This window comes from Phoenix dactylifera, chromosome 9, assembly GCF_051530095.1.
Source record: "Phoenix dactylifera cultivar Ajwa chromosome 9, Ajwa_hap1_PhDact_Kaust_v1.1, whole genome shotgun sequence".
NCBI classification, from domain to species: domain Eukaryota; kingdom Viridiplantae; phylum Streptophyta; class Magnoliopsida; order Arecales; family Arecaceae; genus Phoenix; species Phoenix dactylifera.
Genome location: NC_143198.1, coordinates 7,221,097 through 7,293,034, shown reverse-complemented (window position 1 = coordinate 7,293,034; position 71,938 = coordinate 7,221,097). Strand labels below are relative to the sequence as shown.

Sequence of the window (71,938 nt, the reverse complement as noted above, 5' to 3'; positions counted from 1 at the left end):
GTGGATTTTCTGTTCCTCGCCGGTCAGCTGAAAAAGTCTTCCCTCCATTGGTGGGAAAACATTACCTGATCAAATAAAATTTTTATTTTTTCCAGTTGAAACCAATTTGAATCTTACAGTTAAGATTCATTTGAGCTTTTCTTTTTTTTGTGCCTTTATCATTATTCCCCCAGGATTTTTCCCAGCAGCCTCCTGTGCAGGAGTTGATTGCAAGGGACCTTCATGATAATGAGTGGAAATTTCGTCACATTTTTCGCGGTAAGTTTGTGTGGCTGCCAGTGAGGTTAGTGTTTTAGAGTTAAAGGATTATTAGAGACACTATAATCTATTCTTGGATAAAATGGTGAAGAAAGTTTGTGTCAATATTATAATATCGATAAACATAAATATCCTGAGGTTGGCACTATATTTGAGAGAGAGCATTAGAAATGGAGACAGGTGAAATTTAGAGTTGCACTAACAAACAAAAAAATAAATATTCTCAATTGTTCACTCCATGCAGGGTACTAGAAACTGGGAGGGGAAAAACAGTAGTCTCGAAGAAATCTGAACTTAAGTTGTTAAAACTAATTTGAGAAATCCAGAATGTTGAAGGGATTTATCTCTCATAAAAGTGAACAACTTGTCTGTTCTCTAATTCTCTTGTGCCAAGCATTCGTGGAGTTGCTGAGCATAGTTGAATGAAATTCTTTTTCTTTAGTTGAAGTTGATCCAGCGGCAGCTATTTATTGGGCATATTATTTCTGTTGTATTTGTAAGGATCTTGGGAGATCCACACATCGGTTAGATCGTACTCTCAGGAATTACTATCAATATAAATTGATGATAATGAGTTCTGAAAAGATACTGAGTAAATTGCCCATTAATCTCTTCTTTATTGCTGGTTGGCTGACTTAATTTTAGCCTTGTGCTTGCTATCCTCTTGCATAGCCTATGAGGCGTGAATTGTATGTCAGAGCGAGGGAATTATGCAAGTTTAATACACACGTTGATATGGTATTAAAACTGTGTTTTCACCAAAAATGGATAGCTAATGGATGTTTATTTCAATTTGCTCAGTCATTTTTCCTCTAAGCACAATGAATTTACCCCCAGGGAACATTTTTGTGGGAATACAGAAATGCACTACCTCTTAAGTGATTGATGATAAGTGATTTTCTTAGAACCTTTCTTTCCTGCAATTGCTTTTTAATTTTTTTTTTTTAACCTAGTCAAAACTTTGAACAATTTTTGCATTTGATGACTCCATATCCACCATTCCCATTTTGATAAGCTACTTATTTTCACTCTGTTATATTCATATAATCTTCCTAGTCTTGAAATATCAATTACCTCTTTAACTTTCATCTGGAATTCTAGACTAAGGTTTGATCATTCTTTGCTTTCAAACTAATTCTCGTCTATATGTGAGTTTTTCTGTTTGATCTATTTACAAATGTTTTCACTATTAAAGTTATGTGCTTTTCACCAGAAGAGGCATTTACGTAGTTGTCCCACATAGTGGACAGTAAGTCCTCTAATAATGCATCTTGTCACATCAATCATGAATTGTCAGTCCCTGTTTGTGCTGCTGAGTTCCGAAGAGGTGCTGATCTCTTTTGTCTTTAGGTGAATTGTATTGCGTACTTTTTAGATTAAGTAGTTCAGAATTAGCTTGCCTTCCCATATAGTCTATATTGGAGAGATGTTCCATATATGTTGGAACATCTTCAGCGAACTACTCGTGCTGTGTTGCCTCAACCCAAGGGCATTTGGTAAGGAGCTACAGTCCGGCGGTTGACAAGCCACTGATCGGAGGCGACTGGACTGGAGTGCTTTCATCAAATGATGCATGTGGGCTGAGCCATTCCTAGCGTATGGTCCATGAGATAGTTCTGGGTATGTAGTTATTTTAGAAAACCTTAAAGCTGGCTTTAAACATTTTAGGACAAGCTTTTAATTTGACATAAACTCTCTAAATAGTGTCAAGTCGCTACTAGGGATTGGATGAACAGGGTGTGCCATGAAACTTAGAAGGCCAATTGGTGGATAAGGAAACACACCTCATAGTTTACGTGGTTTGAGAGGTTTAATGTAGATCACATCATATGGGCTTTGACTATATGTGTGCCTTCATAATTCCAGCAAGATGGTTCAATTGTCCATAAAAATATTGTTGATAAGGACCAGCTATTATTTTTATTGTTGGCCATTGATCGACGCACGAGCTAGTGTGTTCAACATGATATGCTTTTTTATTAAACACATTCTTGATTCAGGTCAGCCAAAGAGGCATCTTCTGACAACAGGATGGAGTGTTTTCGTAAGTGCAAAACGACTGGTTGCAGGTGATTCAGTCATTTTTATCTGGTATGATAATGCCATACCTTATTTCTGTTGCATGCTATAATAAGCTTTTCACTCTTATTGCTAATTATTGATTTATTGCTTCTATCAGGAATGAAAATAATCAGTTGCTTCTGGGTATTCGGCGTGCTAATCGGCCGCAAACAGTTATGCCTTCATCAGTATTATCATGTGATAGCATGCATATTGGACTTCTTGCTGCTGCAGCCCATGCTGCTGCTACCAATAGCCGCTTTACTATATTTTATAATCCCAGGTAAATATAGCGCATATTGTGGGAATTTATCGCATCCACTGTTTCCAAGTTATCTTGACTTGAATCTTTTGCTTCCAGGGCAAGTCCTTCTGAATTTGTCATACCGTTAGCTAAGTATGTTAAAGCAGTTTACCACACCCGTGTTTCTGTGGGTATGCGTTTTAGAATGCTGTTTGAGACAGAAGAGTCTAGTGTTCGCCGGTAGGTTCAAACTAAACCCCTCTTTGAAAATTTCATTTCCTAAGCATTTCCTTTCATAAACTCTCAAACTTTTTATTATGTTCATGTATGTGTATAGATAAAGACAAACCCATTCAATTTGGTATTTTTTTATTTATGTAGTTACTAATATGCTTCTGTTTTTTCATGTAATGTTACCTTTTCATGTTTCATACTTGTTCATATCATCTTATAAATGTTGCCTGTATTATATTCAGTTACATGGGCACGATCACAGGGATTAGTGATCTGGATCCTGTGCGCTGGCAAAACTCACATTGGCGTTCTGTAAAGGTATTTATAATGCAAAACCTTTTGTCTTCTATGCTCTACCGGGAACCTTGCTATATGTACAATTTGACATGATACCCTTCATTTCGGAGAATATTGTTTTTTGGAATTTGTTCGCCAACAATTTCCTAACACATCACAGATGAATGTCACAAATTCTGGTTTTGGTGGTTTAGGTTGGTTGGGATGAGTCGACTGCTGGGGAAAGGCAGCCAAGGGTTTCCCTTTGGGAGATTGAGCCTCTGACGACGTTTCCAATGTATCCATCTGCCTTCCCTCTTAGACTTAAACGTCCATGGCCATCAGGACTGCCTTCTTTGCATGGTATGCTTGATGTTTGCATTTTGAAATTTCATACTTGGTTAATATTCTCTACTATTTAGTGAGAGCCACTTTGCTCCCCCGTCTCCCTCTATACCCTCACCTTACCCCCAAAAAAATCATGTGAATTGCATGTCTGTTTCTAGTATGCATAATTCATATCTACCATGCATCTGCAGGTGGCAAGGATGATGAAATTGGTCTAAATCTTCCACCTATGTGGCTTCGGGATGGGGACCATGGGTTGCCGTCTTTGAGTTTTCAGGGACTTGGAGTGACACCTTGGATGCAGCCTAGACTTAATACTTCAATGCTTGGTCTCCAGCCTGATATGCACCAAGCAATGGCTGCGGCAGCACAGCAGGAGATGAGGACCATGGATCCTTCAAAACAGACATCGGCAATTCTACAATTCCAACCACCTCAAAGCTTGACTAGCAGATCCACTCTATTGGCAAGCCAGATTCTACAACAAATGCAACCTAACTCTCAGCAAGCCCTCCTTCAGACCATTCAAGAAAACCAGGGTCAAAACCAAACTCGCTGTCAGTTTTCTCAACATCAGTTGCAGCATTGCAACTCATTTGGTGATCAGGATCAGCAGCAGCAGCAGCTGCAGCCACCACTGATTCAACAGCAGCAGCCGCATCAAAGGTTGCAACAGCAGCAGCAGCAACAGTTGCAACAGCAGCAGCAGCAGCAACAATTGCAACAGCGGCAGCATCAGCAGCCACAGCAACAGCAAATACATCAGCAGCATCAACAGTCACAACAGCACCAGCAAATCCAGCAGACACACTTGTGTAATCTTCAGCAAATCCCTAATGTCGTCTCAAGCCTCTCACAGCTTGCCTCTACTTCTCAGTCCCCATCATCATTGCAAACATTATCTTCATTTTGCCAACAACAAACCTTTCCAGGCACCAATATGAACCCAGCATCCATGTCTGGTGTATCCCCCTTACATAGTATTTTGCGCTCATTCTCTCCTGAAGAAACATCGAACATTCTTAATTTTCCTCGAACCAGCTCAGTAAGCACTTCAGGCACATGGTCATCCAAGCGACTAGCAGTTGAATCCATGCTCCCTTCTGGAACTCAGTGCATGCAGCCCCAGGTTGAACAGTTAGACCAACAGTCGAACATATCTCAGCACTCTGTCACTTTACCACCATTTCCAGGGAAAGATTGCTTGCTTGACCAGGAATGCAACACAGATCCTCAAAATCATCTGCTTTTTGGTGTTCATATAGATTCTTCGCCTCTTTTGATGCAGAATGGCATGAGAAACCTTAGGAGTGTTGGCAGTGAGACTGATTCAACAGCCATGCCATTTCTGACTGCTGCAGGAACGGATTTCCCATTGAATCAGGTATTAACGAGTTCCAGTTGTGCAGAAGAACCGGGATTGTTGCAGTCTTCGGAAAATGGGGTTCATGTGAACCCACAAAATGGAACCTTTGTTAAGGTGAAAATTTTTCTCTTCTCATCCGTGGTTGTTGATTTGATTTATTTTTTTATCATTAACCTTATTTATGTTTGTTTTATGAAGCTGCTTGGTATATTTTTTTTCTGAATGATACTGCAAAACTTTGTAATTCTGCAAAGAAATACTGAGTCTAACTTACCTTCCAGATTGTTATGTGCACCTCTGGCTCCTGACTATCTGGGTAGTGTAAATCAATGTGCTATATTACATTTTTTCACTGTTCTCATTCCATGGTAATTATGCCGCTGATACATGGGCCTGATTTGTTATTTTATGATGTTGGGTTATGGTTTGAGAGATGCTTGTTGCATTAATGGATTTCCTGTGGTTTTATTTTCTTGCAAGATATATAGTTAATATGCAGGGTTGGTGGAACTAGTACCTGGATCCATGCCGATTGCCTAGCGTTACGGTATGGTACGGTTCCGTGCTGTGCCGACTTGTGGCATACCGACAAAGGGGAGCCGCAGCCGCAGAGGGAAGGGGAGGGGGAAGGAGAGGAAAAGAGAAGAGGGAGGGAGGGAGAGGGATTTCAAGTGATCTCTCCTCCTCTGGCCGCAGTGTAACGAAAAAGAGGAAGAGAGGGAGAGAGCAGCCAAGAGAGGGAGAGGGCTTTTGAGCCCCCTCTCTTTTAGTGCGGCATAACAGGGGATGAGCTCCTCTTTTGAGCCCCCTCTCTTCCGGTGTCTTCAATTGAGGGGTGGAGCTGTGCCGGTCCACCCTTGAATTGAGGGGTGAAACCGTGCCGGTCCACCTCCGGTATGTCTCGGTACGCCCTGAACCAAGCAGTTTGGGGCGGTACAACCATGGTTAATAGTACTAGCATTATCTCTTTCTTGAACTAAAGTTTGCAGAAGCCAAAGTTACCGGTACAAATGCCTGTGTAGGCAAGCCAAGTGCATTGATTTCATTGTTTGTGATGCATTGTCCTTTTCACTGATGGGCTACACCTGTATTGGTAGGTTTACAAATCAGGGTCCTTCGGAAGGTCACTGGATATTACCAGATTTAACAACTACCCGGAGCTGCGAAGTGAGCTTGGGCGACTGTTTGGCCTTGAAGGCCAGTTGGAGGACCCTATGAGATCAGGCTGGCAGCTTGTATTCGTCGACCGGGAAAATGATGTTCTTCTCCTAGGCGATGATCCCTGGCAGTAAGTTCTTCATGCGCTTCCTTCAGATGATATCATATATACGTGCTTTCTTGAGTGTTCTTTGCATGAATATGGAGCTGTTGCTTCGCAGAATCATAGGGCTCATTGGAAACAGATGTATGTTATAATGTGAATCTTGTTATGAGGATTCCTAGCAAATTTAGCTAGTTTTGTGTATTTGTTTAGATATCTACTTAAATTAAACTTATTAACTGATATCTAACCCACTTATGGAAATTTCTACATGCAAGCCAATATGCTTGCAACTCTACCTATTAGATTGTCATGGTTTGGTTGGTGATTGTTCAGCCTTAGGTCTAAGCTGTATACGGCACTTTTGGCCATACCAAAAAGTTTAGAAGTTGTTCAGGTAAGAGCCAAAAAAAGAGGGTATGAAAAGAAAAGGCAAGTTAAGGTAAATTTTGCGAGGAAAAAAGATTAAAGTAGATTTTGTGAGGAAAAAAATAATCTTTTGGGCAATTAATGATTTACCAGTGTAACTTCAACTTGTAATTGCACCATTTAAGATCCTGCTATCATGACTTTAAGCAAAGTTTTTCACAGCAAAGCATGTATGCATAACTAATTATAGCAAATGAGAGGCAGTCATAAACTTGACATGAGAATGGATGCTTGTATGGACAAGCATGCATGCTTGATCAAATACTTAAATTGAGATATAGCCTCCTAAAGAATTCCTCTTTTTTATTTTTTTTGACAAATAAATCATATTCTTCAATGTGGAAACTATATTATTTACAAAAAATAAAGAGTTCAAGTAAACAAAATCATTTTATGTGGATTCGGTTCAACGCATTGCATTTTAGTGACTGGAGTGAAAAAGCCTTTTAAATTACATCGCTTTCTTTTTGAATAGAAGGATAAGACTTTTACATATGTGAATCATATAACATTAAACAAGAAGCACCATTGACAGTTTTCCAAAAGAATGGTATACAGTCTTAGTAATAGTTTCTGTTACCTTATTTTTTCTCTCATTATAATTCAGGTTTGTAGAGATATGAGAAACTGATAAAAGGAAGCTCCTTTCAAAAACTGGTCTGAACTGACCCAGACTATATGAATTAGCCCATATAAGTTTGCAGTAACCATTATTGGTTCATGCTAACAGGCTTTTTCTTAGATTAGCATAAATTGGCTCACAGGTGAAAGTGTTAGCGGTGACAGCCAAATGCTATAATGGCCTCGTCAAGACCAGTTTGTTATACCCGTTTTTATTTCTATGTTTTAATCTGATCTAGCTATTCTTTCCTTCTTGAGTTTCATTTTTTTTTTTCATTTTCTTAATTAAAGTCCTTGATATCCTTTTAGCTGAAGGACTGAATTTTTTATGTTCTTTCAGCCTCAAGCTTTTTATAACACAACGGTGTTGAACCTTAGCTCCCTAGAAGGATTATGTTGGAGCAAAACTTAAGTAGCATCACTGTGCACAGTAGTTAGGTCTTAGAAGTGATTGTACTGTTTCCCAACTTGAAATATGGGCATGCATCCATGTGGATCAGAAGCTTGTTTTACTTTTCTGGTAGCAGTTATGTGCATAAGCCTGTTCATCTTGAAGTATCATTTGCATGCATGACAGTTTCGAAGTGATTATAGCATATTACACATTGCTGGAATGCTTGCACACATTGACACTTAAGAGACACAAGCCTTTGGTTGTGCACTTCATGATTAAGTGGCTAAACCATATGTTGTACCATGTCCATTTATAGCTTTTACTGATACAGAAGCGTGCCTATAAATAGTCTTTAGGATATGCAAAAGCTTAATTTGATGACTTATTTTATGATTTGAACTATTAGGGCTCAGTTCATAGGTACAAGAAGGTTATGATCTCCTCAACCCCCACATCATGTTTCATTTTCATAAATGGATCGATCACTACAGTCGTCTCAAATTTAGGTTTAGATTTGTGGAATACATGATACAGAATGCTGCACAGGGTGCAAACCTTAACGAACTCCAGCTTTTTTTAACACATTTTGGATTATTTTGTTTGGGTGATCACAGCGATATCAATATATCTCATACAAAGCATCTTTTATTATAGCTTCCTGTTAGCACATGAAAATGAAAGACTGATGTGAGTCTTGCTAGCTTGATTAATTTGATACCGAAATTGATTGGATGCACAGGTCTAAAACATGCCCATACGGGTGGGTTTATGACACATTGAATTCTATTTTGCTTTGCATTGTAAATCCAGGTTAAATTTATGACACTGCTTTAAATATTGCTAGGATATAGCTGGAGTCTAATGCAAACATAATGTTCTGATGAAATAATGTCTACGTTTTGTGCTTTGTGCCTTTTCCAGAGAGTTTGTTAATAATGTGTGGTGCATAAAGATACTCGCGCCCCAGGAAGTGCAGCAGATGGGCAAAGGGGGTGAACTTCCGAGCGCAGCCCCGAGCAAGAGGCTTCCAGGCAGCGGCTGTGATGGATATGCGAGCAGGCAAGACTCGAGAAACATGAGCAATGGGATTGCTTCTGTGATGCCTCTGGACTACTGAAAAGAAATAGGAGAACAGAGAACATGAAATCCCATGAGTTTGAAGTCCAGAACTCTCGTCATCTTGCTGTCTTGCCCATCACACAGTACTGTTTCGTCAGAGTAAGTAGCTTGGTCTATGTATGTCTCTAGTAACTGTATTATAGGTAATGCCACGCGACTTCGATATAATTTTATCAGAATATGCTTTTGTGAAGCTAGGCATTTTTATAATCTTATACTCTCTTCCTGCGATGCTTTATTTCCCAACTCGTTGAAACCAATCCCTTACCATCCATTGTATTTTGTGGTGAATGATTCTTTCATTAGGCTTCGCATCCAGGCATTATATTTTTCTGCCACAATGTCTGCTCACCAATTTGCACATCAAAATCTTTTGAAGTTAGGACATAGGATATCGATTTTAGCAGGCTGCATCATTCTTCAGAAGAATTAACAATGCTTTGAGCATCCGATTTGATGGGAAAGAAAGTTGTTTCCTTCTCTGAGTTTAGAATGGGCAATTGCTAGTGGTTGATGGCGATTGGAAGATAAAGGAGTCTTTTCCTTTGCCATCTCTATCCGCTATTTCGATTTTGATCCATCCTTGTCCAGGCTGAAATCGGCCGGTCAAAAAGCTTCACTACGTTAGTGGTGAGGTGTTGTCCATCCTCAATCCCCCCTCAGTGCCATCTGCCGCACTTGTTTGGTTGACCGAGGCGTCCAACGAAATCGCACCCTTTCTCCTTGCTTGCTATCGGAATTACCGGCATCTCCACCCATGATCTTTTGGAGATTTGCCATCTTTGTCGAATCTTCAGCCGGGCCCCCCTTCCTGGCCTCTAGATCTGGTCTCTTTCCTCAGATCTCACGCCGCCTCTCATGGTCTTCTCCAAGATTGAATCGGAAATGGAATTGGATTTGGAATTGATGCCCTCCATCGCTTTCCGAGACCTAATCATCCATCAATTTATGTTGCCACCAAGGTGGTAGCCTAGTGGTACTGGGCAGCAATTCTAACCACAAGGTCCCAAGTTCGAATCGCTGCGGCGACGATTAAATTGTGGACCGGAGCTCACTACTTTGGCCACTGCTTGGACTTGTGGTGTAGGACCGCTCTTGAACCGCTAGTAGCCGGGGTGGTACCGGGTGTGACGTACTCATACGTGGGACTCGAGCCAGAGCTCAGAGGAGTAGCTGAGCCGGGCCCACGGGTGGGGAGGGTATGAGTAAAACCGGTCGGGGTGCCCAACACACGGCCATTTCTGCCCGCATCGAATATTCTCCTGGCGGGGCGGGGGCCCAGTGGGGGCTGCTACGCGGGGGTGGGCTTGTCCCTTCCTCCCCCCTATCCCTTTTGCTTAAGCAAAAAAAAAAAAAAGAGCCATAACTATGGCTATAAAGGCGAACGACGAGGTGCCCATAGTGTCTTACGAATCTAGGCTTTGTGGGTAAAGGTGAACAGTGTGTTTTATTTATCTTCACAGTCGCAGGTGAAATTGATCTGGAAGGCAAATAGTATCTATCATTCGGTGGGATCTTTGACATCAGTTTTCTGCTGTTTGGAGGAGGTTGTCACTTGACAGTGAGACCGCAGGAAGGGTAGGCTTTGTGTCATTTGCCTTTAGATGCCTTCTTTCTTGCCACTTCCGGTGGATGTCGGCATGGCTCGAGCTGTAGTTGAGAAATAAGATATAATACATGCATGCTTGCGTATATCAAAGGGTTGCTCTTCCTCGGGTATCTTAAACCCTTCCAAATCCTGTTGATGGTGGGATTTGAATCCATTGTTCAGCCAATATCAGAATTATCAGCTTTCACAAATTCGTATTTTTGGAAGAGAACTTTCTGAGATTTTGAATGAAAAAAAAAACCTTAAAAAACTTTATGGATACGTTTCCTCTTTAATCCAACTAAAACTATTCGATGTTGATTTTTTCCTTATTTAAATGTATTTAAAACAGGCTCAAGAGAACGATTATATGGCAAATTGCATGGTTTGGATCAGTTTGGAGATGTATTTGGAAAATTGCATGGTTTAAGAGAATGGTCATGCATCAGACATAATTCTGTTGTAGATGACCACCAGGGAGCGGTGTTATAGCATTATAAAGCTCAATTATAAAAAAGAGAGGAGAGGAAAGCAAAAAAATAAAAAGTGTTACCACATATTTTTAAGGAATTTTTTCTAGTATGTACAGTTACTAAATGCATCTAGAAAGTTTTTGTTCTTCTATTTTTTGAGAAGAAACAAGAGACTTTTAGCAACCGAGACCGGCGCAGCATCGAGAATTTAACTCTATAACCATAATCATGTCTTGATAGACTTTGTGAATCCTCATTTTCAAGCCTTCTTTGTTCAAACTGTCATGTTATTTTACATGTTATATTCCTTTTCACAAATTCTATTTATGTTTGATTCTTTGCTCCTTTTCCTAGATTCTTTAACCCAAAATAAAGTACTTCTTGCAGCAACCCTCTGGGTCTTCATCGTACATATCATAGCATCTTAGATCAATTTTTCATAACTATTTTTATTTAACCGGTATTTTGTTATAAAAGCCATTGTGTTCAAGTAATTGTCATTATTGGACATTATCACTTTTAATCAATTAAAAATAATCTTTTAAATTCAAATATCTTTACTAGTTGGAAAATTATTTTTTTTATTTGATGCATAATGATTTGAACAGATAAATTTTCATTTTTATTATATCAGTTACTAACAGCAATAGCTGTGTAACAAGCGGGGTCTATTATTTGGGGATATCAACCTATAAAGTTTGTAGCATATGCAATAAATATATAAGAATCTGATAAATCTGTCTGTCCGTATGTCTATCTGTGTGTATGTGTGCGTGTCGAGGCATGCATAGTATTGGGAGCTAAAATTAGATTTATACTCCTAGTAACAAGCGTGAAGTTATAGTGCAGTCTTTTGTTGTTAGTTCACTGAAGCGGGGTCCAAGGGGCTGAGCTGAGGGTGGCTTGGGCTGGCTTGAAGTTCAGCGGGCACTGTAGACTAGAGCTCTATTGTTCGAGGGCAATTCGGCAACAATCATTGGTTGGATCTAGCAGAACGTAGGTGGGGTAGGCAACTACCACCTAGCTTAGAGACATCCGGGTTATAATCTGTGGTGGGATAATCTTGCAGGTGAAGCATGTGTATAGAGAGGCCAACGAAGCAGTAGATTGGATGGCCTCATATAGGGCCAGCTACTCTGGAGATACTCTTTGGATGGGGAAGAGGGGATTACCGGGTGCGCTTTGGGACCTATTATTTTTTAACTCTTTTTCTTGTTTCCGAAGCTTAGTGAAACCACATTTTGGATTGCACGAACATCCCTCCCAGGATTTTGTTCTCACATATCTTTTTGTCTGGAATCCCTGTATGAGTGTTCTATTTGAATTGGAAAGAATACAATAAATCTTTACTCCAGCTTTGAGTGGCCTCCCAAACCTGTCATTTACTTCACATTAATCTGATGGTCATCAGGTTGCATCTGGATTCGAGACAGCATGCGCAAAAAATTGATTAGCCTCAAGCCATTGCTTCGAGGTTTCCTACAATTATTTAGGTAACTAAATACAAGTCAAAGTTTAGTTGATGACTGTTGGGATGGACTTACCAGAAGAGCCCGAGTCTTCTACGTAAGTTAAGGAGAAGCCCAATCTCAGGAATTCTTAACTATCACAACAGCTGTAAATTTAAATTTCAAACTTGTATCCGTTGGACTTACCAGAAGAGGAATTTTTAGCCATCACAACAGCTGTAAATTTGAATTTCAAACTTGTATCTGTTCGGCTCACCAGAAGAGAAAATCTTAGCTGTCATAACAGCTGTAAATTTGAATTTCAAACTCATTCAAATTTGTATCAATTACGCTATACTTCTATAAATATGTAAACATGATGTACATTCAAAATAGAGGAAATCAAAAGCTTTTTCTCTCAACTCTCATCTTGAATTCTACATGGTATCAGAGTAGAGGTCCTAAGTTCGAATCCTGTCTCTGTACTCTTTAACCTCATTATTAAAAAAATTCACATGTTGTGCTCACCCATTAAAAAGAAAGTCCAGCCCATATATGAGGGGGAGTGTAAGAAAATGTAAAATATATAAATAAATCTATATTAAAGCTTAAGCTTTTGAGACAAGTGGTGATTTTAAGTGGTGCCTTCATCAAATCGATATCCAAAATGCTTTCTACATGGTGTGTTGCAAGAAGACGTGTATATAAGCCAACCACCTGACTTCACACATCCAGAATTTTCTCACCATATCTGTAAGCTTCAGAAAAGCTTGTATGGACTGCGTCAAGCTCCCCGAGCTTGGTTCGCATGCTTGACAGGTAAGCTGTAGAGTTATAGCTTCATTGGCTCCAAAGCGAATAATTCTTTGTACACACTGCATCGAGGTCAACTTCATATCTACTTTCTCATTTATGTCGATGACATATTTATCACCAGGTCCGATACTCATGAAGTCACCAAAATCATCAACCTGTTTGGCCAAGATTTTCCTATCCATGACCTCAGCAACTTAAGCTTTTTCCTTGGAGTGGAAGCCTTGTGGACACCCTCTAGTCTCTTTTCACTCAACAAAAGTATATCGTTGATCTTTAACAAAAGGTTTCTCTGGACAAAGTTAAATCTTGCAGCACCCCGATATTTACTTCCTACCAGTTATCAAAATTTAAAGGTCAAGAATTGATGATCTCCATCTCTATCGAAGTACTGTTGGTGCCTTACACTATTTGGGCTTTACTAGACCAGACATCGCATTCGTAGTCCACAGTGTCAGCAAATATATGCATCAATCCTGGGTACCTCACTAGCAAGCTATTAAAAGAATACTAAGCTATCTCAAAAACATAGTTTCCTATGGTCTCCACTTATCCTCTCATTCGCGTCACACTCTGCATGGTTACACCGACATTGATTGGGCTAGGGGTTGTGATGATAGAAGAAGTGTTGGTGCTTATTGTGTTTTCTATAGTGCAAACTTAGTTAGTTAGAGCTGCAAACAATAGCAAACAACTGCGAGAAGTAACACTGAATCGGAATACAAATCCTTGTCAAACACTGCTGCCGAGCTTCAATATTTGCAGTCCATACTTAATGATGTTCATTTGCCCTTAAAGGAAACTCCTACATTGTGGTGTGACAACATAGGTGCTACCTACCTATCCTCCAATCCAGTCTTCCACGCCAGAACGAAGCATATTGAAATCAGTTTCCCTACCATGCAAGAACAAGTGATAAAGAAATAACTGAGAATTTCATTTTTATTGTCAAAAGATCAGATAGCTGATCTACTCACAAAACCTCTATCAGCAGTGAGGTTCATGCATCTTCGAGACAATCTTCATGTGCAAGAATTGCCCATTCGATTGTGGGGGCATGTTGGAACGGACTCACTAGAAGAGCCCGAGTCTTCTACGCAAGTGAAGGAGAAGCCCAATCCCAGTATTTCTTAGCTGTCACAACAACTATAAATTTGAATTTTAAACTTGTATATGTTGGACTCACCAGTAGAGAAATTCTTAGCTGTCACAACAGCTATAAATTTGAATTTCAAACTTGTTTCATTGGACTCAACAGAAGATGAATTCTTAGCCACCACAATAGCTATAAATTTGAATTTCAAACTCATTCAAATTTGTATCAGTTATGCTATACTTCTATAAATCTGTAAACATGATGTACGTTCAAAATAGAGGAAATCAAAAGCACTTTTCCTCAACTCTCATCTTGAATTCTATAATGACTGACACCCTCAACATCGAAAATGAGAGCTTAATTATGGTGTTTGCCCAAACTCATATGGAAGAGTTGATTAGGACACCATGTCTAAACACAGTTGAGAGGGTCCTTGTACATTCACATGTTCTCATATTAAAAGAAGCAGCACCCTCATATTTTTGTTTCCTTTTCTTCTCACTTCACGAGGAAGATGTATTCTGTTTTTTTTAATTATATATTTTGATGCAGATGTATTCAATGATAATAAAACAACAATATGAGAGCATACAACTCTGGCCACTTCCCCTTGAAAGACCTCATTGCTCCCTCTGTCATTCACACTTGAACAAATGGATGCCTGGGAAACAAAGCCATTTGGAGCAGATTTTTCATTGAAGTATGGAGGGAAGCAGGGGATGCGGCCAAGTGCGAACTCATTATGTTGCTGATAGTTATGTGTCAAAATGTGTTTAAGATGGAGAATTCACATCAGGAAAATTTCTTGGGTGTTTGATGTGCCCTGAAAAACTCCATCTAAAGTTCTGTCTAGATTAGATCCTTTCAGAATTAATACATGGTAGTCTTAGAGGGCACTCCAAACAATTGTTTGAGTGTGAAATGCTCTGAAAGCATCATCTTTGCGAAGAAGTGGTCTTTTAGGAAGTACCTGAGGAATGTCAAATATGAAGAATATAGCGCAGCTTGGGTTTATCTACAGTTTATGGGAATTTTGGTCGGAGGAAAGTGATTACTTTCGCAAAATAACTTGCGCTGAAAGTGAAGTTCTCTTGTTTTGTTTGTTTGGGAAGTGAATGTTGAAAAATGCAGCTTTGAAAGTTTAAATACAATAGTATCATTTACATTAATTTTTGAATATTTATACAGTAAATTAGAGCATCATAATTGTTACGCCCCATATCTGGAACATGATTTGTCGCGCCCTAGATCTAAAGCATGACATGGCCATGCTACCGAAGGGTACAACCCACGATAATATGAAGCCAACATTACATTTAGCTATCAAATCTATCTTAGATAAAATAAAATAAGTAGGAAATCTAATTTTATTATTTATAAAATAAAAATTAATATTAGTTCAGAGCTTCTAAATCTAAACTTAAATATCAAATATACAATATTTACTATTCAGAAAACCACTAACTACAAATTTATAATCAACTAAAGAACTAAAATTCTGTTCTACTATATAGATCGCCAAGCTTGCTAGCATGAACTTTAAGTCTGGACCATCCTTGAAGAAAAAAAAATAAAGATATATGAGCGACGCAACTCAGTAAGTAAATTTTTTATTATTTTACCGGATCAAACATAAGTTTTTGCATGTCAATGCATCATTAAAAAAATAATAGATATTACAAAATAAAATATTTTATAGTACAATTTATTAAAACAAGTCATAAAGTCAATCATGTATGTATAAATCATTCATAAAATATGGTTCCTCGTGTATAGTATAAATAAAATCATAAATTATTAATCATTGATCAAATTACTACTCTCGGACTAAATGCTAAAGTCACTATTATATTCATGACAAGGCCGTAATCAACAAACAGCAACTATTATTATCTGTTGGTAGGATCGTATGCCAACTACTATTATCCACTAGCAGGGTCGTATGCCAATTATTATTATCTGCTAGCAGGGTCGTATACCAACAACTATTATCCGCTGGCAGAATCATATGCCAACTACTATTACCCACTGGTAGGGTCGTATGCCACCTGTTATTGCCTACTGGCAAGGTCATATAAAACTGAATGTCGATCTATTCCACTTTTAGAAGGCATATATAGCTATTTGAGAGCCCTTTTGTCATAGTCATTAATACGATTTTCTTAAATCATATTTCTTGGATCATACATTAATAAAACATTAAATAGCTTTATAGAGTTTATAGCCCATAAATAAGCATTTAGTAGTAGAATAATCAGGAAATTATTTTTTTATAACAAAAATATTTTCATAAATATGGAGCTCATAATTCACAAATAGTGCTTGACTATAAAACAATTATAAATCCATTATTTCGCAATAAATTATGAGTTTTATAATATCGTATGCTTGATCCTTAATTTTAAGAAAACATAATATCATCAATATTTAACACTATTTTCATATTTTCATTATACCAGAAAATAAATAAAAATTTAAAAATTAGTAAGAAGTATAAAGTTTACTTACCTCTTTCATCTTATACCGTCAAACTTTACTACGCGATTCAGTTAACCCTATTAAAAACATTAAAAGCAAGATTAATTTCTATTCGAATTAAAAGAAAAAAAAAAGACGGTTGGTTGGGTGATAGTATTCGGCGGTTCCGAATGGGTCAGGCCTGAGCGATTCGATCAATAAATCATAGGGCATGAACTCGATCGAGACCAAGGTTAATCAACATGGTTCATTAATGAAGGTTTCAAGGACATTCAACAGGGTAAGAATAATTCGTTAAGTAGACAACCTGGGCACTAGGACAGAACCAGGACCCTTTACAGGGGTCAATTCGGGTTCGTAGATCAGGTCGACGGAACTCGATACTGGGTTCCTTAGATCTTTAAGAGAGAGAAAGTAGAGAGAGGAGAGAGAAAGTAGAGAGAAGAGAGAGAAAGAGAGGGATGGTTCTCTCATCATCTTCTTCTTTTCTTCTTTCTTCTTCTTTTCTTGGTAAACTAGAAAGAAAGGGAGGTGGGCTAGTGGCTGGAGTGGTCATGGTCCCGCGAAGTACCACCGGCGGCGGTGACGGCCGACGGCGGGTGAATTCAACCCAAAATAGAGCCGAATAGGAAGAATTTTGGCTCAGTTGTCCTCGGATCTTAGCCTACTCGCCAGTGGCTAAGGGACCAGCATTTGCTAGGGGTCAACTCGAAGATGGGGGCAAAGGTCTCGGTGATGAACATCGGCGGCGAAGGCGGCCAGAAGAAAAAAAAAAAGATAAATCAAGTAGGGGTAGAAACATTATTTCCTTATTTCGGTCAATTTTCAGTCGATTACGCAGCCGGTAGCTGCGATTCCAAGTCATGGAAAGAAGAATAAGGAAAGGGGAAGGAGATCAAAGTGTTACCTCAGCTCCAGAGGCATCGGCAACCCTTTTTTTTGGTGACCACAGTGACCCTAGGGGGGCCACATAAGAAAAAGAAAGAGGGGAAAAGAGGTGACGGTGGCCGGCGATTCGATGGTGGTTCACCAGAGGGTTCTAAATAAGAGTAGAGGCTAGGCTTATCCTAGCCTCTGACGGAGTTCATGATGGAGGATTCTTCCTCCTCCGCCGTGATCAACCAGGACTCCGCCCCGTTTTGACTGAAACGAAGTATCGGGCCGGGCCAACAGGCCGACCCAATGAGGCTAGGCCTCGCTGCTGCTGCTCACTCACAGCATTCTGAACAGCTATTTGCTAAGTTCCACCGGCTTGGGAGACCAAAACAGACGAAGTTCCAATAGGTCACCCACAATCACATCTTGAGCAAAGGGAAAGCTTGCTTTCTGTCCAAGTAATTCGAAGGATGGAAGAGAAACCTTGCATCTAGTTCCTAGAAGAGATTCATGCTTCACATAGTCCTGAATCTGATCATATTTTCCCAGTTAACCAGGCTGTCTGAAAAAAAATTTCGTAGAAAAACCAACACTAAATGTTTTTTGTAAGATCTCACCAGTAGCTGAATTAATATCTAGATTGTTTACTGCTCCAGGTTAAAGAGTCGTTTTAGAATAATGGAACACAATACTTGTCTGCAAAAACCTACTGGATTCACCAAACTTTCTCCAAAGAAGACACAACTGAGTACAGCAGAGGAAAAAAGAAACGAAAAGAAAACACAGTACCGATTAGCTTGGGTTGGCAGTTGTGAGTCATCTAGATGATGTAGAGCAATAATGGCATAAAAAATGGCCTTGGAATATCATGATGACGATAACAATTTACGTTCATATCTGGTTGTCAGAATACACTAGAAATATAACCGAACAGAAGGTATCAGACAACATGAAGAGTGCCCCTGGAGAAAGATTGCATGAAAGGACCTATTAATTTTCATTTACAAGGTAAACACTGAATATTTGGAATCCCTTACCATGTTCACAATAGGGGGTGGCATCATTCACCACTCCTATACTAAAGCAAACCAAGTCTGAAAGTATGGCACTAAATTTAGCAGTGTATGGTTTAAAGCTCTACAGAAGCCAACGACAGCACCGGAAACGGGAAGGTATGTGACCAGTTTGGCGTATCTGCTCCACTTGTCGAGCTGCTCTAGCTGCCTCTTGGTTTCTTCTGGCCTCAGCAGTGGCTTGTTTCTCTTCTACCAGTAGGCGTGTTTTTGCCAGCTTTTCCTGCATCTTCTCTTGTGCTCGGGCTTTCATTCGTTCAACTTGGGCCTGAAAGTTAATTTTTATAAACAAGGGAGAGATTTAAACTTTAATAAAGAGGATTGTGCCACGAAGCAATGAAGGTTTAAGAACATGATAACTTGAAATAAAATGTGATATCCTTAATTTCATAAGTTGACCTCTTTTTTTTGGAAAAAGTCTCTTGGCGAATAGGATTTGAAAGTAGGTTCTTATTTACAAAGCACCAATATATTTCTAAGCATAGATCTAATTTAGCAGTTTGTCTTTTTCTTTTTGATATTTCAGCACTAAAGATTCTAACTGAAAATAACTTACAGCACTTCTTTATAATATTTATCAGTAATGAAAATATGAACTTTCACATGAATTTAAGCAGGGGAACGGTACCTCAACTTTCCTCATTTTAGCTTCAAATTTTGCTTTCTGATAACTCTCCCATTCTTGTATCTTGACCTCTTTACGCCTATATCTGAAGTATGGAAATAGTTAGGACTAAAATAATCCATTGACATGATCTATCTAGCAGATCATAATATCAACTATCTCATGTTATTCAGGTGAAGCATGTTAATAACAGTAACTTGCAGTGCCTCATAGCAGGTTTAATTTCAAACTGTAAAAGAAAGTTACCGACCTATCTTGTCGTTAAAATTCAAGAAGCATTTACAAGAAGGAAAGATGAGATAATGAAAAAAAAAGAGAGGAAATTGTCAGTGAAAATTTTTTGCCACTCATCTAAAATATGCAAAGGTAAAACCTTCCCTCTAACTATAGGTCGAATGGTAAAATTGTTAAGAGCAATTTTTTTCTCACCAAACCTTCTTAAAGGTGAATCAAACAGCTTTTTCTTTTCATACATCGTGCAAAGCACATAGGAACTCTTACTTCTAAGCCTCTAATTTTGAAATGAAAAACTACATATCAAAATCTGCTTTTAGCAATAATAAGAGAACAATTACATCAGATTGCAATTAAACATAGTATAAGCAACCAGCTAGTTCCAGGTTGTAAGTTCTAAATTTCACCTCATTCTCTCTAGTCACTACTTTATGAATGTGAAGTCGCATTCAATTGGTTGATAGAAAAAGCAACATACCTTGCCATATGTTTAGATTTTCGACACTCCTCCCATGCTACTGCACGGGCTTCATACTCTGCCTTCACAAGCTGGCCTACATCAAGAGTCTTGAGAGAGGGGGAGGCTTGTTCTGCATCACCTTTACTGGCCCAGGAAGCAATGTTCATCTTACCTAGTTGCATGCCTAGGGCAGCAATTTCTCTTCTTGTTTTTAATTTCAATTCCCTCTCAGATAATTCTTTCTTGCCAAGTTTGTTTTGGCTATATTCATCATCCACAGTGGTCTCTGCAGGAGATGATGTTGGTGCTCCTCTTTTAGGAGTCGATGGAATTGAAGAGAGGGGGCTGCAAGTGGGTGTTGTGGCTCCAACAGGAGTTCCTGTCCTTGATGGCTCCTGACTTGGAATGGGAGTCATTTCTGTGCCCACATCTCTCATAGAAACTGATTGTACAGTCAGAATAACTGCGAATAATAAACACTAGGATTAATTGAAGTGGGATGGTAATCTGTGGAAAGTCAGTAATAGCAATCGATGGTTTTAAGGAAGAATATCAAGCAATTCGGCAGGACTTTTCTGAATACGATTTCAAACGAAGAGTGACAAATTTTTAAACTAAATCAAATTCTCGCAAGTATAATACTTTTAAAACTCTTGCTTCCACCGAAACCATAGAACTAAGTTTCCATGCCTTCAATTGGCTACGGATTTCAAATGTCACAATCTTGGCAAATTTGTTCCTTCGATTGACTCTAAAAATGCAAATACCATTTTTTTTGTCTACAGGATTCACTTTAGCAGACAATTCAACAGCGATCTACATGGAGAAATAAGAATACCTGATGTTTCAGTGACGGAACTTTCTGGGACAGATAATTTCTTGTGATCAATTTCCTTCCGAAGTCCATAATCACCACTGTTTGCAGCATCCGAACTGGATTGCAGGCAATTAGGAGCAAAAGAGAACTTCTCCACCACATTTTGCGCAATTGGATTTATGGAACTAATCCTTTTCGTATCTGCTGCCTGGATAACAGAATGCTTGTGGTCGGCTACTATTGATTCAGGAGCAACCCTCACCGAACTGGAGATCACTTGACGACTTCCCTGATTCTGCATGACAGACCTCTTCAGCAGATTTGGACTTGGATGCATCATCTGCCGATTCACTATCCATTTCTCTGCATCATTCCACTTTGATGGGATATGCCTGAAAAAGGGACCGACTGCTGGATGCTGTAATGCTCTTTCTCCTCGATGAAACTCGAAGCTATAGGTGCTTCCATTGTCATGGCCACTGTCATAACCATTACCATCTTCTTCTAGAGGTCTCACAGGGTGTACTGTGCTTAGGTTGCTGCTGGGCTGATGTTGGCAAAAATCACCCTTAGGAATGTTCTGAATTCTACTACGACCTGTATCGGCTTTCTCTTCAGGGCAGGGTTGAGTTAGGTTGCCTTCTGAATTTGCAATCACAGTAAGGGAAGAAGCATCTTTGGAGTTAACTATAAGCAACACCAAACTATCACAGTAAATATTGAGTGATAACATAATGTGACTTCAGATGTTCAAAAATTAATGCTAATAAATGATCATTTTTAAAGCTCACCATCACCGACCTTCCTCATCAAATTCTCCAGCTAGTAAGCTATTCTTTGCATGCTCCATGTCATCGTCATGCTTGGAAGGGGATGCTCTGGATGAATTGCCACCCCCTTCCTTTCTTCTACCACCATGAGATCCTAATAGCTTCATCCTCAGTTTACTAGGGGAAATCACACCCATCTGGATGCACAGGAACAAATTACAGCCAAATTAGACTTCGTTTGTAGTTTTATTTCATTTATATTTACAGCACAAATGATTTATTATGTCAGATAAACAAGTAAAATTAGTTGACAACAACAACATTCTGATAGCTGACCATTTTGTAGACAATGTATTAGGAGTCCCAACAGAACCTCCGATGATTCAAACATAAGAAGATGGGGAAGAGGGGAGATAAAGATCAGAGCAGTCTAAAAATTATTGACAAGTGGCATTCATATCAACTTCCATGTACCAATTGGACAAGGTTAACCAAACTCACGCATATATTAGATGGAATCCATGGATTAAAGAATGGGAAAAACTTTTCTACTACTAGTTTAGACTAAGCTCACAGTACACTGCTAGTAAAAAACTAAAAGGCTTGGAAAGAAAGGATGAATCAAATAATATTGCCCTTTAAACAATGGTCCATGATCTTTTCTCAGGAATTATAGATTAGTTTTCAGCTGAAAAAGAAAATAAACTGACAACAGCATTCAGATAAAATCCAGAGAATCTGCAAATAGAGTATGTTAGATCTGAATAACACCTCTACCAATCCAAAACAAGAAAACCAGCATTCATCAAGATATTAATGAAAAATAATTAGCCAAAAGGAATATGTTGAGCAGGGCCATATCCCACATATCATAGATTGAACCAACATCTCTTATAAGAGTTAAGATTCAAATCAAACTATCCTACTAAATGGATCAACCGAATCATTTTGGACCTTCAAATAATAAGAGTCAAGATTAAAATCAAACAACATCTCTAATATGCCATTCAGGTGAAGGATTATCCAGCCAACCAAAATCATTAAAAACTTATATAAATATTCATATATCATATTTGGTAAAAGATATTAACTCCAATAAGTACATTCATATCAAATCAGTTAAAAACCCAGAAATTTTTTTTAAAAAAAAATTTTATAGCACATAAAGGTAAACTCATTGATTGAAATATTGAATACAAAGTATATAAGGAGGAAGAACCAGCAAACAGAGGAAAGTTTCAGTGTTCCAAGCAAAAATTATTAAAAAAAATCCATAAATAAATGAATCAAGGCATTTAAGGATTCAGAACAACAGGAAATGGCAACTCCACTTCAGACATGCAGGAAATTGAAACGAATACCTGAACTTTATGAATCCTCTCATACTCCATTCGCGAGCGACAGAGAGAGAGAGAGGATCAAAGCCTTTGAGACTCCCCAGTCTCTGGCCCTGAGGTTTTTGTAGAGCCTGAAAGCGAGCGAGGGGAAGTACGGGGTAGGCGATCTTTTACAAATCCTCTGGAGCATTTCCAAAACCTCGGCGATTATTTTGCGGTCAGATCCCCACGTCCACCGTGGTCTTCCCCGTCCTTTTTGGCTGTCCTCACTGGGATCCGCTGCATCGGTGACTCTTTCAAAACTCCGAGTCCAGCGAACCGAAACGGCCCATTTAAGCGATGGAGGTGCAGTTCCTTCCACTATTCTATACGTCTATTCTATACGTTTCATCATTGTAAAGCTCGACTTTGCTGTTTCGTGCGATGTACGCCTCAGGCTTAAAACGTTCGAGTCCGGAGCGTAGGGTCACGTGAGGGCTAGGGAGTAGATTGGGTAACATGGCCGCTGGAGGTCTGAAGCTGAATCTGATGCTGGTCCAAATTTTTTTGAACCGGTGACGGTTTGAGTTGGGCCGGTTGAGGATTGGCTCCTTAATGACCGCCCAGTGATTAAAAAAAGTAGGGATACAGGAACAGCAAGAAAATTTACTTAGAAGCAGCCATCTTTGAAAAAATATAAGCTCACTGATGGAACGCTCTTGCACCGAAGATGAGCAGAGCCAAGTGATCTGCTAAAGCTTTGCAACGTAAGAATGCATCAACAGAGAGCCTTCAATCCCTATCAATACTTTATTTTTAATATTGAATCAAACCAATCAATATTGAAAACCAAATTGGATTAAACAAACCAATGTTTGGTTGATTTGGATTATTCTCTAATAATCAAATAATAAAAATAATAAAACTTTGTTGTGATAGGAGTTGCATCCTAAAAAACCGACTCTATAATCAATTGGGCATCATCTTCTCAAAGCATTAATCAATTGCGCATGAAAGAATGACTATTATGCTAATTACCTTCAAACATAAGTTTGGGAAGCAGATTATTGGGGTTTTTTATATTTTTTATGTATGTGTGCATGCACACACGTGGATGTGGGATGAAAAGAATAATAGTGGCACAACAATCAATCATCTTGAAGAGAATTGGAAATATTACTTGCATCAAGGACCTCATATATGTCTCTCAAGGTTCATACCATTCCAGATATAGCTCAATCAAGTTCATTTTCTTGATAGACTTTTAAGTACAGATATGCCTATTTTGGATGGAACCTCCACTCCATAAATTAACGATCCAAAAATTTCAGTAGTCTTTAATTAATTATCAGATCAGATCAATAATTATATAAATAAACAATGATCAACAGAGATGAAATCAAATTAAAGCAATGCTAGGCCTTCAAGTGCCTGTAGACTAAATAATTTTGAAGAAATTGGGCAAAATATGTTGAAACAAAGGTGGCCCATTGGGCCCGTTTATGACGGGTTGAGCCATCCGGACGCGGGACCAGGTTAGGTGCAGGAAAGAGAGGTGAATTTTTAGAATCCAGGAATTATGCCCGAAGTGAACCAATCCGGCAAATCCTCGGCGAGCTTTTACCGATCTTGACGGCATGGTCCAGGCTTGCAAAGTTATTCCCCTCGGGCCGGTCAAACATACTTCCCGAGACCTAAAAAAAACCCTCGTACGCATACACCCCATTCTCAAAGGTGTCAGCCCCATCAGACCTCTTTATGGTGTATGGTGTAAGATGATCCCGCTCGTGCGCTACATGTATCTCTTTCGTAAACACCCACACCCTGCCCTATACTTGCAGATAATGCTAGGCACTACACCCTATATTCATATAACAAAATAACATAGGTTAGTGTGGAAGAGATAAGATGCCATCAACCCTAATAAGGTCAAGAGAAAACCCTAATTAGGATGAAAACAAACCCTAATTACCTATTCAAAGGAGGAGGACGGCCGTAACAAACCCTAGCATCTAGCGAGCATGCTTATTTCTAGGGTTTCTCAAACCATCATCATCCGTCTCTTTCTTCCCAACCACACTAACAAAAAAATTATATAGCTGTTCACGTCGCTAACTATAGCCATTCGTCCTAATTAGGACAAAAACAAACCCTAATTGCCTATTAAAAGAAGGACGGCCATAACAAACCCTAGCATCCAACGAGCATACTATTTTTAAGATTTTTCAAACCATCATCATCTTTCTCTTTCTTCCTGGCCATACTAACAAAAAAATTATAGCCTCCATGGTGTACACTATATAATGTGCACATCGCCAATCACAGCCATTTATTTCTGTAAAATTTATTCATCAAGTGCTTGATAAACGGCTATAATTGACCGCCTGCATGACTACGTATTATAAGATATAATTTCTCCGCACTAACATGGATGCATCATTCTGTTAAACTTATTCATAGATGTCACAAAGCCCTAGTGTTGAACTTTGCAACAATGTATTAAATATGGAAGTAATTTTTAATTGAGGACAAGAGATTGGACAGCGATGGATTTGAAGAATGGGAACAGAGTTGTTTGCGGTGAGCATTTTCTTATATGGATCAAAGTTTGGGAGGGGATTTTGAAAACTCAATGACATGCATATATATAAAAAAAAGAAGAAGTTTGAAATGACATGATAGCATTTTAGGTGCACTCTTCCACTGGGGTTTAAAATGGCCATCATTGTGTACGGGTAGCCAGAGAAGGCCCAGTATGTGGGGTTCCTTCACTGTTAATGGATGGAAGATCTGCCATTCTAGTACGGTGTAAGCCACTGATAAAAGTAAGACATTGACCACAATTGGGGTACGTGTGAGACCTCCAAGGGAACATCCAACTTGTCACCTACTTCCATCATGGAAAATTGGCTCTTTTCTTTTTAATTTCTTTGCTTTTGTTGGTGGTGGGGATGGTAAGACGGCACCTACTCCTTCGCAGAAAGGGTAAGAAGGGCTCATCCACGTGCATGAAGGGTGGTCAAGGTTTTAGTAGAGTTATAATTTATAATGCAGGTAGTGACTTAAAAAAAATTACTATCAACTATCATCATATTTAACAAATCATCAATTAAATAGCATCTAATAGAAAAAAAAAACATAATTATTGATATTTTATTTTATTTTTTAAAAAATTAAAAAGAGCAGATATGTTACTGATTTGGTATTACAAAAGGTCAAATAATACATGTTTCGAGCAAAGAAATGTTGATTTCCATAAGTGTCATTTTGTCTCAAACTTTAATAATTAATCTTTCTAAAGGCACTGATATATCTGATGTTCAGATTTAAGGTAACTGCTAGGGACAAATATAATTATATTGTTCATTCTTCCAGATATCTACGAAATACATGGATCGAGAACTTCGGTCTCAATTATGCTAGCGCCCTTTCTATTCAAATTAACCAACATATCGTAGATCGATCGACTGCTCTATTTTAATCGAAACCTAACAATGATGGATGAATAAGAGCTCGTAGGTAATGAATCAAAATACTATCATGTGTGGAGTGCAACAAGATAAAAAATGTTGCTACCTTAACCTTTTAGGATATGGTATGTTGATGAACAACATGAATGTGCTGCATCGGCGGACAAACGGCATTCATGATAATTGGTAATCACAACAAACTCGTTTGCACCATCAATGCCGGTGTTCCATTCTTATGAGCAGCAAAGAAGTAAAGGTGGAAAATTAAGCACTGGGTGGGGTTGGGGTTGGGGTGTGTTCTAAATGATAGTCCATTCTCGCCGTGATTTGGTCCTTTGGACGCTTCATCCTTGACTCCATGTACCAAGGGCGGGGCCAATTAAGGGAGCATCTTTTCTGAGGTCTTCTAATCTTCAATAGTTTAATCCCTCTATTTGCTTTCAGGTGGTTGTTTTCAGTAGTTGGTCTGTGGATTTAAATCGTAGAAGAGATATATTGGTCAGAAAAGGCTGACAACCTTGTGAAATAAGTCAAGCATGAGAGCCGTCTCCGAAGGGCAATTTCAACTTTAAAAGCTGTCGTAGTGGGTGACGGATGAATGAGTCCATGTGGTTCTTCAAAAAGTCTTAAATAGCTGCCTTCAAAAAGATAGTCCCACATAAGAATATTACATCAATTTAAACAAGAATGAATTGCTCAATTCCTTCGAGATGGATGAAGGTTTGTTGGAGTTTTTAAATGATAGGCCCCCGGCAGCGCTTGATGGCTATCGGAGCCACCTGAACTACTTACCACATTTAGTTTGCTAGGAACACTTGAATCTTTAGCGAATGCAACCAGTCTCCAGGGTTCGCGGTGGAGTGTGCTCGGGTACAGATAGTAGAGCTCAGTTATGGTACCTCTACATATAGGCCTTTGACAATTCGAAACATCTGGAACTCCTCTTCTGCTCAGGTAGCACCACGTATGGTGTTTTTTACCTGGAGGCCCCACCTCCAAGTTTTCTCAAGGTCAATTTCAATGGGTCGGTACTGAATGGAGGGAGCAAAAGGGGCACCGGTTTTGTCATCAAGGACCATGTTCGAGGGTTGTGGTGACTGGTGGCTGTCGGCTATCTGGCACCTTGATTTTCGGTGTTGAGCTGCAAGCTGCCTGGGCGGGTCTTCGCCATGTGCGGCGTGCCCTGCAGGCTAGCTCGATCATACTGAAGGGTAACTCAAACACAGTAACCATGTAGATCTAGAGTGGCCCGAGCGATACGGAAGAGACCACTCCTTGCTTTGAGACATCTGGGTGATGGGCAGAGATAGAGAGGCCGTTCAAACTAAGTATGCATTCAGAAAGGCCAATGGAACCACAGATTTGGTGGCTGCTTATATGGCTTGCCATTTTGGTGGTACCGTATGGAACTGGAAGGGAGAGTTGCATAGGGCACTCCGTGACATTTTGTTTGCTGAATTTATTGGGTGTGTTCGTACTTGTGCAGTATGACTCTCCCACTTTAGCGGGAAAAAAAGAAAGTTAAATAGAATAAACGTCCCTTGTTCCATCTTAACTTGCCATATCCTAGAAACGTAGGCAATTTATTTCGAGGGAAAAGTGGGCACTTTAAAATAGGGAGAATTTCTTTTTCCGCTTAATTTGGAGCAAATTATTCCACTATGTACGGTAGAGTGAGTTAGGAACAATTTAACCTATTTACACTGTGTTAACTTATCCCATAATCAAATACAATCTAGTGTTTGCTAAGTTAAAAGTGGAATAAATTGGTTAAACAGACAATCTTGCTTTAACATTGAATCAAACATGGGATATAATTTTATTTCTTTTTCTATGCGAGACTTGATGAGAAGTATTTTTGCTAGCTATGAGTACACGACCCATCGACACAATTAGGAAAAAAAAAAAAGTCATCAAAATTTACTTTCGACGCTTATATATTGGAGAGCTCAATAAAATTCAGAATGATCATTCACTCAAAAGGAATTAAGCAATCTATGGCAAAAAAAAAGAGAGGAAAGTTTCTGTGCTAATACAGTACAAACAATTACTTTGTCGTACTTTGGTGGTGGCCGAGCAGGGAAACGTCTGCCCTAGTTGTCACGCCCCGAGCCCGAGGCGCGGCAGACGCCGCACGCCCGTACGGTGGGCACAGGCGTGCAAGGCATCGGATCATATCAAAGCAGATACAAATATTCAAAACTGACATAATTATTTAAATTGTTCAAAAGCGGTTTTACAAAATTTCAAATAACAAATGCTTACGTAAGTCAAATACTTTCATCAATCTAACTAAAGGACTAATAACTGAAGGAATCGTCGGAAAATCTAACGCACTCCCCAATCCCGTGCGATCAAGCCTCTGGATCTGAAAAATGAAGAAAACAGAATAATGAGCTACACTAGCCAGTAAGCAACAAAATACCCTAGAGTGGGGTCAGAGCATATCAGATACAGGATAATGTCTGGAATAAATCATAAATAACATCGTTTTGTTGTTTTCAAAACTTATTATCATTTTTCCAAAAACTCTTATACCAGAATCTCAACATAATAGGCTACGGCCACGTAACCCAGTGGCATGGGTTGCACAGAGTGCCAGAAACCACTATTGTTAGTCACCGGTGGAAACGGTGTCCAGAAACCACTATTCTAATCACCGGTGGCGCGGTGTCGAAACCGGTTCCTCACAGATTACAAGTCGACAGGTCCAACGTATAATCCCCATTGGCGGGGCCAGAACAGAACAGAACAGATCATAGCCATGCTGAGAATGCATAAATATAAAAATAGATTTCATAAACTGTACAGGCATGTTTCACGGAATTCAGAGCATATAATAAAATTTTCAAATAAAATTTAATATGCCAGACCCATTTTACTAAACACAAAACATATTTCAAAATTTAATCCAGTAATAAATTACTTTACCAAATAATTTGGAGAAATGCACTTTGAAGCATTAAGTTACTTACCTCTTCTCGCTTAAACCCTGCTTCAGATAGGCGGATCAGGTTCATCTGTTTAAATTTAATTAATTTCTTGTTAATTTCAGAACTAAGCAAAATCCAAAAATAATTCTATTGGACACAGCCCAACAGGGCCCAGAGTTGGCCCATAATGGGCATGGCCCAATAGGGCCCATATCGAACACGGCCCAATGGGCCCGCATAGACCCAGCTAAATAGGGCCCCCAAGGTTGGCTTCTAATTGGTTCATTTATGCAATAAAATTTATTGCAGGGACTAATACTTAATTACAGAATACTATTCTATAAAGCTTGAATGGACTAAATAAATATAGTTGGGGACCTTTATGTAATAAATCTTTCTTAGGGATCAAACATAAATTACAGAAGGCTCTTTTGTGCAATAGTATACTATCAAGGGCTTAACTGTAAAATTTCATTTATTGGCCAAATGGGTTCGGATTTCGGGTTCTGGGTTTCAAGTTTCGGATTCCGGATTTCGAATTTCGGGTCTGAACTGGGTTTCGGATTTCGGATTCTGGATTTCGGATTTCGGGTTTCGGGTTTTGGATTTCGGGTTTCGGGTTTTGGGTTCGGATTTCGGGTTTCGGGTTCAGGTTCGGGTTCGGGCTCCGGGTTCGGGTTCAGAGTTGAACTGGGTTTCCGATCGGATTTCGGATCTGAACTGGATTCTGGATTTCGGGTTTCGGGTCTGAACTGGGTTTCGAAAATTTTTTTTTTTTGTTTCGGGTTTGGATCTGAACTGGGCCCAAGTTGGGCCCACAAAGGTACTGCCCAACTGGGCCCAACCGGACTGGACTGGGCCCAAGTTGGGCCTGCAATGGATAGGGCCCAACGGGCCCAGTTTGGCCCGTGATGGGCCTCCTTCCCCAAAACCCCCCGCCACAGACAGGGGAAGAAGGAGAGACGGAAGAGAGAGAGAGAGGGCCGGCGGGGTGGCCGGCCTGGGTGGTCGGAGGCCGTCGTCCAGTCGACGGTCAGCCGGCCATGGTGGCAGCCGGTGGCTGCTGCGGCGGCCGGCGTTGAGGAAGAACCGAGAATGGTCTCGGTGTAGGCCGATGCAGAGGAGAAAAAACATGCTATTTGGCATGGAATCAAGGCAAGAGAGGGCTTACCGGTGGTGGCAGAGGCAGTGGGAGGAAGATCTCGGCCGACGGTGCTCGATCCGGTGGTCAAGCGGCGGTGGCGGCGGTGCTTTCCGAAGAGGAGGTAGATCCAGAAACAGGGGAAGGCCGTGAGGGGATTCGGACGGTACTCGGCCGGGAGAGCTCGCCGGTCACTTGGGAGGCAAGAACAGAGGGAGGAGAGGAAGAGGAAGAAGGGAGAGGAAGCGGAGGAGACGGATGAGAGGGAGGAGGGCTCGGAGGTGCTCTTACAAAGAGGAAGATAGGGGTTTTATCGCCCCATTTCAACGGCTCCCCGCCGCGATTTTCACGGCGGTGGGGCGAGATCAATGGCCTCTCTTGCGGCCGCGGGGTGGATGCGGACCCTCCGTGGTGCCGCCGCGGTGTAGCGGCGTCCTCGTGCCCGGAGATGTTGGAGGGGATCGCGTCTGCAATCCCCTGTTCTGCCCCTTCCAAAAGGGGTGTTGGGCTGAAGTCGGCTGGGGCTGCCGGCTTCAGCCCAGTATCTCACATTCTCTCCCCCTTAAGAAAATTTCGTCCTCGAAATTTGAGAGATCTAGGCCTTTCAAATTTAAAGATGCTCAGCCCATTGAGTAATATAAATTCAGGATCGTATTCTTCTCGTTAAAAATCAGTGTGATAGATAACTTTGAATCAATTATCAAAACTTTCATATAAACTCGCAAGATTAACACTAGATAAGTGACTAACTAAAATCTCAGATTGAAATTATCATCTTGATGCATGTTCACTCGAGATCGGATCAGGATCGATTCACAATAGAATTGAAATTATCATCTTTCAAATAGTTCTCATACACTTATCATGGTAGTGTGCTGATCACTCAAAGGATAATGACCAACCTTAAAGTCAAATCATTATATGGCTAGGAATGTAATTCACAAAATGAACATATACTGATGATCATTAGTTAGCAACGGTCTATCCCAAAAATGATTTGCATCAAATCACAAAAGCAGGTCTGAGAAGGCAAAGTATTGATACCATGATTCAATATGCCACAAAGCTTTGAACTTAAACTCATGAATCATAAGATGGGAGCAAATAATGCATGGTTTATTCAGATACTTAACAAATTAGACCATATTTGGTCAACAATCAACTAACCCGAGTCAAGATACGCTCAAATTATTATTATTATTATTATTTTCTTAGCATACCCAAAAAATAGCAAATTCTATCCAAGGGATAACATAATCATATCATGATTGACCTGAGAATCAACAAAATCTTTCATTATTGAACAACATAGTCTTTCATAATAACATGTTACCAAAACACAGTCAATATTTTTGACCAGTTTAGATTGACTCAATCCATCATACTTTCGCTGCGCAACTCTGATCAATATTCTCCAAAATTTCTTAATGATCCCAGATCATCAGCATTTTTATTTTTATTTTTAATAATATCCAAGCAAAATTTTATCCTTGCTTTCCAAGTACACTAGGTCATTATTAACCCTTGAGATAGTTGTCGTATTTGTACCATCATACAATCAAGTAATCATATTCTAGATCCAAATTTGAACTAAGCCAATTCTAGTTTCCCTTGACAATTCCATTATACAAGTTGATATTTATTCCAAGCTTCGATTAAAAGATTCTAGATTAACTTACTCAGGAGCTTACTCAATCATCCTGAATCTTTTCTTTTAGGCTAAACTCATTTGGCCTCTCATGAAATCCCACTTGCATTTCTCATATGGTGATACAAAATCCACAATCAACTTATGGCCTTGATTTATAAATTTTTAACTCACAAGAATCTAATAATATGGTTCAAAGATTTACAAGAAATTCCACCAAGATATAAGCTCTATGATTTTACATTGAGATCAACTCCTTAAATAAGTAAAATATTTTTATTTGCAGTACTGCAAATATTTCGGGATCTTGTAAATCTACTAGACTTAGAGAATCTACTAATAACACAATGATATCCATATCGATCAAAATCAAAAGTATTATACTTTCCAATAATCTTTTTTTATATTATTTTTAACAAGGAAAAGCATCAAGAACTTTTCCAAATCAAACAAGTCCTATTTTCGACCAACCCAAAAACATTTTAATCCACCAATATTCTCAAGATTTACTAATTGACTTTCCATCAAAATATCAATCTTAATTGTTTCAAGTCTCAAGTAGAGCCAAATAAGAACTCTTAAGTCTCATCCCCAAGTATATTTTTCTTCTATATACGAGCTCCATGCATGATCCACATACAGATTTCAATGAATATTTTCTAGTCCAAGCTTTAAACATCTTTTTATAGATGAATCTTAAATTGCTACCAAAATAATTAACTTCAACTAGAAGCAATATCCACAGTGCCTGATATCAAGTTAAACTTCCCAAATAATTACATTGCACGATAATATCTCATGATTAATATTCCTTCACTTAATTTAGTCAAAATCTAATTAATCATTGAAATACAAATTGCTCTACCAAGAAAACTCTCAGAATAACTTATTCACACTTTGGTTACAGCCATAATTAGGTTGCATTTTAATTTTAGCATTTCAAAATTCTGATAAAATAATATAAATTTATCAATAGCAAAAGCAAATAAATATCTTCGTCTAATGGCCTAATGTCCACCCATCTCTCAAACTTTCCGACGAATCCTAAAGATCCTAAAACTTAAGCTCCATCAGAATTATTTCAAACACAATCCCTAGGAATCTGAAACCTGAGCTCTGATACCACCAAATCTATCATGCCCCGAGCCCGAGGCGCGGCAGACGCCGCACGCCCGTACGGTGGGCACATGCGTGCAAGGCATCGGATCATATCAAAGCAGATACAAATATTCAAAACTGACATAATTATTTAAATTGTTCAAAAGCGGTTTTACAAAATTTCAAATAACAAATGCTTACGTAAGTCAAATACTTTCATCAATCTAACTAAAGGACTAATAACTGAAGGAATCGTCGGAAAATCTAACGCACTCCCCAATCCCGTGCGATCAAGCCTCTGGATCTGAAAAATGAAGAAAACAGAATAATGAGCTACACTAGCCCAGTAAGCAACAAAATACCCCAGAGTGGGGTCAGAGCATATCAGATACAGGATAATGTCTGGAATAAATCATAAATAACATCGTTTTGTTGTTTTCAAAACTTATTATCATTTTTCCAAAAACTCTTATACCAGAATCTCAACATAATAGGCTACGACCACGTAACCCAGTGGCATGGGTTGCACAGAGTGCCAGAAATCACTATTGTTAGTCACCGGTGGAAACGGTGTCCAGAAACCACTATTCTAATCACCGGTGGCGCGGTGTCGAAACCGGTTCCTCACAGATTACAAGTCGACAGGTCCAATGTATAATCCCCATTGGCGGGGCCAGAACAGAACAGAACAGATCATAGCCATGCTGAGAATGCATAAATATAAAAATAGATTTCATAAACTGTACAGGCATGTTTCACGGAATTCAGAGCATATAATAAAATTTTCAAATAAAATTTAATATGCCAGACCCATTTTACTAAACACAAAACATATTTCAAAATTTAATCCAGTAATAAATTACTTTACCAAATAATTTGGAGAAATGCACTTTGAAGCATTAAGTTACTTACCTCTTCTCGCTTAAACCCTGCTTCAGATAGGCGGATCAGGTTCATCTGTTTAAATTTAATTAATTCCTTGTTAATTTCAGAACTAAGCAAAATTCAAAAATAATTCTATTGGACACAGCCCAACAGGGCCCAGAGTTGGCCCATAATGGGCATGGCCCAATAGGGCCCATATCGAACACGGTCCAATGGGCCCGCATAGACCCAGCTAAATAGGGCCCCCAAGGTTGGCTTCTAATTGGTTCATTTATGCAATAAAATTTATTGCAGGGACTAATACTTAATTACAGAATACTATTCTATAAAGCTTGAATGGACTAAATAAATATAGTTGGGGACCTTTATGTAATAAATCTTTCTTAGGGATCAAACATAAATTACAGAAGGCTCTTTTGTGCAATAGTATACTATCAAGGGCTTAACTGTAAAATTTCATTTATTGGCCAAATGGGTTCGGATTTCGGGTTCTGGGTTTCAAGTTTCGGATTCCGGATTTCGAATTTCGGGTCTGAACTGGGTTTCGGATTTCGGATTCTGGATTTCGGATTTCGGGTTTCGGGTTTTGGATTTCGGGTTTCGGGTTTTGGGTTCGTATTTCGGGTTTCGGGTTCAGGTTCGGGTTCGGGCTCCGGGTTCGGGTTCAGAGTTGAACTGGGTTTCCGATCGGATTTCAGATCTGAACTGGATTCTGGATTTCGGGTTTCGGGTCTGAACTGGGTTTCGAATTTTTTTTTTTTTTTCGGGTTTGGATCTGAACTGGGCCCAAGTTGGGCCCACAAAGGTACTGCCCAACTGGGCCCAAGTTGGGCCTGCAATGGATAGGGCCCAACGGGCCCAGTTTGGCCCGTGATGGGCCTCCTTCCCCAAAACCCCCCGCCACAGACAGGGGAAGAAGGAGAGACGGAAGAGAGAGAGAGAGGGCCGGCGGGGTGGCCGGCCTGGGTGGTCGGAGGCCGTCGTCCAGTCGACGGTCAGCCGGCCATGGTGGCAGCCGGTGGCTGCGGCGGCGGCCGGCGTTGAGGAAGAACCGAGAATGGTCTCGGTGTGGGCCGATGCAGAGGAGAAAAAACATGCTATTTGGCATGGAATCAAGGCAAGAGAGGGCTTACCGGTGGTGGCAGAGGCAGTGGGAGGAAGATCTCGGCCGACGGTGCTCGATCCGGTGGTCAAGCGGCGGTGGCGGCGGTGCTTTCCGAAGAGGAGGTAGATCCAGAAACAGGGGAAGGCCGTGAGGGGATTCGGACGGTACTCGGCCGGGAGAGCTCGCCGGTCACTTGGGAGGCAAGAACAGAGGGAGGAGAGGAAGAGGAAGAAGGGAGAGGAAGCGGAGGAGACGGATGAGAGGGAGGAGGGCTCGGAGGTGCTCTTACAAAGAGGAAGATAGGGGTTTTATCGCCCCATTTCAACGGCTCCCCGCCGCGATTTTCACGGCGGTGGGGCGAGATCAATGGCCTCTCTTGCGGCCGCGGGGTGGACGCGGACCCTCCGTGGTGCCGCCGCGGTGTAGCGGCGTCCTCGTGCCCGGAGATGTCGGAGGGGATCGCGTCTGCGATCCCCTGTTCTGCCCCTTCCAAAAGGGGCTGCCGGCTTCAGCCCAGTATCTCACACTAGTTGCAAAGGAGTCAGAGTGGGGCTGTTGCTGTTGGCTTTTGAGGGAAGGAATATTTTATGAAAATATACAATTAATTTTACTACTTCCAACTTGGTGCACACTTTTAACCTTCCACAATAACCATCAGCATTCTATAATGCTCTTAGGGACGGAATCAGGCCAGGTAGGGTTGGATTTCAATGCAACTCCGCTTATGCTCGAGAAAAAAAAAAATCAGGCTTTGGATTAGGTCCAGGCCAAAATTCTTTCCAAAATTTTTGCCCTTGTCTAACCCGAGCTCAAACTCAACCTTGGCTTGAAACCCGATTGAACTAGCTTGGACCTAGGCTCGAGCTTCTCACCGATGCACAACAAGAGAGGAAGAGAGAGAGAGAGAGAGGAGAGATAAATCACGAGAGAGGGAGATCACAAGGGAGAAAGAAAGAGAGAGATTGGGAGGGAAAGAAGAGAGATTGGGAAAGTGTGAAGCCTATGATATTTAGGATTGACGGTTGTTTTGATAATGCTTGAAGAGAGCTTGGTACTCATTGATATTTAAAATATATCTTTACAACAGATAGGTATCATGGTTATACAACATGTTTACATATACAGCTCACATACAACCAAAAAATCTTGTAAGAGTTGGTCTTATGGTTACCGAATGCAACAAAATGCAATAGCATTTGTTGCCGCTGAGAACTAATTGACCCTAGGCACTGTGGCGAGAAGCACGATGATGCTAGAAAGCTCGGTGGTCGATTGCTCTAGTCAGAATTAGAGAAAGCAAGTGACACTCGGTCGTTGTAGCTGAGATCCTCATCAGATGGCAACGCTCTGACCGAAAACAGCACAAAGTAAAAAAATCCTTTAGCCGGAACGTATCTGGCCGGGGACCCTCTGATGCCTAAATCATTGTGGTAATCAGAGAATGGGAAGAGGTCATCTTTTAGTCTGTAAGGGCATTCTTTTTTACTTGCCTCCTATGTCCCCTCCTTTTTGTCAAGTGGAGGCGTCTACCTACCACCAAAAAATTAGGGCATGACGGTCAACCAGAAGTGACTGGCTTGAGTACAACCTGGACGTCGAGCGTGAATACTTTGCACGCGGATGATATTCTACCTGCCACATCGGTGGAATCTCGATGATCACTAGTCCCCCGATTAGGATTCGATCAACTATGGGAAGCTTCTGATATGCAAGCTTGGTGGTATAGCGCTGAGCCCTCCTAGTGGCTACTCCTGATCCACCACATATTGGTGTCGTGGTGTTTTAATTGGTTTGACCTTTCCGTGAGTTGCAGCTAGTTTGAAGGTGTATTAGCATCCTTGTCCAACTTACCAATAGGAAGATAGAGAGATTGGAAGGGACAGCTGAGAGGTCTCTCAGGGAAAGAGAGGAGACATGAAGAAGACAGAGGAGAGAGGGGAGAGTGTTGCGAGGGGGAAGATAAAAGGGAGAAGGGAGAGCAGAGAAAACATGGGGCAAGACAGACCTAATTACGAGCTTTGATAGGGGCATCGTCAGGCTCAAGCTTTAGGTAGGGCCTAGACCAGGCCAAGGCTAGACCCAAACCTGGCCTAAAGTTTTTGGGCTCAATTTTCAAGCCCAACTTGAACCCATTGTTCTCAAGTCATGCCCAAGCCCAATCCAAAGCCAGCCCGGCCGAGCACATTTCCAGTCCTAAATGCTCTGGACCCCTCCACTCAAACACGTTTATTATGTTGGGCCTACGACATGTCTGAGAAGGATGTGCGTCAAGTAGCAGAGGTTGCTCCTATGACTTTTGTTTGGCATTTTGTACCATTAGAGGCTAGGACATTATCTTTTGGCAAACCTTTAATGGAAAAGGGGAAAAAAAGATCAGGATCACCAAGGATCAAACATTCACCAAGTCATGTGACAAGAATATTATTGTAATTTCAAGAAGTCACTTTCAAAACTTATTATTGAAATATATCCACAAATTTAAAAAGATCATAGTGATTTAATTTACTTGCACTAGGTCTTAGGAGTACCATTCTGGAAAAGCTTGTTATACTTTATAGAAGCAAAATCCTACTAAAGATTCAGTGGATGATACAGATTATAGTAGATGGCAAGCCTTAGAAATTTTATTTTTCAAATTTGGTTAAGACTTCAGGCTTATATCCGTGGTCAATCCCCGCTTAGCAAGCGAAGATTCTAGATTTGATTCTTGGATGGTGCATCTCAGAAATCTAGACTTGAGTAAGTGAATTTGGAGCTACTAGCAAGTGAGCTACTCAACTCATTTTCTCTACCTACTCAATTCTCTGTCTCCATTCATGATCATGTCTATTAAGGAAATTCCAGAGATAAGAAAGGTTTTCATCTACAAACATATAAATGAAATGATTTAAAAAAGGTTATATGCAAAACCCAAATTTATCTGATCAAGTTGGGATTTGTACAGCAAGTGAATTTGGAGCTACTAGCCGATGAGCTACTCAGTTCATTTTCTCCTACCTATACAATTCTGCATCCATGTACATGATCATGTCCATTAAGGAATTCCAGAGATAAGAAAGGTCATCTGCAAACATGTAAATGAAATGATTAAGAAAGCTTATATGCAAAAACCCAAATTTGTCTGATCAAGTTGTGATTCGTAGGAAAAAGAAACTTATAATGCTTGCATATCCACAAGCAGGGCTGTTGCCGAGCAGCTTGTGCTTGGCAAGCTCAATTTGCAGTTAAATGATCGTGCTTGAAGCAGCAAAACAGGCTCGAAATTAATTTCAAGCCAAGTCAAAAATTGACCTAGCACAATCAAGCTCAACTCGATAAGATGAATTAAATATAATAGACCATCAGATTGAGGGTCTAATCAATGTATTTTTTTTATTTCTTGAATCAATTAAATATAATTTAAGCTTGAATCAAGTATGAAACTAAGTTCAAGTTCAAATTGATTTCAATTCAATTTAGAATTATCAAGTTGATCACCCAAACCCATGTTTAGCTCACTTTAAATTTAAGCTTGAATTGAACTCAAAATGGCGTCAAACAGATTAAGCTTGATCTCAAAGTTCAAGCTTGAAATTAATTTCAAACCAAATTTGATTAGACTCAAGCTTAGCTCAATTATGCACCCAACGACAAGGATCCAAGGCACAACTATGTAAGGATTTAAAAAAAAAGGTTCCAAGAGTATTGCAAAATAAAGTTAAGAGAGGTTTGCGATGATTTTGAAATCTTCTCTACTAGGTAATCTTTTATTCCATTATCCTAATGCAAGAAGATAATAAATCCGACCAATGGTGAGATTTCAATTATACAAAGCCAATTCTAATAGATGTTTTGAACCTTTCCATTTGACCATGAAAGTGGTACCAAATCGAAGCAAATTCTGAATACTAGATTGGACCCCAGAATAATAAGAATCAAAGTTGGTCAACCTCAGAATAATAAGAATCAAAGTTGGTCAATGTGACGATGGGGGATAGGCTTCATCGTTGAGAGAGAAACAGTTGTTGGATCGCCAACTAAGGCCTCTAAATGGCGGCTCGGTGATAAAAGAAGTAGAGGTGCAAAGATACCCATGAGGTTTGCCTAGATACATCTACCCTTAAAAGAGTGTGAAATATCTTACTGATCCAATGCTCTTGCACCAAAGATGACTAGGCTAAACCTGTGATGCAAAAATGCATCAACAAGAGAGCATTCATCTTCAAGGCAAGCACTCATGCAAGTAGATGTGCACAAAGTAAAAGCGAGAATGTTGATTTGAGTGGCACAAACATTGGTGAGAATACAATACCCCAAAAGCCTAAAAGTTCCTCAACACGTTCGCCCATGGAGGGTGAGTCAAGGGTTAAGATAACATACTCAATGGACAACAAATGAATATTCTAGTAGTCTCCTTTGACGGTCCCAAGGAATGAAGAAGGCTAGGTTAGCCGAACGATGGTTAACGGTTCAAGGATGCAAGGTAGCCCTACTTTTTCAAGATAAGAAAAGATAGAAGAAATGTCTCGAGCCAATGCCCACTAGCACTGAAATAAGTATCGAATAAGAGGGAGTTTAGAAGGAAAAAAAACTAAAGCTGAATCTGGTATTGTTCTGCTTTATAACAAGAGAAGTCAGAAATTGATTTTTCCACCTTCTAATAAATGAAAGCACTTCTTTTGACTTATTCTTCTTATAAAACCACTTTCCTAATAATGTTGTCAAACATTTATTTTTTTCCTGAAAGTACCTTTTTTACCTTCAAAACTATGAAGGACTCATTTAGTTCATAAATTTTTTTTGGAAAAGCAGATATTTGAATATATGATATTTAAAAAAATAATTTTTATGGCCATAAGAAAAAAAAGCATATTTTAGAGTAGCTTATATTTAGTTGAGCACTTACTTTTTTAAAAAAATTATCTAAAATACATGTTATGCTTTTCATAAAGAAAAAAATCTTACAGCGTTCTATGTAAAAGCTTAAGAGCACATTTAAAAAAAAAAACACATCAATTTTTCTTTTTTATATCCCACATAGAGTTGGGCAACGGGCCGTGCCGGGCCGGCCCGGCCCAGGCCCTCCGGAGCCGTGCCTGGCACGGCCCGTCCAGCACGGAACTGCAGCCCGGCCCGGCCCCAGGCCCCTCTATTGGTGGGCCGGGCCGGGCACGGCACGACACGGGCCGTGCCAGGCACGGCCCGTAACAGGCGCAAACGGGCGGCCCGCAACGGCTCCGAACGGGCCGTGCCGGCACGGCCCGTAACGGCTCCAGACGGGCCGTGCCTGGCACGGCCCGTCTGGAGAGGGGGAGGAAAATAGCCGTTTCCAACGGCTATTTTCGGAAAAAAGACGCTTTTACCCCTCCCAACAGTCCAATAACGGCTGAATTGAGGGGTATTTTGGGAAAAAAAAAATTTTGGCTTCTATAAATAGCCCATTCCTCCCTCATTCTCACCACACCAAACCTCTCATTCTCTCCTTCTCTACTGCTATTATTTCTCTCTTCTAAAGTGCTCTTCTAGCAATTTAATTTTTAGTTTGTTCAAGTGCTACACAAGAGGAGGTTCCTGTTGAGAAGAGAAGGTCGCTTCTGTTGAGAGCACAAGAGGAAGCTCGGAATCTCGGCTCTGCCTCTGCCCTCCGACCCTCTACTCAATTCCTCCTTGCGGTTAGTTTTTATTTTTTGAATTAATCATAGATATGTCATCTTTTGAGAAAGTCAGTTTGGCATTCCTGTTTCTGAGGGAGAAGAAACTAATCCCCAACCCCCTGTTCCTAGTTCCTCTAGAACTGGTGAACCGAGTGAAGGTCAAACCTCTTCTCGTAAGAGGACTAGTACTGTATGGAATGAATTTGATAGAGTTATGGTTGAGGGAGTCTGGAAAGCTAGATGTAAAAAATGTGCCAAACTTTATAGTTGTAGTAGTAGTGGGGGAACAGGGCATTTAAAAAGACATCAAGAGAGTCATAGGATGCATGATTCTCATGCTCAAACTCAAAGTAGCCTTAATATACAAGAGGGATTACTTGTAGGTAATTTTGCATATAATCATGAAAATCAAAGAAAAGCACTTGTAAAATGGATAGTTAAGGATGAATTACCTTTTAGTTTATGTGAATCTTTTAATTTTGAAGAATATGTTCAATTAAACCTACAACCAGCTTACAAAAGAACTAGTAGCCGTACATTTAGAAGAGTAGCTATGACCAATTTTTTAGCAATGAAACAAAATTTAATTGAAACACTTTCTACTTTAAATGTAAAAATTTCATTAACTTCTAATATTTGGTCAGCATCTGTAGGTAGTAATTGTTTTATTGCCATTACTGCTCATTATATTGATAATGATTGGCAATTAAATAAACGTATTCTTGCTTTTCGTGCTTTTGATTTTCCACATTCTGGGCAACAAATTTCAAATATAATTTATCAAACTGCATGTTCATATAATATTAATGAAAAAATTATGTCTATTACTTTTGATAATGCATCTAATAATAATTCTGCTGTTGTATTATTAAAAGACCCATTGCATCCCATATTAGATGGAAATTTACTGCATATTAGATGTGCATGTCATATCTTAAATCTTTCTGTTCAAGCTGGCATGGGCATGATTCAAGATGTGATTTCAAAAATTAGAAATGCAGTTTCTTTTATTCATGCTTCTAGATCAAGACTTCAAGAATTTAAGGAATTATGCATAAATCATGGTAAACGTTTTAAAAAATTTAAACTTGATGTAATTACTCGTTGGAACTCCACATATAGCATGATACATGATGCATACCCATATAAAAATTTATTAAGTGCATATATTAATGATCGTGGATTAGGATTTACATTGACTGAAACTGATTGGAATAAAGAAAAAATTTTGGAAGATTTTTTGCTTAGTTTTTATAATGCTACCAATGTTCTTTCTGGTATTTATTACCCTACTTCATGTTCATTTTTACAACAAGCATATAAAATTAGTCAAAAATTTGCAGAACATAGATATGATGATGTTTTAATGCCTATTATTGAATTAATGGAATCTAAATGGAATGAGTATTGGGACAGGATATGTCCTATGCATAACTTAGCTGCTGTATTTGATCCTAGAGTTAAATTAAATGGCGTGCTAATTTTACTTGATGCATACTCTGAAAATATGAATCAAGATGCTGAATCTGCTAAAGATGAGGTAAGACAACTTCTTTATGATATTTATGCTATATATGATGAAAAAATTCGTGGATCTAGAACACAAATACAAACCTCTATTCCTCCTTCTAGTAGTTCTCGTTCGTCATCTATTTTTTCATTCATTGCACAGAGAAGACACACACATGCTTCAAGTTCCTCTTCATCTTCTTCATCTTTAAGTAGTGAACTAGAATTTTATTTACGAAATGATCTTCATTCTGCATATGATGAAAATCAAATAGAGAATCTAGATGTATTATCTTGGTGGAAGAGTGTTAGAAATCAATATCCTGTTATGTCTGCAATTGCACGCGATATTTTAGCTGTGCCGATGTCCACGGTAGCATCGGAATCCGCTTTTAGTGCAGGTCGGTGTGTTCTTGACGAAAAGAGAAGTAGGATGACGGGCGAAACGGTGGAGATGCTTCTCTGCTTCAAGGATTGGCTGGATGCTGAGGCAAGACTTCAAGATAAAGGTGGACATAATACAACATCCTCTGATGATGATGATACAAACACTACTGAAGACTGAAGACTGAAGACTGAAGAGTGAATACTGATTCACTGAATCACTGATGATTAGTAAGATTTCTTAATTTTTTATAATTGTACATTTTTATTGTATTCTGGAGGTCAGACCAAGGTCCAAACCTCGGCCCTTTCTTAGTTTCTTATTGTATTCTAGAGGTCAGACCAAGGTCCAAACCTCCCTTCATGTACCATTTTGATTTAAATTAATAAACTGGTAGGGGTCTATGCCAAACCCCCACCATTAAGTTGGCTTTATATTCATAAATCAAGATTTCTTAGTGTTCAATATTTATTAATTTATTAAAAAAATTTATGAAGCATTAATTTTTATCGGGCCGAGCCGGGCCCAGGCCCGGACCGTGCCAGGCTCGCGTGCCAGCCCGGCCCAGGCCCTTATGGGCCGTGCCGTGCTGGCCCGCGGGCCGTGCCGTGCTTGGCCCGCGGGCCTAGACCGGGTCGTGCCGGCCCAGGCCCGAAGCGGGCAGTGCCTGGCACGGCCCGCTGGCCAGGACCCTCTAGCCCCGCACGGCCCTATCAAAGGGGCCGTGCCAGGCACGGCCCGGCACTGTAGCTTGCGGGCCGTGCCAGGCACGGCCCGCTTCGTGCCGTGCCGTGCCGGGCCGTGGGCGGCCCGGCCCAGTGCCCATCTCTAATCCCACATGAGTTTTTCTTCACCATAAAATATAAAAGTTATATTTTCATGAAAAAACTACTTTTCTATCTCTCTCCTTTAAAAACTTCAACCAAACATAAAATCTTCCTCTATTATCCTGTTGACCATATTTTTCCCCCTGCCCATGAACTAAACGAGTCCAAAGGCATTTTGTTTCGCAATACCAAATATGCCCTAGGGAGCGAATGATTCTTACCGAAAAAAACAAATGATTGACTAAGATGAGATAATTAGTGAAGCCGTTGAGCCTTATTAACGGAAAAATGGTGAGCTGCAAGGATGATGGTCGATGGTCACTAGGATCATCTGGTTGAAATTTTACCACACAAGGACTTCTCTGCTCCTTCTAGAAGTGCTGAGCTTAAGTTTTAATTTCTATTTTACTCTCTGTATTTACATTGTTATCATTGGTAAGTGCGTTCCTTGCTGGCCTAAACATGACTGCCTGTAAGAAGTAAAAAGGACTGCCTGTGAAAGATTTTGAGTTCTATCTGCAGCATAAGAAATAAACAATGAAAACAATCACCAAACAACAGAAGATTGAAGGGGCATAAAGGATCAACTGAATTAACATACAGGTTCAAAGGAACGAGGCTTCATGAAAATGCAAAGGACAGGAGAGTAAATCTAAACAACCTAATGAAAACTCAGAATTTAAAAGAACTAAAGAAAAAAACTACGGGTACATAAAACACTCCACCAGTAACATGTCTTTAAGCAACATACCAAGAGAGAACCTAAAAGACAAGGAATGCTATAACATTGACAATATCCCGTGCAAGGTCTGTATAGAGTTTATTCAAAGAGAGAACCCTTGCACAATCTTATTTCAAGCATATAAATGAAGGCCTGTACGCATATATGTTGGTGAAGTAGAATTGATCTCATCCAATGCGATGACCCTTCCATAAGAACTACCCAAATTTTAGTTATTTAGAGAGCATGCATATCATACAGCCATTACACTGGCATACAATGGGATCAAGAGCAAATTCAGCAACCAATTGATCAATTGCAGATGTTTTACATCACAATTTTTGAAATATAGATCACCACGTACAAGAAGTGGCAAAACTTTTAACATTTAAGGTCAAAATTTTGGGAAATAATGATAATCAAATATTAAATATTTTAAAATAATTACTACAATATCAAAATTATAAGGACTCATTTTTGCAATAGCATGCAAGTATGTTCAGTGACCCGGTATATCAAATCAAGCACAGCTTGACAACTGACAAATGCAAACCGAAGTTTGGGACCTGATTGTTTCACGGGCATCGCTTCATTCCTCATCTGAATAATTGAATTTTATAGAATATGACTGTAGATCAATCTGTCCTCCCTTATAAGTTCCACGCTTCTTCTTGGTCTTTTCATGTCTGAAGTCCCTGCAACGTCAAAATTAAATGATAACTGAGCATTTGTATATTACCAGGTAATAGGGCACTACCTTAAATGATCCATGACAGGAAATACAGTCGCATTTATGCAGATAATATGGAGCAAATCATTGTACAGTAACAAATATTTTTCCAGTACTTCCTCAAAAATCAAGAACCATGTCAGAAGGCATGAAGTAACGACCATGGGTGAAGCTTTAAGATTCAAATTAACCACGACCAAACCTAAAGAGTCTGATTTGTCAATTTACACATTGAACAAATTTTTTCCCTCTACTTGATGATAGAAATTTAGACAGATATATATTATTGTCTTAAGGTTCAAAATAAAACCAATCTTCGCTTTTTATAAGTCAACTTTGAATTTAAAATCTTAAATGAGTATGAAATGTACTAACCGCCCAAAGTGGAAAAATGCAGTCCGAAATGTGGAGGGATCACACAAGAATACAGCTCTAAAGCCAACTCAACCAATGCGGTCCAATCATACGTCAACTTCAAGGACAACCAAATCACAGTTCATACCAAGGTTGGATAACCATGAGGCAGGGGCGGCCCAATACATCTGGGAGCCTAAGGCGAATTCAGTAAATGAGGCCTCTTTTTTTTAATAATATTTTTTTTAATAAATATAAAATACCTAAAAAAATGTTATGGAAATAGATTGCTGTCAAGTACACTATTTCAACAAAGATGCATGAATCTAATAAAGGTAGACAAAAAGCCTCTTCAGTTTAATATAATTTTTGAATGAAAATATTAAAAAAAAATACTTAAAAAAAAGGCCCATAAAACTGTTCTTGGCAATACTGTTTATCCTGTGAAGCAAGAGCAGAATAGGAAAAGGTCATCCCATGGCGCTTCACGGTCAAAGAATTTGTCCAGAAAGGAACCTCTCTGTAAGAGAAAGTAGGGTCATTATGAAAAATTCACTCTATCTAATTAGTAAAAGTCCCATCCCACCATCTCCCCTTCAAGTGAGTACCCAAGCAGCCACTGCAACATCACGGCACAGCAGCCATTCAACCCCCCCTCCCTCCTTCTCTTTCTCTACCCTCCTTTTCTTTTGCTAAGGACCATCTCCCCCTTCAAGTGAGCACCGAAGCTGCAACTGCAACATCACGGCACAGCAGCCATTCAACCCCCTCCCTCCTTTTCTCTCTCTACCACCCAAGAGGGGAGAAGAAACCGAGAGGAGAAAATTAAAAGAATCTCCACCCTCCAAGAAGTCCATCTCCAATCCCCCTATCTTTCTTCCTGATGGCCTAGCTGGATCAGGAGTAATGACTTGTGAGGGAAGGAAAACCAAGACCAAAACCAAAAAAGAGAAGGGATGAAAGATAAGAGTGGCTTCAGGCGTGTATCAAGCCAACCAAATCCCTCCTCTCTCTCTCTCTCTCTCCACCCAAAACAAAACTACCATCCCCAACTTCCCCAGTTGCCCCTCTGCAGGCCAGGAAACCCTCCTCCCTTCCATCAAGGGGGAAGACTCGTAGCCAGCTTCTGCTCCCGGAGGCCTTCCATTGGCCCGAGGCCTTAGGCGACCGCCTCAGTCGCCTAGGGCTCGGGCCGGCCCTGCCATGAGGTTGGATTTGACTTGTCCTCTACTAATTTATTTTTCAAGATGAGTCAACTAGGCGACTCCAGCAAGTCATATGCATGCTTCTATAAACAATTCCACTACCCAAGTATGGTCCCTACAATTCAGGGTCTCCAAAGGGGCGAACTAGGGACATATGCTTCTATGAATCACTAAAAATATTTGGTTGAGTTAAATATCTACTTAATTTGAATTCAATATGCTCGAATCTTTTAAGAATAATGAAGAGTATATAGATGTTATAGACTCAATGATGGAAACTATATGCAAAACCAAATGGCAGACTAACATTAGCAAAATAGTCATCCAAAATTCCAAGTTGTTCAAATCAATCACGTCCAAGCCATTTTGTCTAAAAAATATACAAAGTCTAAATTAAAACAAAAAAGATCAACACTAAAATTTTGCTGATATTCTTGCTTATTTATTGTGATTAACTAGTCCTTCACATAAGCATAAAAAGATCATAGCCATCTCTAGTTGTTGCCGGGGTAATACGATCTCGCTTCCACATCACTTTCTTGACCCTTAATTCCCACGAACTCAGGGATGACTTGTTCTAACTCAGCAACAACCCAGTTTAACTCAGCAACAGCTCAGCCTACTTCGGCCGAGATAAGGTCTTAAACAAACAAAAATAAACTAAAAATATGACTTGGCCGATTTTGATGATCCAACAGATTCATGAAAGACTCATCAACACTCAGTCAAGTCTTGCTCACTTTTAGTACTATTCTAGTCATCTTGACTTTTGACCCAGTAGCCTTATTTTTTGACTTGATCTCATCAAGACACGATTTGACTCAAAAGTTTTCCAGCCTTGGTTCATAAGTCAAAAGGCAATCAAATTTCAAGCAGAGTTTACACGAAACACCAAATTAAATTCATGGCTCAAAAAGCCCAATCAAAACTTGAGTGGTTTATGGTCAAACCAAATCCAAGTCACAGTTAGTTCTCTAGTCCTCAAATTTAAGCTAAGGATAGTCCTCTGGCCTCGGTCTTAGTTAAAACCAAATAGGGGTAGTCCTTTGACCCTTCTCAAATCCAAGCAAGGATTAGAACTCAACCTATCTTAAATACAAGCTAGGGTTAGCGCTCTGTCCATTGTGAAGTTCAAATCATGATTGGTCCCATGACCCTAGTCAAATCCAAACTAGAGCTAGCCATCTGACTCTAGTTACATCCAATTTGGTTAGTCCTCTGACCCATTCTAAACCAAATTTGGACTTGGTCCTCGAAGTCCATTGTGCAAGATGTGGGGTCAATCCTCTAGACTAACATCCATGGAAGGGTTGCTAACTCGACCACTCAAACCCCAGTTGGTGACCCTCTTCCTGATATAACTAGGGCTAGCCCTCAGACCCTAGCCAAATTATGACTAGAGTTAGTCCTCTAACTCTGTTCAAATTCAAGCTAAGACTAGAGTTAGTCCTCTGACCCTGGTCAAATTCAAGCTAGAGTTCTTCCATTGACCTTGGAAAGTTTAAATTAGAGTTAGTCCTCTGACTCCAATTAAATTACCAAAACTATGGTTAGTCCGCTGGACCCGGTTAAATTCAAATGGGAGCATCTGACTTTGGTCAAATTTAAGTTTGATCTCCACATCATTAAACTGGGCAAACTCAAACCAGGTCGACCTCTACATCATTAAACTGGATAAATACAAATCTCAAATTGACCTCCATGTCATTAAACTGGATAACTTCAAATCAAATGGATCTCCCACTGCATTAATTGGGCAAATCTAAATCAAGTTGACTTTATGTCCCCAAAGTGGACTTTAAGTCTTTCAAAAATAATGCACCATTTATTCAAATGTACATCAGATGTAGAGTTTTATTTATTTATTCATTGACGTAAATTAAGGGTATCCCCCTAGTTAAGCCATGTAATATGGAGTGAGCAAATTAATAAAATATATATATATATTATTATGTTTTATCTTCTTTAATACTTGTGCATAAGGTCTCTTAATCAATGGTGCCTCGACATTTGGGAGTAATTCATGGTGAATCTTGAGTTCATCGAAAGCTATAGACCCGTGTAAACAAAAAAAATGCTCTCCCATAGGGTGAATCTGATAGGATCATAATCAAATATCTCATTTGTGCATCCCTTTATCTCTTCAAAGGAGCACTCCTCTAGAGGAGCAAATTTGGAATTCCACATAGGAATTTAAGTGGGAGAGGGAATAAGAGCATCCGTGGCTCAGCTAAGGAGAATAGATCTCAATCCATTCTATTTTCTTCACCCACTTCCCCAAATAAATGCAAACGACACATACATGAACCCTAACTATCTTGTAACCAAATAATCTGAGTTTCAAAAGTAGGGGAAAAACACCCCTCAAATATGGCCAGCCCCTATAGATGAGCAAGGAAGAGGCTGTGGATAGGATACATGTATGCCCAAGGGAGATGGAGTGTCCATCCGTCTCCTCTTTCCTCTCTTGGATCTCAATCCATTCTATTTTCTTCACCGACTTCTCCAAATGAATGCAAAGGACGCATATATATGAACCCTAACCATCTTGTAACCAATCAGAGTCTCAAAAGTACGGAAAAAAATGCCCCACAAATATGGCCAGACCCTATGGATTATGAGCAAGGAATAGGCTGCGGATAGGATACATGTATGGCCAAGGGAGATGGGGTGTACATCGTCTCTCCTTTCCTCTCTTCTTTTCTATTGCCCAACCCAACTAGAGGGTGCCATAACTTACTTCCAAGTTGTGTGTTCAATTCATCATTAATTTAAGCTGTGGCATAATATAAAAACTCTTGATAATTCAAAATTGAGATTGCAATAATCTGTACCGTACAATTAAAATGAGCACTTAAAAATAAAACCCTAACTAGATAAATCTAAAGCAAATTTCAGAAATCTAAGGCTTCAAAAATCAATCACATTTGTTATCAATCAAGGTAGCTCGAAGGGTACTATCAAGGTCTGCCGAACTGGTCCGGTTCGCACCGGTACAAGCCAAAACTGGTAGGCATTCCAGTGCGAACCAGTCCGGTTTGTAGTGGTACGCCCCTGTACCGCTTGGTTCCGGCCAGGGCCCGAACCGTTTTCCACCGACGTACCGTACCGGCCCGAGCTGAACCAGCCGTACCATAAGTACCATTATTGATCGTTCCAAAAATAATAGATGTCATTTGCCTAGGCAACCTTTAACTAGACTCTGTCTAAAATAATAATTATAATAGAACATAATCGTTAATAATAATAATAAACTGTTTAATTTTTAAAAAAAACTTCACAGATTATAATATCATTTTTACTATCAAGATTAATGTGTATCTACACAAGATTATATTAAAACAACATTTTAGTCTGTAAATGTTGAAAATAATAAAAGACGCCCGTTACGACAGGATGACAGCTACATGATGGCTGCTTATAGTATATACGTAATACATAACCACATGCCTTAGTAATCATCATAACAGCCACTATAATATTATTGCAGCATATATGTTAGACCATGACTGACTCCCTTGTGTCATAACAAAAGGGTAATACAGGAATGTAACAGAATAAGAAATAAAGATTGGCCTAACAGCCACCAAAATATAACCTTTATTTATGTAGAGTATCTTACTCTAAGGGGAACCAGTAGGACCCATTAAGAACTCATTTTCATGCAGTATTCAGTCCAAGAGATAACCCACTAGCTAATTGAATGCTATAAAATATGATAACAAGAAATCTAAAAATTGTGCTATCTACAATTCAGGGTGTCCTAGTGTACGAGGCTCCCACCATTGTGGGGCCTGGGAAACAATCTATGATTCGATCTATCAAAAAATTAACCAATTATTTTTATGGATGAAAGCTCACTCATCATGAAGAAATTAGATAATTTGTTCTAATGACTGACCAGCAATGCAAATCAAGCCTCTAAATGTGAACATAGATTTTCCATCTACTTGAATGCATTAATGATAGCTTCCATGAAGACCAGAACGACAAGCTTGGTTTAAAATAATTTCTATCTTCTAACGGAAGAGCTGATGTCTTGGATTACGTACATAGGCACCCTGGCAAAAGAAACAATTCCAAAAATCCAAAATGGGATTTCAAGGAAGAACGTAAACACATACCTTCCTCTGACTTGACCAAGAATTTCTTGTGCCTTTGCCCCATATCCATCATCTGCACCAGCCTGCCGAATGATGCCAACCAGGATAATTAGGTGTATGATAGACCTAGTAGGTATTGATAGAATTTTGATTAAAAAAAATGGAAGGAGATAAACAAAGATATACCTTAGCCCAATAAGAATTATCTTGAAGTCTCTTGTCAGCAAATTGAACATCATCCGCCTTGACCCTTCGAAATGAATTGACCGTTTGAGGCTGCAACAGTAGCAACAACTTATTAACCTGAATAGTACCTTCAGCTAGAAGTCTCAGGCTTGGAGAATTTACTGAATGCAATTTTCAGATATCAACTATTTGTACTGTAGAATCGGCAAAACAAGAACACAAGTGACATTCTATCACCAGGTGGTAAGTAGGTAACTTCAGCCATTCAGTCCAGTATGAGTTGGGGGATTTAATACTTTGACTGGGCCAGAGATGATTTTGGGTTTAGCATTGATGTTGCCGCTATTTGGCCAGTTCAGAAGATCATTATCATAACCACAACAAAAAAAGGATTAAACCTGTCAGAAGCCTTTTTAGATTGGTTTGCTTAACGGTCATTGATGCCCCAAATGTAAATAAGGTAGTGGTAAAAATGCAAGCCATGAAAAACAGACATAAGAATCAAGTCATCAAGGTTTTAAGTTTTTTTCTTAAAAGGTAATAACTGTTCACCTTGCTCAAAAAGGTTGTGTACTTGTATCCAACCTACAACCGAAGCTGCATGCCATCTCAACATGCCCATATTAATTTTCACGAGCACAAAATATATATTATATCATATTAAAAGCACGGAGAGTAGTTAGATGTCCTGTTAGAATGCATAGATAGTATAATTATTTCTGTTTTTCAAGAAAAAAGGTTTTTAGGTGGGGGTATTTACATGAGTTCCTGATAAAGCTACGAACCAGAGTCCTTGTTTTTACAACAAATGAAGAGAAATAACCTATATAAGGCAATAAGAAGAACAAATTATGTACACACCTCTGCTGAACTCTTTTCTTTCTTTATTGCTTTTGCTGAGTTGCCTCCTTCCCTTTCCTTCTTTTCACCATTCCCATTTGCCACTTGATGTCCTACTACTTCCTTCTGGTAATCACATGTGCTAAGATTACCATCAAATTGTTCATGAAGAGGTTTGGTATTCTCATTGTTTTCTTCTGTTTTCCTCTTTTTAGCAGGAACAGGGTTCTCATACTGTGTCAAAGACTTGTTAGATTTTTCAAGGGACCCTGTTTCCTTGTTATCTTCAGTAACTGCTGGTTTGATTTTGGATGCCTTGCCTGCAATATCATTGTCTACCAGTGCCTCCTTTTCTTCAGAGGCTAATCTTTTCCTTTTCTTAGAAATTTTCTTCTCATTTTTAATGACATTATCTTCAGATAGGGGAACATTTTCCTTCTTGACATCTGATTTTCTTAAATCTTTATGAGATGTTCCTCCATCCGCTTGATCAAAGCTGATAGCACTTTCAGAAGTTGATTTGCCTTTCCTTTTCTTCTTCTCCTTATATTCAGAATCTTTATTATCCAATGATTCCTTGACAGAGGGATGCATGGTCACAGAATACAGTAGTTCAGAATCTGTGTTATTCTCATAGACTGTAGATTTGAAGTCCTTTGATTTCTTGTTGATCACATTTTGAGATGCTTCCAGTTCTGATTGCTCCATGTTCTGAGCAAGAGAATCAGAGATTTCTTTAGTTTTCTTTTTCTTTTCATCTTTATGTTTGGCAGTCGACTCAGAATTCTTGGTCAAAGACTTCAGTTCCTCTATTTTATCTCTAACTGCCTCTTGAAGTTTCCCATAGTCACTAGGCTCAGATTTCTCATTACAGGAATCAGAGACCACCTTATGCTTCTTCTTCCTCTTTTCTTTTTCATTTTCATGGGGTTGGGGCAACTGATTTTCATGAACAGAATTCTCAACTGTCCCATGACTAACTTCCAACTGATTCTTTTCAGCATTTTCACCAAGAGAGTCAGACACCAATTTCTTTTTCTTTTTCTTATCTTTAGTTTCAACATATGAGCCCTCAACTGATTTCAACTTTTCTAAGTCAGTTTTATCATCCACACTTGTCGACTCTTTCAAGGTCTTCTCTTGAGAAACTTCAGTATTTTCAACAGAGCAATCTTCAGAAGCTGACCTTTTTGTTTTCTTCTTAGATTTTACCTGTAACTCATCCACTAGTTTGTTTGATATCTTTTCCACAGTATTAACAACTCCATCAGAACCATTTGGCAGTCCAGGTTTAGATAACTCAGTATTTGTACTGTTATCAATGTCGTCACTTTTCTTTCTCTTTTTCTTGTGTATGTGTTCAGAGACATCATTATAAATATCCTTCCTTTGTGCTTCTGTAGAAATACCAACTTTTTCTGAATCTGCAAGTTTCATAGATCTGAAATCAGAATGACAGCCAAGAAATGGAAAGAGAAAACAAGCACATAGAAGAGCAAATCTCACCACGTGCTTAGTTTGGCATCATTGTAACATCAAAGGATATGTATAATTTGTTGTAATGCACAATAAAAAAGAAAAAGACTACAAATACAGGGACCATGAATCAGAATAAAGGAAAGTACCTTGCTCTTTCAGCCAATCGATGCTAGCTTCTGCATGGCCTTTACTGCATATTTAGAATATTCCAAAGATAATGAGAATGCGAAGCATAAGTAAAAGAACTCCGGAGTAAATCAAGCCAGATTTTTTCTTTTTTTTAACAGGAAAAAGTAGAGTGCTAGGTAAGCTTCTCACAGCATGATAAATAAAACCATCTAGAAGACAAGATGGCTGGTTCAAATCCTTCCTTTCAGCAAAAGAATAAGTGCTTTGGTTAATTTAAACACCAAAGGGGACCCTTAAATTTCATTGGAGAGAGTCCATATTTTGATTCTGTGAAATAAACGTGTTGCCCAAAAACATGACACCACTTTTTTCATTTTTCTTATTGTTTACAGAGTTGAGCTCTTTTCTTAGATATAGGATGACAGAATTTCACGTAATAAGAAGACCATATTCTTAATCTAAGCAGGATTTATTGCTGTTTCCATATTACATGATTCAAGAGAGAAGGAACTCAACTATTCTTAACTGGACAACACTATATGAGCATGGACATTTGAAATAAAACTCATGCTCCAAAAACTGTTTGTCTATAGAGTTGACCATACTCCTAATCCAGGCAAGGGTTATTTTTGATGTCATGTAACATATTAGATTGTATGCATGGGTAAACTTGGAAAAATACTTCTCCCACTGGATTTAAATTTTGTTTGAATTTAAGGATAGACGTTTTTCTCTCTCAATCATTCCTTTCTGTTTGAATTCTATTTTTTCCAAATCTTATCCATCAGAAGCAATTAAGTTATTGAAATGACCAGTAATGTCAATGCTTTTTTTTTCTAAGCATGCATTTGCACATTCCCATATGCAAGTTTTTTTCAAAATGAATATTGAAAAACAGAAAACAAATCAAAATGATACATATTCATATTTGTTTAAAAAAATTGAACACAAATTGGAATTTAATAGGTGCAACCTTGGTTCACAGCAAGGTCTGTAGAACCGCCCCAAACCGGACGGTTCGGGGCATCTTGGGCTGTACCGACGGTGCACCGGGATGGTTCCGCCAATGAAACCAAGACGCCTCGCCGGAAGGGACGGAGAAGGAAAAGAGAGAGAGAGCGGGGGAGGGAGGGAGAGGGATAGAAAAGAAGAGAGGCTGGCCGACGGAGGCTGGAGATGTGTTGGTACGGGCCTAGCACGACACGGCGTGGGCCCGAACCAACTCGTTCTGCCGGGCAACCGGAACGGCCCTCGATACCGATTCTGTCGTCCTTGGTTCGTCGTCTCGGTACCGGTGCCACACGAGCACAGTGTCAATACTACCAAGACCGTGACAAGGTTGCTAGCCACTTAGAGATGTGATGGGAGCAGAGGAAAGGATGTTGGAGAGGAGGGCTCCAAGACGAGCAGGAGAGAGGGCGTAGAGATAAAAGAGAGGGAATAAGAATGAACAGGTTTGATTGTTCACCATTTGAGTTTTAAGGTTTTTTTTTTAAAATTTTCTTTATAGCAAAGCAGATATGTGAATACAAACCACATAAAAAAAATAAAAACTTTAAATTCAGTTTTGTAAAATTTGAATGTCTATATATGGATCCAAATCCAAGTCCGGTCTGATATAGAGATGCTTAACAGTGTCCAGCTAAATTTGGATACGAATATAAGTAGATATAATCCAAGCTGTTCTCAACCCTATAAAGCAATGCAATGAAGGCCCTATTGAACACCCACTTAATTGGTTGTATAAACTTAGCCCATAGAATCAACAACAATTGATGCAAGCTACCTTCTCTCTATCATTATGTCATTTTCTACAAGAAAAAAAGGGTATTATCCTCTTCTTTAGTTACTTAAATATTCTTTTTCCTCTCTTTCAGCTTACACTCCAAGATAGTTTGGGCAAACTAGTTTAGCCTCTTAGTTCTTTAGGCAAAACACTGTTGCTCAAATAGACTAATGTTTACATTTTCATGAAGATCTAAAATTAATGAGAAAACATATACCTTGGCTCCAAGCACTTGCTGAATAGGTCCTCTAAGTTCAAAATGGATGATTTCCAGCCATCCATCTGCACCAAAAACTATTTTGCATAATCTACTTAGAGAGATAAATACATGTAAGATAACAAAACAAAGTAGCTAAAAAGATGCATACTATGACAAACTTATGACATATTACAAAATCTTAACTCTGTAAATAAAGTAAGATGCATGTAAAATAGGCTTGTTTGCCTTCCAAGCAACCATACATGCAAATCATTTCCTAAACATGTAAGTAGCAACTACACAACGATGAATATGAACTTTAAGATTGAATAAGCATGGAAGGTAGCAACTATACAAAGATGAGTATGAACTTGACAATTTGTTCTATAAACAGTGCAAGCGATGAAGCTTTAAAAGGTAATACTTCACAATTTACACATCAACTAGTTACTAGAACATGCTATACGTAAATGTAGCATTTTAAAAATTGGCTTTGTACGCATGAATAAGCATGCAAAAAATATTCAGGTTTGACAGATGCACAAGGGTGCACAGTCTTATCTAGACTAACAAAACCATGATTATGGAGAGACACGTCTCCACATAGATTGGGGTTTCCTAGGACATGAGTTTTTATGAAGTTCCCTTTTTTCTATTTTTTTAAGGGACTTGCTTCACCATACCTACACTGGACCTTCTTCCTGTAACTAAGGCTCAAATCATAGTTTTGGGCATGAGATCAACGTGCAACAAAATTTTCATATAATAGCCCATACACCCATTAGTTTGAAGGTCCCAAGAGCTCATGTTACAATGAAGAGTTGTAGAGATGTTCAAAAAGATTTTAATGTCAAGCCATTGTACTGATACTATAGCAGGTACTGTTCATGGTACTGTAACAGAGACTGTTCATGGTACAATAGCAGCAACTTATTTGGAGATGTGTATTTTATCTTTTCTCTCTCTTATGTTTAATTGATGGCTAGGATTTCTTTTTTTGATTCAAGGATCCAGATTTAGTGCTGTTAGGGATTTGACTTTTTGAGTCTATATAAAAGTTGTAATCTTCTTGTTTGAGGGAGAGCTTTTTGAGTTAATTGGATTGAAGAAAAAAGAGAGCCAAGGTCAGGCTGTTCCCTCCCTTTTGTCTTATTCTTTCTGCATATTTTTCTTCTTTCCTCCCCTTTCTATTTTCTACTCTTTTTCCTTTTATTGTATTTTCTGCTTTTATTTAATGCAATTGCTGACTGAACTAGAATCTGATTATATTTGGATTGTTATATACTTGGGTTACACTACTTTGATCCCTTAACACCACCAAAAGCCTTGTTATCCATTATTACCTTTAGAAAGAAACTTCAAAAGCTTTGTTTCCTCCTCATAAAACCCTAAAATCCTTTGCCCTGTAACCCTAATCCCTTGCTCCAAGGTCCACCATCGCACAAAAACAGCACTAACCACCTGCTGTCCTACATCACAAACCCTACATGAGTATGGCAGGAAAAGGAGGATAATGTATTGGATCATAAATTTGCTTTTCTAAGTTTCACAAACCGGCCTCCTTCATGGTTGTGAAAATCAAACATTAAACCTTTTGTTTTTTTATCATAGGAAGAAATTGAACAATATGAAAAGAGGAGTTTCTTTACAAGTTTCATAAAGTTAACTTATTGTCATTTACCACAAGGCCCTTCATAGAGAAACTACCGGAAACCCACTGAAAACTAGTTTCTTAGTTGTTTCTCCATGGTCTCCACATACTTTTGCATACATTTTTTATAATCCACTTGTTTGTTCCATGATCACATTTCCTATCTCTAGCATTAGCGACTTTTCTCATCCATTGTTCCCGTTGGTTGCTCTTTCATTATTTTTTGCATCAGTTTCTGATGCATGAGCATCACCCTCATTCCCTTGGGCGTGACACATTGGGTCTAGGTGAGTGTGGAAAAATTAAGTCCAAGTAGTGGTGTGATTGAGTCCATGTAATAAGTGATTTAATTCACAATGGGTTAGTGTCTTCAATGCCTAATCAGATTGAGTCCAAGGCGTTGAATGCGTCATTGATTAATTAGGATTGATCACATGTCATATGGGAGAGAGTTTTAGGAAATTTGGACTTGATCCCATGCGTATGGAAGGAGTCATGGCATGTGGTTGAGTTGTGCCTAGTGGAGTTCCAATCCACACACCCAAGATAAGGTGATAAGGTGATAAGGTGTTTGATTGGTCAATTAGGAGATTTAAATTTTAAAAGAGTCCTCATGTGGTTAGGAGTCTAACTAAATTTTGGTTGTAGTCCTTATCTTTTCCAACCTCCATTTCTATATAAAGAACGGTATGAAGAATAAAAATTAGAATTCTTAAGTGTAGTTTTGAAAGGAAATCCTTGCCAACGTGAAAGAGTCTCTCCCCTTCTTTGGTGTGACGCCACTAGGCTGAAGGAAAGGGGTGAGACACCTCTTCCTCTCACGCCTTGATGAGATTGGTTTGGGTGAGACTCCCACAACCAACTCATCCTTATCCCTTCCTTAATTCAAGCCTCCCTTTGCTCACGCCTTCTTAGACTGCCACATCAGCATCCAGCCAACTCCTTACACCCAAACCCTCCTTGTTTCCTTTAGAATCCCCACTCCAAGTCTTCTGGATTCTCTGAAAGAGTCGACTCCCCAGATCTCGAGTCGACTCAAGGATACTCGAGTCGACTCCAAGTTTAGTCGAGTCGACTCCAAGGATACTCAAGTCGACCCCAGCTGAAAGACAGAAAGCTTATTCTCTGGAAACTCTGCGAGAGCCGACTCCCCAGATCTCAAGTCGACTCCAACATTGGTCGAGTCGACCCCAGCTCGGCTGACAGCATACGGCCAATTTTGCAGAAGTACTTTTGCAGGCTCCACCCTCCTCTCTTCCACCCACAAAGAACCCTAGCCACCATTGCCAAAGGAGGGAGAAATTCTACAACCCATCTCCCACTGCGCCAGTTTGGTATCAGAGCAACCATCCCACCTCCGTCATGCGTCAATTGGTATCAGAGCAACCATCCCACCTCCGTCCTGCAACAATTGGTATCAAAGCGAAGATCATCATGAGCACTCGCAGCGAACACCCCTACAATCTGGAGAGGCAACTTGCTAAAGCCGTGCATGAACTCACCCAGCAAGTGGCTACCTTGAATCAGAAGGTGGACACCGTTTGGGATCGCCTCCTTCCCGAGCCAAACAATCTTGAAGATGATCATGGCGTTCCTGCACACCCTGAAAATTTAGAAGTGCCGTTCGGACGTGAACCCGATGTTGAGGCTTTCTCCCCAAGGGGCCTATCACCCCAAAGACCACCTAAGGGCCAGCGGATGCCACCTCCAAATATTCCTCGTATGGAAAATAATTTCAGGAACCCCTATGTTCATCAAAATCAGTAGGAGCACAACAACTCCGATGAAGCCATGAAGCAGGTTCGCGTAGAAGTTGCTGATTATAGTGAAAGCATGGACCCAACCCACTTTCAGGATTGGCTGATGTCCCTCAAAGATGACTTCGAGTAGTTCAGCATGTCCAATGAAACCAAGGTGCGATTCGTAAAGATGAAGCTAAAGAGCTAAGCACGCATATGGTGGCATAGTGTTGAAGAAAAGCTTCATCGACTCCGACAACCCCCTATCAATGATTGGAAGGAGATGAAATTTCGTCTGAAGGAGAAGTTTCTTTTCCTCAACTATAAGGAGACACTCTTCGAAGAACTTCTGAAACATCGTCAAGGAAACTCTTCCGTAGAGGAGTATACGGCCCGGTTCCATGAGTTGATCCGCAGCAACCTCACAGAGACAGAGCGACAGCCCCTAACTCGGTACCGATCCGAGCTGAGAGATGACATTAGAAGGGAGTTGATGATGACGTGCATCTTCAACCTAGAGGAGGCATACCAACTCGCCATTCGAGTTGAATCACAGCTGCGACAAAGGCGCCCTGCGCAAGCACCGGTTGTACGACGGTTTTTCGAACGCAGCACCAACCAAGGAGTTCCTTTTCCACGAGGTAACGCCCTTGTTTTCACATCTGAAACCTCTATTAATCGAAGTACATATCAGGATAGAGGTGCCCCAAGGGCCAATGAAAAAGGTAAAGGTCCTATGCCACAATCTACGCCGCAAGGAAAGAACTCTGTTGAATGCTACAAGTGTGGCGGGCAAGGCCATTTCGCCATCGTTTGCCCCACCTAAGACCAACGTTTTGCGTTGGTATGTGAGGAAGACGAGATCATAGGGCCTTCTGAAGTTCCTCCTTCCTCTCAGCCCGCTAATGAAGAAGAAAATGAAGGAAGCGAAGAACATGATGAAGAAGCCCCTGCGGTTGAGTTAAAAGCTTCGGATCTATCCGTGTGCGTCGTACGACGGATTCTTACGGGCTGCAAACAGGAGGAGAACGTGGAGGAAGATTGGAGGCGCACCAATATCTTCCACACTCGCATCGAGCATGCCAACAAGTCCCTAAACCTTATTATTGACAATGAAAGCTGCATGAATATCATATCCAAAAATGTGCTGAAAAAGCTGAATCTGAAATCGGTACCACATCCAAAGCCGTATCGAGTAAGTTGGATCGAAGACTCCTCCATCCCTGTTAAACAAAAATGCTTGATCAGTTTTCACTTGGTAAAAACTTCCGAGATGAAGTATGGTGCAATGTTCTACCCATAAAGGCGTGCCATCTTCTAGGAAGACCATGGTTGTATGATCGTAGTGTCGAGTATAACGGTCGATCTAATTATTATTCTCTATATTGTACCAACAAAAGAATTGTATTAAAGCCCCTTCAGATCACTGATTTTGCTCCTAAAAATCTGATAATCCAATGAGTTTTAACTATGAGAAACTTTGAAGCTTGTAGCCGAGAGATTGAAGCTCGTATGCACTAGTGGCTAGAAAAGTTGGAGCTGAAATTTCAGAAGTTGTTCCTCCTGATTTCAAGTCTATATTGGATGATTTTTCTAATGTAACACCTAAGAAGCTTCCCAAGGAGCTTCCACCGATGAGGGACATCCAACATGCCATAGATTTGGTGTCCGGTTCAAGCTTACCGAATCTTCCTGCATACCGGCTGAATCCTAAAGAACACGAAGAGCTTCACTGCCAAGTTCAAGAACTTTTGGATAAGGAATTCATCCGAGAGAGCCTCATCCTATGTGCCGTCCCGACTTTACTTACTCCCAAGAAGGATGGTTCATGGAGGATATTTGTAGACAGCACGGCAATCAACAAGATTACAATAAAGTACCGTTTTTCGATCCCGCGACTTGACGACATGCTGCATTTGTTGAATAGAGCCATCATCTTCTCGAAGTTAGACCTTCGAAGCGGCTACCACTAGATCAGAATCAGACATGAGAACGAGTGGAAAACAACATTCAAGACCAAGGATGGACTCTTTGAATGGATGGTTATGCCCATAGGCCTCTCTAATGCGCCAAGCACCTTCATGCGAGTCATGAATCAAGTGCTGAAACCGTACATTGGGCGCTTTGTAGTTGTTTATTTTGATGACATTGATTTTCAGTCGTGGCCATGTGGAACACTTAGGGCTGGAAGTGGGCCGAGCCGGGCCGGGCCACACCCCTACCCAAGCCCGGCCCGAAATTTTTTTCGGGCTTCGGGCCGGGCCGAGGCCCGTTTGGGCCAGCCCGATGACGAGCCCGGCCCGATCCCGAGCCCGGCCCAGTTTACAGGAGTTGTTTACAGCCAGTTCCGATGTTAAATAAACTCTAAAACCGCCGACTTATTTCCTCTCTCTTTTCCATCGCCGGCGAGGGATCGGAGCTTGGATGCCGGCGAAGGAGGCAGCCATAGAGTCCGGCGGCGTCGCGGTCACGGTTAGAATCTATGGCACTCGCGACGGAGGAGCAGTTTGTCTAAGGGTTTCCCTTCGAACTCTGTCAGAATTACCCAACTTGAGTTATGAGTACGAATGAGGGAATATAATATTCTATTGCGGCAGGGAGGGTGAGGGGTGGGGTGGGGAGTTCTTGCTTGCATTGGAGGGAAAAAGAAGGGGTGGACGCTCGCGCACGGCACGGATGCCGAGGGGATCACTTCGTGGAATCCCCTTCTTCGCCTCCGACGCCTCCTTGCCATATGGCGTAATCCATTCCCCGGCGATGGTTTCTTTTAAATTCCGCCTCCGTTGGCTTGTTTCGTTATGGTGTCTTTTAGAGGTTTTTGGGCGAGCGGAGGAGAGAAGGGCAATCCGGTGAGGTTTCCGCCTTTTACCAAGGTTTTTGGTTCTTTTTTCCGTCTTTACGCGTTTAGCTGCGATTCGGGCCTGCGAGTCGAGCTGGGTGTGGGCTCGGGCTTGGACGGGCCCGGGCCGGGCCAATGAAATACCCGAGCCCAGCCCGAAATAGATATGGGCTTAATCATTCAGCCCGAGCCCGGCCCAAAATTCATTGAGCCTAGCCCATAGCCCGGCCCGAGGGCAGCCCGACCCGATGGGCTTCGGGCCGGCCCGAGCCCACTTCCAGCCCTAGGAACACCAGCAACATCTTCGCCAAGTGCTTCACACCCTCAGATCAGAAAAGCTTTAAATCAACTTGAAGAAGTGCTTCTTTGCCGAACCACAAGTTTCCTTCCTCGGTTTCATAATTTCAGCTAATGGAGTCGCTGCCGATCCAGAAAAGATTAAAGCTATTCGAGAGTGGCCTATACCCCGCAACGTGCATGAGGTGAGGAGCTTCCATGATCTGGCATCCTTCTACCGAAGATTCATAAGGAACTTCAACAGCATAATGGCCCCAATCACAAACTGTATGCGGGTTGATTCCTTTCATTGGACTCCGACGGCCACCAAAGCATTTGAAGACATCAAGGTACTCCTAGCACAAGCCCCAATTCTTCGACTTCCAAATTTTGATCAGGTATTTGAGGTTGCTTGTGACGCATCCCACATTAGAATTGATGGAGTTCTAAGCCAAGAAGGTCATCCCATCGCCTTCTACAGCGATAAGCTCAATGATGCGAAGCGCTGATATTCCACATACGACATCGAGTTCTACGTCGTGGGCTAGACCCTTAAACATTGGAGGCACTACCTCCTACACCGGAAGTTCGTCATGTACACCGACCACGACTCTCTGAAGCACATCAACTCCCAAAAGAAGTTGAGTGCACGGCATGCCAGGTGGGTAGGGGTGCTGCAGCAGTTTACGTTCATGCTGAAACATAGGCCAGGTGCAGAGAACCGTGTCGCTGATGCTCTTAGCCAAAAGTCACATATTCTAACTCTATTGAAAGCGGAGGTAATAGGGTTTGATGATCTGAAAATTTTATACCCTACTGATGCCCAATTTCAGTCCATATTTGCGGAGATTTTAGTAGGAGACCGGCGACAGCATCCAGAATTTTCAGTGCATGACGGTTTTCTCTTTCGTGGCACTCGCCTATGTGTCCCGGAGTCTTCACTTCCAGATTACATCATTAGAGAGGTTCACGGTGGAGGTCTTGCAAGACATTTTGGCCGTGATAAGACTATCAGCATGGTGGAAGATCGATTCTATTGGCCAACATTATGGAAGGACGTTAATCGAATCATCAAGCAGTGTCGCATTTGCCAACTTGCCAAGGGATCCAAGACTAATGCCGATCTTTATTCTCCCCTGCCCTTGCCATGTTCACCATGGAAAAATCTCAGTATGGATTTCGTTTTGGGTTTGCCAAAGACAGTTCGAGGCCACAATTCAATCAATGTGATTGTTGACAGGTTTTCCAAGATAGCTCACTTTGTGCCATTTGCAAAAATTTATGATGTATTCCGAGTTGCTGATTTGTTCTTGAAAGAAGTGATTCGCTTACATGGGCTACCGAAGACCATTGTATCTGATCATGATTTCAAGTTCATTAGCTATTTTTGGAAGATACTTTGGGCAAAGCTTGGCATCCGTTTTTCTTTCTCCAACGCCTATCATCCCCAAACCGATGGGCAGACCAAGGTGGTCAACCGCAGTCTTGAAAATCTTCTTCGATGCTTAGTCCGGGATCATGCGAAGTCATGGATCTGATTTTGCCCCATGCCGAGTTTGCCTACAACAGCAGTGTCAACCGGACCACAGGATTGTCACCTTTCGAGATTGTTCTCGAGTTGAAGCCGCGACAGCCCATTGATCTCATTCCACTTTCCATCAACACGAGGACCAGCGAAGATGGTGAGAATTTTGCTAGGCACATACAAAACATCCATGCTGAAGTTCGACGTCGTTTGGTCACCAACACCGAGATTTATAAACAATAAGCAGACTTGAAGCGACGTCCCTTAGAATTCAAGGAGACCTTGTGATGATGCGGTAGAGTGCTAATCGTTTTTTTCCACAGAATTTTTCAGAAGCTTCATCCTCGTCGCGCCGGCCCTTTCAAGGTGCTAAAACGATTGGTACCTAATGCATATGTGCTTGATTTGCCTGAAAACTTGCAGGTCAGCCCAATCTTCAACGTTGAAAACCTGCAGCTCTATGAAGGTCACTATGCAGAAGATGAAGACCCTCCAGCCGTACCACCATCACTACCATGTCGATCAGCCCCTAAAGACAACATTGAAGACATCTTGGATGATTAGATCGTGTCCACAAGCCGAGGAGGATATCAAAAATTTTTAGTTAAATGGAAGAACAGACCAATTTCAGATTGCTCATGGTTGAAGACAGAGGAAGTCCAACGGCTGAACCGGACCTCTACGAGCTCTACCAGTCGCGAAACTCGACAGAGTCGAGTCTTTTTCCAGCCGGAGGGAATTGATGCAGGAGCATCACCCTCATTCCCTTGGGCGTGACACATTGGGTCTAGGTGTGTGAGAAAAAATTAAGTCCAAGTAGTGATGTGATTAAGTCCATGTAATAAGTGATTTAATTCACAATGGGTTAGTGCCTTCAATGCCTAATCAGATTGAGTCCAAGGTGTTGAATGCGTCTTTGATTAATTAGGATTGATCACATGTCATATGGGAGAGAGTTTTAGGAAATTTGGACTTGATCCCATGCGTATGGAAGGAGTCATGGCGTGTGGTTGAGTTGTGCCTAGTGGAGTTTCAATCCACACACCCAAGATAAGGATTCATGGGTGTCAAGAGTTAGGTGATAAGGTGTTTGATTGGTCAATTAGGAAATTTAAATTTTAAAAGAGTCCTCATGTGGTTAGGAGTCTAACTAAATTTTGGTTGTAGTCCTTATCTTTTCCAACCTCCCTTTCTATATAAAGAAAGGTATGAAGAATAAAAATTAGAATTCTTAAGTGTTGTTTTTGAAAGGAAATCCTTGCCTACGTGAAAGAGACTCTCCCCTTCTTTGGTGTGACGCCACTAGGCTGAAGGAAAGGGGTGAGACGCCTCTTCCTCTCACGCCTTGATGAGATTGGTTTGGGTGAGATTCCTACAACCAACTTATCCTTATCCCTTCCTTAATTCAAGCCTCCCTTTGCTCACGCCTTCTTAGATTGCCACATCAGCATCCAGCCAACTCCTCACGCCCAAACCCTCGTCGTTTCCTTTAGAATCCCCACTCCAAGTCTTTTGAATTCTCTGAAAGAGTCGACTCCCCAGATCTCGAGTCGACTCTAAGGATACTCGAGTCGACCCCAGCTGAAAGACAGAAAGCTTGTTCTCTAAAAACTCTGCGAGAGCCGACTCCCCAGATCTCGAGTCAACCCCAACATTGGTCGAGTCGACCCCAGCTCAATTCGAGTCGACCCTAGCTCAGCTGACAGCATACGGCCAATTTTGCAGAAGTACTTTTGAAGGCTCCACCCTCCTCCCTTCCACCCACAAAGAACCCTAGCCACCATTGCCAAAGGAGGGAGAAATTCTGCAACCCATCTCCTACTGCACCAGTTTGGTATCAGAGCAACCATCCCACCTCCATCCTGCGTCAATTTCCCTTCCAGCAACTGTGAATAAAACTAGATTTTATCCTATACCATCACATTAAAATTGACCTGCTACTTTTCAATGAAGAAATTGAATTGTAACAGCTCACATGTTTCAGTAAACTCTTGCCACCATATGTCACAAATAAATCTGCTAGCGACAACCAAATTCTTATCAGCTCAAGACTATTAATGACATCAAGAAAATATAACTAGATGTTATTATGATATTACAATTTAGAACCAGCAATTTACAGAGATATGAAGGGAAAAAGCAATATCTTTCAAAAAGGTACAAAAGCAAAGAATAGCAACATAATGCCTTCAAACTCCTAAGATACAAATACAAAGCTCTTTCCTAGCTGCATCTTCCATAAGGAATGTGGGTTTATAACCATCAAATAAATGCACAGTGTTATCCTGCACAATACAAACTAAACATCAACAAATTTCTGCCTTGTTTGATATTTCTAACACAATATCCCTAGGAGAGTCCCATCTCTTCCAACCTCTTAGTCCTTAACCCTCCTTTTCCGGTTTCGCACACTCTCTAAGTCCCCCAGAACCCAGAGTTACTTGGGATTCTTGGCATTGCTGCCAAGTATCAAAATATTGTCGTATTGGAGATGACAGACCAACAAAAATCTAGGCACCTGGACATAACACACACACACACACACATACACATGCGTATGCACGTACAATATTTAGGTCATCATTTTTATGTTTGTCCAGAAAGGGAATTGAAAAGGGGAAGGATATTGTCCAGCAATTTGACACTACTATAAAACCACAGATGTTATCATACAAAAGTAATAAATCATGATACATTGCATTATATGCAATTATTTTAGACACAACAAAGGTTGATTTCTAGTTGGGTCATGGCTAACCTAGACTTAAACTGATGACCTTTCATGCATAAGAATTCAGATATGACATATATGATACAGCAAAAGGCTATTGTAATTCAGTTAATTCTACATTAGAGTGTCGACTTACCTTTGTTGACTTCGTAAATATCATATCATAAAAAGTATAAACCTTATTGAAAGGAGGATTATTTTGCTTCACACCCTTCTTCTAATGAAACAACCATCCACCATCAAAAACTTGGTGATGAGACAAATTTTTATTTCAATCAGAATACATCTTTATCCAAATCCAGTACTTACCTCAAAATTTAGTAAATGACATCTCCAACCAACACCATAAGGTACTTATTTCAAATGTCAACAGAAATTTTAATTATCATTGTTGTAGGCTTGTAGCAAGCATCAACACATCCATAAAAAGTCAAACACACACACGTGCCCCATCATATGTGGAAAATCTCATAGTTAAAAACAGGTGCCTCAATATTTTCCTGTATATTTCAACAAGTATCCTTGCCACATCCAATAACCTTCATGAGGTAGGCTTAGAGCTTGTTGGATGTGTGCACCAACCATCCTCAAAAGGCAGAAATGGCATTGCTGTAAACTCCACAATAGAGATTAACTCAGAAAGGTTTGCATTTTAACTTATAAAGAGTTCACCATCCTTTTATCACCTTATCAATAGCTACTGTAATGCTTCCTAAGAAATGTTCATTTCGAATTGTCCAGCATACTTATAACCATTTTAGCATTATAATTTTGCCATATTTTTCTTCCAATCCATGTCATCAAAATCACTTAACTATTACAGTAGCACAAGTTCATAATCACAATTTTACATTTTTTACTAATACAAAAATTATCACGGCCATCTCATATAAATCATAAGATTACGTAGTCTGAGGGGACAACAATGCAGCAAATAATTCGAGCTTGAAGGGACTAAATCAATAATGCATCTAAACCAAATTCCTCAGAAGACCAAATGCCATGTAGAATCACCAGAATAGGATTTCAATTATTAAATAACAGATAATATCAACTAACAGCAAATTTTTACTATGAGTGAACGATAAATTTCCCCCAAAAAACAATTCTTTTTTCTTTTTCGTTGGTGGTCGCAGGACGGTAATGATCAAGGATTCTTGAAAGAACCGTACCTCGAGCTGGGCTTCGGACCGGAATGCCGAGAGGGTCTTGAGGAACCCATTGCTCTCAAGGAAGGCGGCGATCGATTGAAGAAGGATTTCCTTCCCCTTCCCCTTGAGGGGCGCGCCCCCGCCTTTGCTCGCCCGATCCAGGTCTAGAGTTTCCGATCCCCCGGGGCCCCCTTCTAGGGTTTCCGAGGACCGCTTCTTCTTCCTCTTCTTCTCCTTCTTTGCCTCCGTATCCTTCCTCCTCTCCTTGCCCTCCTCCTGGGCCACGACGCCGGTGTGGGACTCGAGCATGATTTGGCGAGGAATGAAGAGAAACGGAGTCGATGTGTTGAGACGTTTGGGGTTTTCCCGCATGAGCAGATGGCGAGGGAGGCGGAGGGTATCTAGGGTTTAGGCGATGTGTGGTCTTTTAAAGGTGTTCGGCAGAAGCTTCCGGAGATTGGCAGAGCATCCGACGAACGAAGATTCAGCACGTGACATGCACGTTGCTGATGAGAGGGATTTCTTTTTTTTTTTTTTTTTTGGTACAATGGCTGTTTATACCAATTTGGCATCAGCACAGCCAGCAAAATTAAGAGATATCTCCCTGACAAAACTGCGGAACCTTTTCTAAATGTTGAGCAGTAAAGAAGACCACTCAGTCAGCTAACAATCGATAATCTTATTCAATGATACCTGATAGGAGGGAAATGGACCGTCCAGTCCACAACTAAAAGGCCGCCTAGTTTTGGCCCAGTAAATGTCAACGCCAATTCAGCGAATTTTCACTTCGGCCTAGAGTCAACACGACTTCGGGACTCCGTCAAAAGCTCTACCAACTTCAGATATTCGTCGACTCCCCCGACCAAGCATGGAGTGCCTTCAGACATTCGCCGACCTACCCCGACCAATGGGACGCCTACCTCAGTAGTACACCCCGACTTTTAAACTCGAGGCGCTCCACCGAGCACACCTCGAAATCCGGAAAGCCGAGCTACTCCCAACACCCGTCAACCCGACCTCGTCAAATGCATAACGCGACCTTTTAACAACTTCGGCCTCGCTAACGACCGCACCCATGTGCGCGCCTACATCCATCTGCATGGCCGTACTTTGCAACACTACCGTGTCACATTTTCATATCCGGCCTTCAACAGTCAGACGGCACCTTGACCACTCCGGCCATACCCTATTGTGACTGTCAACACCCTATCGTTCTCAAGAACGGGCAGTACTACACGCCACCAGCCAGCCTAAGCTTCGCGCCACCCGGCTTAGAGCCACGCCCCCTCATGATTAGGGCTGACAGTGCCTCTGCCACCTAGGTTACTCCACCGAGACTATAAATAGCTTGGTCAGGTAACTTCTAAGAGACTTTTGGGTTGGACCAAATCAACCATACTCTAACTTGATCGTCGGAGGGCCCTCACGGGAAACACCGGTGAGGCTTTGTGCAGGTTCGCAACCGTCGCATAGGAGGTGGCTCTCATCTTCTCCTTTCAATCACCGGTGACTCCCTCGACTCCACCGGCGTGGACACCCTCGGGCCAAATTTGAACCACAACATTTCTGGCACTGGAGGAAGGGCCTGAGCCATGACCACAAGGATAATGAGCCAGGGGGTCCCAAACGCGTCGAGCAGCTGGGAATCAGTGCTCGACTGATCTCTCCAAAGCCCACCTCCTACATCGCACATGCCGGTAGACCAAACTTCTCAAATCCAACCAGAGCAGTTTTATTTGCTCGCCCAGCAAGTCCAAACCCTAGCTGTGGTTATTCAAACCCTTCATTCGGCTGGAGTTTCATCAACTGCTGAACTCGATAGGAAGGTCGAGGAAGCGGGACGACAAATCCAGATGCTTTGGGATCAGGTCAGGGAACTCCACGAGGAGTGTTATCGATCGAGGAGCAGGTCCCCTCGGAAGTCTGGGAGACATCTCTCCCACCGAAGTTTTGAGGAGTATACTCCTCTTACATCCTTCTGGGCCAAAATCCTCATGAAAATTGAGGGTTACGGCTACCTCCAATCTCCCCCGAAGATGAAACCATCCAAGTCACAGAAGCATTTAGGCAAATACTGCCGCTTCCATAGAGATCACGGCCACAACACAGAGGATTGCTATCAGCTCCATGATAGGATCGAAATGATCGTCCGCCAAGGCCTTCTGAGCCGGTTCGTTGGCGGATCAACCGACGGAGCGGAGCCCGATGGGCAGACTCCGGAACCATCTGACAGACCCAACGACGGACGCCCCAGTGCGGGTATTATCAATACCTCATCTATAAGTCTCACACGTTGATGCCGCCCTGGCCTCAAGTGGTCGAGAAGAGGCCACATTCACCGGCCCGAGGCTGGTGACCCCAGATGTAAATTACTTCCCCAAGAAAGGACCTTAGCTTCCCTCAGGTCAGGGCTTTCTCCCTCAGACCGTAATCTAATTAAATTATCTTCTGGAATTTTCTCAAGGCATCTCTGAAGTATCCTAGGAAGCTTGGCGCACAGTTTATGCCTTTGCAGCGTGAGTTATATGCCGATAACTTTATAAAGTCGTCCCTAGAGCTTGCCTCAGGGCGCCCTGCAGGACTTAGCGAGAGCCCGAGCGTCTCGCAACTGCAAGTTCCATCTACAAAGTCATCCCTTGAGCTCGGCTCGGGATGCCTTGCGGCGTCAACGGAAAGCCGAGGAAGAGGACCCTCGTCCGCAGGACTCTACAAGTACGCCCCTGATTTGAGTGGAGAACATCTATAAAGTCATCCTTTGAGCTCAGCTGATGCCTTGCGGCATCAACGAGGAGCCGAGAAAGAGCACCCCCCTCCGCAGGAATCTACAAGTACGCCTCTGATCTGAGTGGGGGGCATCTACAAAGTCATCCTTTGAGCTCGGCTTGGGATGCCTTGCAGCGTCAATGGGGAGCCGAGGAAGAGCATCCCACTCCTCAGGAATCTACAAGGATGCCCCTGATCTGAGTGGGGGGCATCTACAAAGTCATCCTTTGAGCTCGGCTCGAGATGCCTTGCGGCGTCAATGGGGAGCCGAGGAAGAGCACCCCCGTCCGCAGGATTCTACGGATGCGCCTCCTCTCTTGGAGGGCAATGGCAGGGTTTGTTTAAACCTCGCCGACCTCAGGTAGATGTTTATCACTGAGCTTATTATTATTTCTGAGTTGGCTTCGGCCTTCGGATGGATTTCTAAATCTCGAGTTGGCCTCGGCCCTCGAGTGGATTTCTGTTCTCGGGTAGATATATATCTCCGAGCTCATTATTATTTCCGAGTCGGCTTCGGCCCTCGGACAGATTTCTAAATCTCGAGTTGGCCTCGGCCCTCGAGTGGATTTCTGCTCTCGAGTAGATGTTTATCCTCGAGCTTATTATTATTTTTGAGTTGGCTTCGGCCCTCGGATGAATTTTTAAATCTCGAGTTGGCCTCGGGCCTCGAGTGGATTTCTGCTCTCGGGTAGATGTTTATCCCCGAGCTCATTATTATTTCCGAGTCGGCTTTGGCCCTCGGATGGATTTCTAAATCTCAAGTTGGCCTCGGCTCTCGATTGGATTTCTATTCTCGGGTGGATGTTTATCCACGAGCTTATTATTATTTTCGAGTCGGCTTCAGCCTTCGGACGGATTTCTAAATCTCGAGTTGGCCTTGGCCCTCGAGTAGATTTCTGCTCTCGGGTAGATGTTTATCCCTGAGCTTATTATTATTCCCGAGTTGGCTTCGGTCCTCGGATGGATTTCTAAATCTCGAGTTGGCCTCGACCCTCGAGTGGATTTCTGCTCTCGGATAGATGTTTACCCCTGAGCTCATTATTATTCTCGAGTCGGCTTCGGCCCTCGGACGGATTTCTAAATCTCGAGTTGGCCCCGGTCCTCGAGTGGATTTCTACTCTCAGGTAGATGTTTATCCTTGAGCTTATTATTATTCCCAAGTTGGTTTCAGCCCTCGAATGGATTTCTAAATCTCGAGTTGGCCTCGGCCCTCGAGTGGATTTCTACTCTCGGGTAGATATTTATCCCCGAGCTTATTATTATTTTCGAGTTGGCTTCGGTCCTCGGGTGGATTTCTAAATCTCGGATTGGCCTTGGCCCTCGAGTAAATTCTGCTCTCGGGTAGATATTTATCCTCGAGCTCATTATTATTTTCGAGTTGGCTTTGGCCCTCGGAGGGATTTCTAGTCTCGGGTCGGCTTCGGCCCTCGAGTGGGTTTCTACTCTCGGGCAAATGTTTATCCCGGAGCTCACCTATGCTTCCGAGTTAACGAGAGCCCTTGGGCAGACTTCTATCCTTAAGTTAATCTATGGTTGTTTGTTTTTTCCTCTGATTTTGCTCCCCTGGGCAAGGCTTAAAGCGGCCCGCACTATTGAATGAGGAGCTACGAGCTCACCTCATATAAGGTTTATTTTTAAAATCGGGGGTGTATTGAGCCCGGAGACTTCCACATGTGCTAAAAACAACCCCTGTTATATGAGGTAGGCTCGGATCCGGGCCCCACAATTCGGATCTTTATGTTCGAGCATGGAGCAGAACAAACTCAAATACTTATTGAAAGAGAAGAGATTTTATTGATAGAAAAGGCCGAATACAAGGGTGCCCGACCTTATGGTCGGAAGAATTACAAAGGGCCTAAACGGCCAATCTTACAAAAATAAAAATAAAAATCAGTCAACGTGGATAACCTCCACATTGGTGTCAGCTACGACCTCAAACTCGGTTGCGACCTCAGGAGTGCCATCTCCGCCTGCTTCAGCAGCTTCAGCTCCGATGCCGGCATCAGGAATGGCTGTTGATTCCATCCCGTCGGCGGCCTTGGGAGCAATCTCCGGCCTGGCCATGGCAGTGGCTTCCATAGCGTTCCCATCCGCCTTGGCAACTCCATCTAGGTCTGGTTCAAGGCCGTCGAGGTCGACTCCAGGGCAGAACTGCTGAACTTGTAGACGACAATTATCAAAATCTTGGACCATAGCAGCAGCAGCCCCTTCCGCCAGTT

The 71,938-nt window shown here is 40.9% G+C and overlaps 3 protein-coding genes across 8 annotated transcripts in view; 1 reads left to right on the top strand and 2 right to left on the bottom strand.

Annotated features, from left to right (window-relative positions):
* The window catches only part of LOC103710514 (auxin response factor 17), an 11,963-nt gene extending 3,142 nt beyond the window's left edge, over positions 1-8,821 (top strand). For both annotated transcript variants that reach the window (XM_088704132.2, XM_088704133.2), the window contains exons 6-15: positions 1-50; positions 174-258; positions 2,259-2,349; positions 2,438-2,602; positions 2,681-2,803; positions 3,040-3,115; positions 3,289-3,436; positions 3,613-4,901; positions 5,885-6,075; positions 8,414-8,821. The exon at positions 1-50 is cut by the window's left edge and continues 106 nt beyond it. In XM_088704132.2, coding sequence (XP_088560258.2) covers positions 1-50; positions 174-258; positions 2,259-2,349; positions 2,438-2,602; positions 2,681-2,803; positions 3,040-3,115; positions 3,289-3,436; positions 3,613-4,901; positions 5,885-6,075; positions 8,414-8,609 — 2,414 coding nt within the window. In that variant the 3' untranslated portion in view covers positions 8,610-8,821. The remainder of the gene's footprint in view (positions 51-173; positions 259-2,258; positions 2,350-2,437; positions 2,603-2,680; positions 2,804-3,039; positions 3,116-3,288; positions 3,437-3,612; positions 4,902-5,884; positions 6,076-8,413) is intronic.
* Positions 8,822-18,224: 9,403 nt separating this feature from the next.
* On the bottom strand, positions 18,225-22,927 carry LOC103710513 (Remorin family protein). 4 transcript variants are annotated; one of them, XM_026805952.4, is made up of 6 exons: positions 22,724-22,927; positions 21,394-21,559; positions 20,614-21,279; positions 19,794-20,238; positions 19,085-19,166; positions 18,225-18,724 (listed from the first exon to the last, which is right to left on the bottom strand). In XM_026805952.4, exons 1-6 carry the CDS (start codon positions 22,751-22,753, stop codon positions 18,521-18,523), a joined length of 1,593 nt encoding a protein of 530 aa, XP_026661753.3. In that variant the 5' UTR covers positions 22,754-22,927; the 3' UTR covers positions 18,225-18,520. The 4 variants fall into 4 exon arrangements, with proteins under 4 accessions (XP_026661753.3, XP_088560255.1, XP_088560256.1 ...); XM_088704129.2 differs by having other exon boundaries at positions 20,614-21,234; positions 22,724-22,862; XM_088704130.2 differs by lacking the exon at positions 22,724-22,927 and having other exon boundaries at positions 18,285-18,724; positions 21,384-22,610.
* A 21,388-nt stretch (positions 22,928-44,315) lies between these two features.
* On the bottom strand, positions 44,316-67,376 carry LOC103710512 (uncharacterized). Of its 2 annotated transcripts, none has more exons than XM_008796248.4 (7): positions 66,978-67,376; positions 55,063-55,139; positions 53,077-53,120; positions 51,473-52,875; positions 50,612-50,701; positions 50,447-50,508; positions 44,316-44,728 (listed from the first exon to the last, which is right to left on the bottom strand). In XM_008796248.4, the coding sequence occupies exons 1-7, from the start codon at positions 67,326-67,328 to the stop codon at positions 44,623-44,625; spliced, it is 2,133 nt and encodes a 710-aa protein (XP_008794470.3). In that variant the 5' UTR covers positions 67,329-67,376; the 3' UTR covers positions 44,316-44,622. The 2 variants fall into 2 exon arrangements, with proteins under 2 accessions (XP_008794470.3, XP_008794472.3); XM_008796250.6 differs by having other exon boundaries at positions 55,063-55,127.
* Positions 67,377-71,938: the final 4,562 nt, after the last annotated feature.

Coding starts and splice junctions, on each gene's coding strand:
- LOC103710513 (XM_026805952.4), bottom strand. CDS start 22,753: ATGGAGTATGAGAGGATTCATAAAGTTCAG. Junction 19,167..19,793: donor AAATCTAAACATATGGCAAG/GTATGTTGCTTT, acceptor TCCATACTTCAG/ATATAGGCGTAAAGAGGTCA. Junction 18,725..19,084: donor CTAAAATGAGGAAAGTTGAG/GTACCGTTCCCC, acceptor ATTAACTTTCAG/GCCCAAGTTGAACGAATGAA.
- LOC103710512 (XM_008796248.4), bottom strand. CDS start 67,328: ATGCGGGAAAACCCCAAACGTCTCAACACATCGACTCCGTTTCTCTTC. Junction 53,121..55,062: donor AGCAAGTGCTTGGAGCCAAG/GTATATGTTTTC, acceptor CTAAATATGCAG/TAAAGGCCATGCAGAAGCTA. Junction 50,509..50,611: donor ATAATTCTTATTGGGCTAAG/GTATATCTTTGT, acceptor ATCATTCGGCAG/GCTGGTGCAGATGATGGATA.